At 43.8% G+C, this 72,089-nt stretch overlaps 1 protein-coding gene across 1 annotated transcript; it reads right to left on the bottom strand.

Annotated features, from left to right (window-relative positions):
- Positions 1 to 12,428: 12,428 nt before the first annotated feature.
- Positions 12,429 to 61,144, bottom strand: LOC126088466 (ejaculatory bulb-specific protein 3-like; the record flags this gene model as incomplete). Its single annotated transcript, XM_049906607.1, has 3 exons — positions 60,934 to 61,144; positions 18,512 to 18,679; positions 12,429 to 12,442 (listed from the first exon to the last, which is right to left on the bottom strand). Coding segments are annotated over exons 1-3 (393 nt in total), but the record flags the coding sequence as incomplete, so codon positions are not given.
- Positions 61,145 to 72,089: the final 10,945 nt, after the last annotated feature.

Here is a 72,089-nt window from a genome sequence, read left to right as displayed (position 1 = left end):
AAAAATAAAACGTTTATGAACACAAAAAAGTAGCCTTTAAATCGGCCGCGGTCCGTTAGTATACGACGGACCTGCGTGTCGCCACTGTCAGTGATTGCAGACCGAGCGCCGCCACACGGCAGGTCTAGAGACACTTCCTAGCACTCGTCCCATTTGTACAGCCGACTTTGCTAGAGATGGTTCACTGACAAATTACGCTCTCATTTGCCGAGACGATAGTTAGCATAGCCTTCAGCTACGTCATTTGCTACGACCTAGCAAGGCGCCATTATCATTTGCTATTTATCTTGTGATGCATGTACCGTCAGACCGATGTTCGCCAATTATGAATTAAAGTATTCCAGTAGTTACTTACGTTCTTTACTACTATAAATTCCCTTAACTGTTCCAGACCTCACGCCAGCCTGCGTGAGCTTAAACGCGTGCCTTTCGGCTTCCTGTCATAGTGGCTTGGCTGCCTTGCCAAGTCACAACATTAAGTAAACGCAGTCAACAATATAACATAAAAATCAGCTTAAGTTTTCAAGGAACTGCTCAACAGAATAAAAGGAGTGACCCATGAGGAAACCTTTCAGTTTCGATTTGAAAGCACGTGGATTGCTAAGGTTTTTGAATTTTGTGCAGCTTATTGAAAATGGGTGCAGTAGTATACTGCACACCTTTCTGCAAAAGAGTTAAGGAAGTCCGATCCAAAAGCAGGTTGGATTTCTACCGAGTAGTAACTGAGTGAAAGCTGTCTATTCTTGGGAAAAAAGCTGTTATTGTTAACTAGGAACGACAGTAAAGAATATACATATTGAGAGGCCAGTGTCAAAAATATTCTTTTAGAATGGGAAGATTTATCCCAAAATACAATACCATACATAAGCGAATGAAATTAAGCAAAGTAGACTAATTTTCGTATCCAACGATTTCTGAAATGGAATTCCCAAGCATCTAGCTCCAACTACCATTCCGCGTTCAGAGTCTTTTAACTCCCGTCATGCGGTCAGAATCACGCCGGAAACCTTTTCACGTGGTTCACCCGACTGCATGTTGACAGCACCGCCAAAGCCTTGTGTAACGATACTACCGCCATTTCTACCTGTCCCATCACATTTGGCACCTCAGTGCATATTGCACCAACTTACATAACCCAAGAAGCATGACGCTCGGTTTTGGTGCAATACGGGCCTGGAACTGGTCTGCTAATTACTTTTACAAAATTCACGGGTAAAGTGGGATTACCGATCTGTGGTTACCAGCATTCGTTGCACTTCTTTGGTGAATTGTGTGTAGGCTGTGTGAAGATTTATTCGGAGCTTTTCGCTATGCCGCAGGGTTCTTAATACAATGTGTCTCACGTATGAGCTTAACCTGCTTTTTGTTGGAAGAATTAACCCGTTTCAGTTTGACTAACTTGCGTTGCTGAAAGTTTCTGTCTGTTTATGTCACAGGACTTTCTGTCCATCGATTTAGAGCCCAATTTGTAATTTATGATGTAAGTAGGCTGTTTAGGTTTTCTTATTGGTAACGCCACGTAGCGCTCTGTATGAAAATCACTAGCTGTGCTGTGTGCAGTCTGTCGCTAGTTTGCATTGTTGTCTGCCATTGTAGTGTTGGGGAGCTGGATGTTAACAGCGCGTAGCGTTGGGCAGTTGGAGGTGAGCCGCCAGCAGTGGTGGATGTGGGGAGAGAAATGGCGGAGTTTTGAAATTTGTAAGACTGGATGTCATGAACTGCTATGTATATTATGACTTTTCGACACTATTAAGGTAAATACATTGTTTGTTCTCTATCAAAATCTTTCATTTGCTAACTATGCCTATCAGTAGTTAATGCCTTCAGTAGTTTGAATCTTTTATTTAGCTGGCAGTAGTGGCGCTCGCTGAATTGCAGTAGTTCGACTAACGAAGATTTTTGTGAGGTAAGTGATTTGTGAAAGGTATAGGTTAATGTTAGTCAGGGCCATTCTTTGTAGCGACTACTGAAAGTCAGATTGCGTTGCGCTAAAAATATTGTGTGACACTTTAGTGAATGTTTGAGTACGTTCAGTTTTGCTCAGCTGTTTGAAAAGCAAATAACGTAAGAGGTTTATCAGCACAGTAATTCATAAATTTTTGTAATGGGACGTTTCAATGTATTTACCTGTGCTCGCCATGTATAATTCATTCCTGTACTCAGTATTAATTTTACTGTTTGCTGTTTTATTTGAGGCCTTGAGTCGTTTAAGTTTTAATCCATACATTCTTTTGTAGAACTAACTTGAGTCATTTGAATCCACCTTAAAGAGTTCAATAAAAATTTCTCTGAAAGGTAGTCACTGAGGTGACAAAGATCATGGAATAGTGATATACAAATATACAGATGGGCAGTATCGCGTATTCAAGGTACAAAATGGCATAGCATTAATGGAGCTTCCATTTGTACTCAGATGACTCATGTGAAAAGGTTTCCGACGTTTTTATGGCTGCACGATGGGAATTCAGACTTTGAGCATGGAATGGTAATTGAAACTAGACGCACGGGACATTCCTTTTCGGAAATCGTTAGGAAATGCAATATTCCGAGATCCATAGCATCCAGAGTGTGCCAAGAATACCAGATTTCAGTCGTTACCTCTCACGACCTTCATTTAACGACCGAGAGCAGCGCCGTTAGCGCAGGGTTATCCAAGCAGCACTGCATGAAATGACGACAGAAATCAACGTGGGTCGTACCACGAACGTGTCCGACGGTACAGTGCGGCGAAATTTGGCGTTCATTGGCTATGATAGCAGACGACTACCGTTGAGGGCCTCTGTTAACATCACGACATCGCGTGCAGCGCCTCTCGTGTACTCGTGTCCATATTGGTTGGACCCTAGACGACTGCAAAACAGTGGCGTGGTCAGATGAGCCCCGATTTGAGTTGGTAAGAGATGGCGGAAGGGTTCGAGTGTGATGCAGACCCCTCGAGGCCATGCACCCAAGCTGCCAAGAAGGTACTGTGCAAGCTGGTGTTGGCTACATAATGGTGTAGGTTGTGTTTACATGGAACTGACTGCGTCCTCTGGTCTGTTCCGCTACATGGAGACCATTTGCAGCCATTCATCGAATTCATGTTTCAAGCAATGATGGAATTTTTGTGGACACCCACGCGTCATGTCATCGGGAGTCAATTCTTTGCGACTGGTGCCCGCATCTCGTGGTCGTGCGGTAGCGTTCTCGCTTCCCACGCCCGGGTTCCCGGGTTCGATTCCCGGCGGGGTCAGGGATTTTCTCTGTCTCGTGATGGCTGGGTGTTGTGTGCTGTCCTTAGGTTAGTTAGGTTTAAGTAGTTCTAAGTTCTAGGGGACTTATGACCACAGCAGTTGAGTCCCATAGTGCTCAGAGCCATTTCTTTGCGACTGGTCTGAAGAAAATTGTGTATAATTGGAGCGAATGATTTTGACACCCTGATCGCCCGATGGATATCTCATCGAACATTTATGGAAGATGATCGTGACGTCAGTTCATGCACAAACTCCTGCACCGGCAACACTTTCCAAATTATGGACGGTTAGAGGGGCAGCGTGGCTCAGCATTTCTGCAGGAAACTTCCAACGAGTTGTTCAGTCCATGCCACGTCGAGTTGCTGCATTACGTCGGGAGAAAGGAGTTCCGCCACCATATTAGGAGGTATCACGTGACTTTGGGCACCTCAGTGTATTTCACATAATCTTACAACTGTTCGTATGTAGTTTTTGTGGTGTCACCGCCAGACACCACACTTGCTAGGTGGTAGCTTTTAAATCGGCCGCGGTCCGCTAGTATACGACGGACCCGCCTGTCGCCACTGTCAGTAATTGCAGACCGAGCGCCGCCACACGGCAGGTCTAGAGAGACGTACTAGCACTCGCCCCAGTTGTACAGCCGACGTTGCTAGCCATGGTTCACTGACAACTACGCTCTCATTTGCCGAGACGATAGTTAGCATAGCCTTCAGCTACATTTGCTACGACCTAGCAAGGCGCCGTATTCAATTTATATTGAGATTCTATTGCTGTATCATCAAGAGCGATGTTCTACAAATGTTGATTAAAGTTAAGTATTCCAGAAGCTACGTACTTTTCTTTATAGCATTCATTACGTATCCTGTTTCAGACCTCACGCCAGCCTGCGTGAGATTATAGCGTGCATTTCGGTCTCCTCAAACAAAACAGTGTTGGCACTTCTGCCGACACTTCAGTTTTCACTTGCTGAGCTTATAGGTGTTAGTTGCGCTGACTAAACGTTTAGTGATGATTTATGTATTTTTCCTTTGATCATGTATTAGTGAGGCCTTTTCTGTCTGAGCAAGGCCTGATTCTATACAGCGCTTTTCTCTGTTCATTTGAGGCAGAAGCTCTACGTGATATTACGATGTTAAACCTCAACTTAAAGTTTCTCAATTTACATACATTTTAGGTGTTTTCTACTATCCATTCGTGATTGTTAAATTTCGAGTGTTTAAAATAAAAATATAAATAATTACAACTCGTTAAATAACGGTTTTTTTTCTGGGTGACGTGTGTTCTGGCACCTTCCCTCTCCCCAACTCCTAGCTTGCTTACACGTTTCAGTTTATAGCTGCAACTGTTGTTTGTGCTATAGTGTCTGAGGTAAGCGATGCATGATAACTAGAGATTACGGCATTATACAGCGTGATTCAAAAAGAATACCACAACTTTAGGAATTTAAAACTCTGCAACGACAAAAGGCAGAGCTAAGCACTATCTGTCGGCGAATTAAGGGAGCTATAAAGTTTCATTTAGTTGTACATTTGTTCGCTTGAGGAGCTGTTGACTAGGCGTCAGCGTCAGTTGATGCTAAGATGGCGACCGCTCAACAGAAAGCTTTTTGTGTTATTGAGTACGGCAGAAGTGAATCGACGAGAATCCGCGGGAAACAACTCAGTATGAACGTGACTCGCCTAAGGTGAACGTTTTCTGTGCCATTTCAGCCAATAAAGTTTTTGGTCCCTTTTCCTTCGAAGGTGCTACTGTAACTGGACTACAGCATCTGGAGATGTTAGAGAATTGGCTGTTCCCTCAGCTCGAACAAGAAGCACAACAATTCATATTTCAGCAGGATGGAGCGCCATCACATTGGCACTTATCTGTCCGTAACTTCCTGAACGTCAACTACCCGAGGCGATGGATCGGCCGCCAGGCAGCCCGTGACGGAGCACTTCATCACTGGCCTCCAAGAAGCCCTGATCTTACCCCCTGCGATTTTTTCTTATGGGGGTATGTTAAGGATATGGTGTTTCGGCCACCTCTCCCAGCCACCATTGATGATTTGAAACGATAAATAACAGCAGCTATCCAAACTGTTACGCCTGATATGCTACAGAGAGTGTGGAACGAGTTGTAGTATCGGGTTGATATTGCTCGAGTGTCTGGATGGGGCCATATTGAACATCTCTGAACTTGTTTTTGAGTGAAAAAAAACTTTTTTAAATACTCTTTGTAATGATGTATAACAGAAGGTTATATTATGTTTCTTTCATTAAATACACATTTTTAAAGTTGTGGTATTCTTTTTGAATCACCCTGTATTTCACCGTGAGTGCTAACAGACCTGAATACATTCACAGGTAAGGAACTGCCAGTGGGCATGAATGGGATTCGTCCTGTGTAGCAGAATAGCCACTGTAGTACGAAAGCACGTGCGTGGCCTGTGGGTGACGGTTCAGAGAGCAGAAAGTCGCAGAGACGGACTGTCACACAATAACCAAGGTTGTTATTGCCAGTATGTGGATAGATCTGGTGGTCGGCAGTGAGCCTTCGTATTCGAACGTGTTGCGATCGTCTCTTGCCGTCGGCAGATGTGAGAGAGTTGTCTGCAGCATTTTCAACCTGGAATTGTGAATCGAGATTGTCAGTAATGAATTGTCTCAATCCATTCATTCAGCTTTACCACTAACTTGCAGTGCTGCTGTAACTGAGAGATGTCTGACATAACAATAAAAACAAATTTAAATGTTAATATTTCACTATGGGCTACAACATTGGTGGTTTCTCAGATGAACCTCTTCATAAGCAGAGTATCCCAGGAGGAATGCTCAGTTTTCAGGCATACGGCAGGAGCGATCATTCGAAGCAAAATAAGAGTAGTGTAGTAAACATGGGAGCCACAATGCATACCTTAAGAGCTATGAGCAGTTCTTCTTCTTCTTCGATATTGTGAAACAAATCTCCTATACTACAAGCTCTTTGCTGCCCGTATCGTGATCGTGTGGGCCATGTAGAACTCGTCTCTCGTACTGAACGAGTCCTCATAGGTCTAAAGGTATGCATTTTATATCCCATGTTTACTAGACTATTTCGTTACTTTCGCATCCTTAAAACTGACCATTCCTCCTGGTGCACCCTGTTCACACTTGTTTTCAATGTAGCATTCGAACAGCAGCTCACCACAGTAGGTTGTGAGATTTCTAGTTAATTTTTGGTACTTGAGAGGAAGTGGCGTGAGCTTTACATTTTCACTGAATGTGTCATACTTCAAATTTGTACGCTAAACATTTCCGTTATGTCGTTGCAGTAAGCATTCTAAGACAAGCCTGCGAGAGAGTCTGGTGTTGGCTACGCTACTGAGCGCTCTTGAAATAGCTCGCAGTGCACAGAGAGAAAATTACACAGGATGATGAACTGATAAATATGATTTGGTAAATAGTAATTTGGAAACTGAAGATGTCCAGTTGCAGTTCTTGCTGCACTCCTTATTTGCGTGCAGTTGTGATGTGTCTGAACAACGGAAAGCTTTAGTGAAATTTCTCTTTGTCGGTTTGGATCAGTTGCTTTCATTCTTCAGACGAATATAAGTATAAAGTTAGCAATTCATACAGTTTACATTCATAGATTTTACCATCCTTTACCATGCTTAGTAATTAACTTCATCGCAGAGATATTTTTGTTACAATGGGAAATTTTTGTGCAGATCACTGTTATTGTGGAGGAACGTCTATCGGTTTCCGTTCAAAAAAATGGCTCTGAGCACTATGGGACTTAACTTCTGAGGTCATCAAGCCCCTAGAACTTAGAAATACTTAAACCTAACTAACCTAAGGACATCAGACACATCCATGCCCGAGGCAGGATTCGAACCTGCGACCGTAACGGTCGCGCGGTTCCAGAACCGCTCGGCCACACCGGCCGGCTCGGTTTCCGTAATACAGTTTTTTAGGACACATTACTTCCAATCATTTAGCAAATTAAAATTCTTCCGCCGTCTCCTCACGAAAGAATTTCCTTTTTCCAGTTATGTGTGTTGCAGCATTGCAGTTTGCGGAATGCAGTAGCTAAAAGTCAAGCATGATCCACTTAGAAAAGTTGCTTGCCTTCGCATTGCACTAAGCAAGGTATACTTTCCTTTTAGCTAACTTGCAGCTTTGTTGTATTTTTTATGGTCAACACTTCGAGCAGTGCCGAGTTTCCCTTTGTGACACCGAAAATGCAGATAAAATACCTTCTACACCAAACAAAAATTTCTGCCGTTTAATATCCGTTGATAACTTGTACTGTACTTCTGTTGCTGAATCTGTAAGCCGTGTTACATAAATTATATTTAATAAGTAATCGATGTAATCGTGTACTTATTTCTGACTGTAAATAACTGATTGTAATTGTAACGAAAATATTGTAAATTGCTGAGTAATAGCCAAAGGAACTTTGTTTAAATGTGTCGATAGAAACGACGAAATGGTAGTAGCTGTGCCGTTGGATAGCTTTGCGTGTGGAGAGTCTCTGTCGCGTTGCGACCAAAGAGGAGGCAGAGCAGCTCGAGTCATGAAAGAGTGCCGAAGTGTTTGTTGGGCTCTCCCGCAGACGTGGCGTGCAGTTATGCTCGCGCCAGTGAAGGCGCGCGTAGTTCGTTAACCCGCGACTATTGAGAGCACGGTAGGAGTGGACAGGCGGAGGAAGCTGTAGTTCTGTCTGTTGCCTGACCATAACTATCCGTGGCTCTGGAGACGACTCGGGGATCTCATCCAGCAACAGCACCAGAGGCAGCTCAGCATTGTCGTCAGCTGCATTCTTCGTCGTCCGCACAGTTACAACATTGTAAGACTGTTAACTGACAGATATAGTAAAGTACAGGATTTACCCACTTGCATTTCTTTCACAAAGTATGACTCTTGTATTGTACTGTATTGAACTATGGACCTAGAAACGACGGAGAGGCTTTGTCCCCGCCGTAGCCCTCAGTGGTACACAACCCCACGACAGGCTACAGCAGTCCACTCACCCCACCGCCGCCCCACACCGAACCCAGAGTTATTGTGCGCTTCGGCCCCCAGTAGACCCTCATGGTAACGTCTCACACCAAACGAGTGTAGCCCCAATGTTTGCGTGGTAGAGTAATGGTGTGTGTGTGTGTCTGAAAGAGAGAGAAAGAGAGAGAGAGAGAGAGAGAGAGAGAGAGAGTATACGTGGAGAAATGATTCTGCAGCAATCGCCGACATAGTGTAACTGAGGCGGAATAAGAGGAACCAGCCCACATTCGCCAAGGCATATGGAAAACCGTCTTAAAAACCATCCACAGACTGGCCGGCACACCGGATCTCGACACTAATCCGCCGGGTGGATTCGTGCCGGGGACGGGCACACCTTCCCGCCCAGAACGCTGTGCGTTAGACAGCATGGCTAACCGGGCGGGCAACTATGACTAACTTGAATAACAACCTGCAATAGTTAAAACTTGTAGGACACCTGTGTTGTCATTGTCCTCAGACATTATTATCAAGCAGCGTCCCTTTTTTTTCTCACTCAATCACCGAGTGTCTTAAGAATATTAAAATAGATTAAATATTTACTGCCAGCCTTTTTTGTTTGCTAACGACCATTTCAGTCTAAATTTTCTGCCTCAGTAATTGTTCATTGTTGTATTGCATAACAGAGGCGTAAATAATTTTCCGTTTTAAGTGTAAACTTCATTCACTTGACGCGACGTAAAATTTCACTATCAAAACTAATAACTAAAGATACAGCACAAATTAAAAGAGCACAATTTCATTCATTATGTAATCAGCTTAGCAAGTGACTTCTGCTGGCTTGGTTTGTATCTCATTGTTGTTATATTGAAAGTAAAATAAGTTGCTCACTTGCTTAAAATAAATTCACTAATCAAAAGAAAATTGCTTGCCTTTTTCTAAATTTCGCATTACATTACACAGAGGTTACTCAAAGTCATTTTTTACATAACAAAGTTTAAGCTAAGCCAGTCATTTATTTAACCAGTAACTGCGTTAAACTTTACTTTCAAAATTTAGTATTTCGGAATTAGTAACTGCAGGCTCAGTGCTTTATGATTCATTTATTTTCTCGTGAACAGTTACGCTGTGGAAAAGCGTGACAATCTTCTGTTGCCACGCCAAATTATTTGCTTAAATTTCTTTGGCATTAGCTTTCTCAAGATTCTAGAGATTCATTGCCCTAGCTGGCTGGCGACCGTTTGATTATACCCTTTTTAGCTAATCAGTGTCTTCTTTGTATTATCAGTAATTTTTGTGGCAAATATTACGTGGTACTTTTTTCCCCCTGTGTGGTTCGTGAGCAATTGCACTATATTCCACTCATTTCTAAATTATCACCAGTATTCATGTTGAGTTTAGAGTAGATTCTTGCCTCAGAAGAGTCTGTTGTGGCCTTTCTTCCAAACAACCTGTGTCATTTTCCTTCGGTAACGATAGCCTTACTCACTGTAGAATTTCATTAGGCAGATGTGATCACTGACAGCTACATCGCAATCCACTAGACCGTTCAGGAAGGAGGAAGTTACACTTTTCCACAGGCAAGGAAAGAGAAATTGTTACGGCCAATTTTACATTACAGTCAGGTTACAGTTAGATCAGTCAGTTAGCTTTGCTGTTCAAAATCCAATGTCGGGTCAGTTTACGCAAAGTACAGTTCAGATATCATTTCGCATGTAGACGGTTTTATTTTCACAAACAGTGTTACAATTACGTGTGCATTATTCTGAGTTTGGAATTTTGTTCAGTGGGATCGTGAACGTAAATTTATAGAGCATTTATATACACTGAAGCGCCAAAGAAACAGATATAGGCATGTGTATTCAAATACAAAGATAGGTAAACAGGAAGAATACGACGCTGCGGCCGGCAACGGCTATATGATATATCAACTGTCTGGCGCAGCTGTTAGATCGGTTACTGCTGCTACAATGGCAGGATATCAAGACTTAAGTGAGTTAGAACGTTGTGTTATAGCCGGCGCACGAGCGATGGGACACAGAATCTCCGAGGAAGCGATGAAGTAAGGGTTTTCCCGTACAACCATTTCACGAGTATACAGCGAATATCAGGAATCCGGTAAAACATGAAACCCTCGCAATTGTCTATTATTCCAGTCTCGTATAGCGCTCGGAAAGAACAAACACCTAAATCTTTCCGTACGAGCTCTGATTTCCATTATTTTATCATAGTGATTGTTTCTCCCTATGTAGATCGGCGTCAACAAAATATTTTCGCATTCGGAGGAGAAAGTTGGTGATTGGAATTTCGTGAGAAGATTCTCCGGCGACGAAAAACACCTTTGTTTTAATTATGTCGATCCCAAACCCTGTATCATTTCAGTGACACTCTCATCCCCTATTCAGCGATAATACAAAACGTGCTGACCTCCTTTGAACTTTTTCGGTGTACTCCGTCGATCTTCTCTGGTAAGGATCCCACACCGTGCAGCAGTATTCTGAAAGAGGATAGACCAAGCGTAGTGTAGGCAGTCTCCTTAGTAGATCTGTCACATTTCCTAAGTATCCTGCCAAAAAACAAAGTCTTTAGTCAGCCTTCCCCACAACATGTTCTGTGTATTCCTTCCAATTTAAGTTGTTCGTAATTGTAATTCCTAGGTATTTTGTTGAATTTACAGCCTTTACATTTGACTGATTTATCGTTTAACCGAAGTTTAACGGATTCATTTTAGCGCTCATGGCGATGACCTCACACTTTTCGTTATTTAGGTCAATTTGTAACACCGGAAATGCATATCCTCCTATTTCCATTTATTGTACTATAAATTTGTTTTCCTTATTTTTGTTACCTGAATATATAACATTTCTGTGTCTTCGTATATTGTAATTGTTTTACTATTTGTATATATATATTTATGCATTTATGTCGATGTATAATTGGTTTGTTTCGTAAATATTATTTGTATTTTTACGCTGGGTCTTGCCTAGGGAAAACTGCTATCGAACGATTACATCGATAGGTCGTGTGAAGAATCAAAGTGTGTAGGATCTTTGATAGTGTTAACTCTGTCGCGTGGAGCGCGGGCTGAGCAGAGAGGGAGTCTGGCTGGAGTAGCGAGTGGAGCAGGTGTGTTGTGTGACGCTCCCGCGAGTTGCCGCGCTTTCGGGGTTGGGCAGCATGTAATTGCGCTCGACTTGCTATGATAGTTTCTGACACGGTGTCGCGAACGGGAAGCATTAGCTGGCGCACATCAAGAGCCCGTTTCGCCTGGTGACCGTGTCGAGAAGAAGGCACGCCAACATCCAGCTTCTGCAAAAGCGACGGCCGACAATGAGTGACTGTCGCCACCTCCTCGATCGACGGCTTCAAACCTTCAAACAACCAACAAGGAAGACTGCAAGCACGTAAAGTTTTACAACTGTATGGCAGACCTCAGCTTTTAAAACTGTTCAAATCACAAAATTACAGCAACTTAGCATGAACCTTTGTTGCTCATTGTCCCAGTTGCATTGCCAAGCAGGGTCCCTAGCTTTTCCGAAATGAACCCGAGTGTCGTTGAAAATCAAATATAATTCTATTTCACTGCTTTAATTTCAAAGTTCAGTTAGCTGGCTACAATATTCAGATTACACAAGCACAAATTAAGAGTGCGAGTTTTGTTACCGTATTTTAGCTTACCTGTGACTGCAGCTCAGCTTGGTACGTACTAAATTTTACTATTGTTAATTGTTCAGAATCATTTAATTCAAGTTCAAAGTTAAATCCCTTATTTCTAAATTGCGTGGATTCAAGTAGCTTTTGAAATGATTGTTGAGGTAGTCCAAGACTAACCGTATTTTATTGAATTTCGATGTGCTTCAGAAAGAAAGCACACTATTAACTTTAGTCACTAAATTAACTTTCGATTTTCCGGTTTTATTAATTCTTTTGCTAAATTAAGTCAGAGTGTAGCGAAATTTATTACTTCTGACAAACTTTCAGTTTTCACACTACACGTGTCAACCTTCAGTTGCCACGCTTCTAGTGCTAATTATATGTGTAATAACCTTTCTTTTTCAGTTACTATAGTAATTGTCCTTAGGACTGGCGACCGTAATTTCCCCCAAATCTCAAATATCTAATTACCGCTAGTTAATTGTTAACGTAACGGCCGCACATTTACTTTCTTTATTAACTTTACCCCTTTTCAAAATTAATTTCCACCTGTTTCATTAGCATTTTTCCTTTCATTTAGATGTAACCCTTTCCTCCCTCTTTACCGACAGATTAACTTCGGTGACGATTGCTTTTCCCAAATTTCCATTAGGTACACGCGGTTTAATTTTTCACTGTCATTAAGGTCGATAAGTGAGGGGGAGGTTGCAAATTGCCAATTTTCACACCATGCTGAGCCGTGGCGACTGGCGCTAGTTACGCTCCACTTTCGTCGCTGATACCGACACTTGTCTGCTCTCATATCTCTGACGGTTCCACCTTTGGCTTCCCGGCTTGGCGTGTGGCCGAGATCTCTCTCGCTGGTCGGCGTACAACGAGCCAACATGTTCTGAGGGCAGGCCCTCGTCTCTATCCGCTGTGTCTGGTCCCCAACGTCCTCCGTTCCTACCGTTTTGCCGCGCGCCGGCTGTACGGTGCTGATTAGTGGGCGCGTTTGCGTACGAAACGGTGGCGGGTCCGTCATCTCAGGCTGGACGTCTTCTCGTCGCGTAACTGGAAGCATTAAGTTACGTATGGATCATATGCTGCTGTTAACCTGTGAAGATTTGTGAAACTTGTTGTATCTGCCGGAGATCAGCTAAGGAAGGTTCTGAATAAGAGAGTGTTATACTGAACTTACGAAGTCTAAGGCTTTCAAGTGTCGTTTACTGCTTGTTTTAAAGGTTCCGTGCAGTGTCACTTTCATGTAGTATGTTAATTAGTGTTCTCTCCGCCCAGTTTTGGTTTTGGACTTTCTTTTAAGATGAAGGGCAGAGCTTTGTATGTCAGTGTACTTTTAATTGTTCTTTTATTCGGTAAACGTCTCAGTTTGGTTGTCAGTTATGTTACAGGTAGTCGTGTAGCTAGTAAGCCTTGTATGGTCTCTTGAAAAGCTGAATCACGAGTTGAATTTGTCTGCCGCGTGAATTATTTGCTGTTGTAGAATTGGTCTGGTATGTGGGGCAGGTGGGGTTCGTCGCCTTGGCGGGCAGGCTGAGATCGTGTGTGTGTGTGTGTGTGTGTGTGCGGCGTGTTTTCCGCCCTGGCTTGCAGCCTGATCATCTTCGAAATTGCTTGGTGGTGCTTTATACTCGTTTGTTCCGAGTACCACCGTGTAATAAGCCTTTCTCCCAGCCTTTAGTTAAGTATCCGGCCTGTCTGCCGGATATTACCAATATAAAACCCTAAACAGCCTACTTACAACTTGAGCAGTTACACAGCTCACATACATATATATTTTTCTAAATTATTTTGCAATTTGTTTTGATCTTCTGATGACTTTACTAGTTGATAAACGACAGCGTCATCTGCAAACAACCCAAGACGACTGCTCAGATTCTCCCAAATCGTTTATATATAAGGTGCGTTCAAAAAGAAACGACCCGGAGGCATAATTACAGAAACCAGTACCTGTAGGAGTATTGACCCTGGCTGTTGAGACACTTGTTCCACTGTGACACAAGGTGGTGAATGGCTGTCTCATAAAATTCCCGAGACTGCGATGTTAACCACTTCGCACGTACAGCTGCACTTCGTCGTCCGAGGTTAACTGTTTGTTCCTCAGAGCCTCTTTAAGGAGACCAAAAATGGCCCCTTCTGATTTACTTCCTGCAGCACGGGACAACAGTGAAAGCCCAGCGTTATTCGCAAATCTTAACCACCCTTCGCCAGCGATCAAATCAAAGCGACCTGGCAATCTCAACCGTGGGGTCATTCTGCTCCACGACACTGCAAAACCTCATACGGCCAACACAGTCGCAGCACTCCTGCAGAAATTCAAATGCGAGGTTCTCGGTAACCCTCCACACAGCCCGGACCTCTCTCCCTGTAGTTACGCCATTTTTGATTCCCTTAAAAAGGTTCTGAAGGGCAAACGATTCACCTAGGACGACGACGTCTAGCTGTATCTTCGTGCTACTGAAGAGCTAGTTGTGTTTCACAAGAGCGATGTTTTCTACATCAGTGTTGACTCTGTGTCAATAGACCGCTTTCTTCGAGGTAATTCATAGTGTTTGAACACAAATATGTTCCAAAATCCTTCTGCGTATCGACATTAATGATATGGGCATGGTATTTAGTGCATTATTTCTACTACCTTTCATGAACATTTGTGTGACCTGTGCAGCTTTCCGGTCTTTGGGTACGGATCTTCCGTCGTGCGAATAATTGTGTATTGTTGTTAGGTATGGAACTATTGCATCAGCATTCTATGAAAGGAACCTAATTCGCATATAGTCTGGACCAGAAGACTTGTTTTTATTAAGTGATTTAAGTTGCTTCACTACTTCGAGGATATCTACTTCTACGTTACTCATGTTGGCAGCTGCTCTTTATTCCAGTTCTGGAATATTTACTTCGTCATCTTTTTTGAAGGCATTTCGGAAGGCTGTGTTCAATAACTCTGCTTCGGCAGCACTGTCTTCGATAGTATCTCCATTGCTATCGCGCACAGAAGGCATTGATTGTGTCTTGCCGCTAGCATAATTCACATACGACCAGGATCTCTTTAGATTTTCTGCCAGGTTTCGAGACAAACTTTCGTTGTGGAAACTATTATAAGCACTTCACATTGAAGTCCGCGCTAAACTTCCAGCTTCTGTTAAAGGTCGCCAGTCTTGGAGATTTTGCGTCTGTTTAAATTTGGCAACTTTTTTCGTTGTTTTTGCAAGAGTGTTCTGACCAGTTTTGTGTACCAAAGAGGATCAGCTCCATCGATTGTTAATTTATTTGGTATAAATCTGCCGATACTATTTCTCTGAATTCAAGCCACAACTGGTCCACACTTATATTGTTAATTTGGAAGGAGTGGAGATTGTCTCTCAGGAAGGCGTCAAGTAAATTTTTATCTGCTTTTTTGAATGTGTATATATTTCTTTTATTCTTGAAGGATTTGGGGGTTACAATATTCAATCTCGTGACGACAACCTTGTGTTCACTAATCCTGGTAACCTTTTTGATGCCCTTTATTAACTCAGTATTACGAGGGCTATCCACAAAGTACATTACGTTTTGGAATTAAAAATAAATAAAGTATTGCAAATTTTTTTGTTATATACAGATGAAAGCCACACTTAAACACTACTTTTCTACATAGTTGCCATTTAGATTAAGGCACTTGTCGTAGCGATGGACGAGCTTGGAAATTCATTCGTCGTAAAATTCGGCCGCCTGCGCCTTCAACCACGTGGTTACCTCTTCTTGAAGCTGTGCGTCGTCATCAAAACGCTGCATAGCCAACCACTTCTTCATTGCTGGGAATAAGTGGAAGTCGCTCGGTGCCAGGTCTGGACTGTACGGCGGATGAGGAAACAACTCCCACTTAAAAGATTCGAGAACTTCGCGAGTGGCATTTGCCATGTGGGCCTGGGCGTTGTCGTGAATCAGTAAGATCTTTGAGCCCAACTTTCCCCTGCGCTTGTTTTGTATTGCTCTTCTGAGGTTGTGCAGAGTTTGGCGCGGCCATCTTGGTGTCAAGGCAGTCAATGCAGTGGGGGCATACAAATTCCCCCCAAAAACCCAAGAAATACATGCAGACAATGTCGGCAAGGAAGGTGATGGCGACTGTCTTTTGGGACAGAAAAGGTGTGATTTTTGTGGATTTCCTGAAAGAGGCTCCACAATAAACTCTCAAAGGTATTGCCAAACTCTGCACAACCCCAGAAGAGCAATACAAAACAAGCGCAGGGGAAAGTTGGGCTCAAAGATCTTGCTGATTCACGACAACGCCCGGGCCCACACGGCAAATGCCACTCGTGAAGTTCTCGAATCTTTTAAGTGGGAGTTGTTTCCTCATCCGCCGTACAGCCCCGACCTGGCACCGAGCGACTTCCACCTATTCCCAGCAATGAAGAAGTGGTTGGCTATGCAGCGTTTTGATGACGACGCACAGCTTCAAGAAGAGGTAACCACGTGGTTGAAGGCGCAGGCGGCCGAATTTTACGACGAATGAATTTCCAAGCTCGTCCATCGCTACGACAAGTGCCTTAATTTAAATGGCAACTATGTAGAAGAGCAGTATTTAAGTGTCGCTTTCATCTGTATATAATTAAAAAATTTCCAATACTTTATTTATTTTTAATTCCAAAACGTAATATACTTTGTGGATAGCCCTCGTACGAGGTGCATTCAAGTTCTAAGGCCCCCGATTTTTTTTCTAATTAACTGCTCACCCAAAATCGATGAAATTGGCGTTACCTCTCGACGTAATCGCCCTGCAGACGTACAAATTTTTCACAACGCTGACGCCATGATTCCATGGCAGCGGCGAAGGCTTCTTTAGGAGTCTGTTTTGACCACTGGAAAATCGCTGAGGCAATAGCAGCACGGCTGGTGAATGTGCGGCCACGGAATGTGTCTTTCATTGTTGGAAAAAGCCAAAAGTCACTAGGAGCCAGGTCAGGTGAGTAGGGAACATGAGGAATCACTTCAAAGTTGTTATCACGAAGAAACTATTGCGTAACCTTAGCTCTATGTGCGGGTGCATTGTCTTGGTGAAACAGCACACGCACAGCCCTTCCCGGACGTTTCTGTTGCAGTGTAGGAAGGAATTTGTTCTTCAAAACATTTTCGTAGGATGCACGTGCTACCGTGGTGCCCTTTGGAACGCAATGGGTAAGGATTACGCCCTCGCTGTCCCAGAACATGGACACCATCATTTTTTCAGCACCGGCGGTTACCCGAAATTTTTTTGGTGGCGGTGAATCTGTGTGCTTCCATTGAGCTGACTGGCGCTTTGTTTCTGGATTGAAAAATGGCATCCACGTCTCATCCATTGTCACAACCCACGAAACGAAAATCCCATTGATGCTGTCGTTGTGCGTCAACATTGCTTGGCAACATGCCACACGGGCAGCCATGTGGTCGTCCGTCAGCATTCGTGGCACCCACCTGGATGACACTTTTCGCATTTTCAGGTCGTCATGCAGGATTGTGTGCACAGAACCCACAGAAATGCCAACTCTGGAGGCGATCTGTTCAACAGTCATTCGGCGATCCCCCAAAACAATTCTCTGCGCTTTCTCGATCATGTCGTCAGACCGGCTTGTGCGAGCCCGAGGTTGTTTCAGTTTGTTGTCACATGATGTTCTGCCTTCATTAAACTGTTGCACCCACGAACGCACGTTCGACACATCCGTAACTCCATCACCACATGTCTCCTTCATCTGTCGATGAATTTCAATTTGTTTCACACCACGCAAATTCAGAAAACGAATGATTGCATGCTGTTCAAGTAAGGAAAACGTCGCCATTTTAAGTATTTAAAACAGTTCTCATTGTCGCCGCTGGCGGCAAAATTCCATCTGCCGTACGATGCTGCCATCTCTGGGACGTATTGACAATGAACGCGGCCTCATTTTAAAACAATGCGCATGTTTCTATCTCTTTCCAGTCCGGAGAAAAAAAAATCGGAGGCCTTAGAACTTGAATGCACCTCGTATTTGTTGGTAAGAGGTCAAGTGTGTTTTCACAACCGTTTACTATTCGCGAGAGGCTCACGAACTAACTGCTCGAAATAATTTTCAGAGATTGCGTTTTCACAATTTCGGATGATGCTTTATGCGTACCTCCGGAATTAGACATGTATTTTCGCCAACATATTGAGGGAATATTGAAGTCATCACCAACTACAATGGTATGAGTCGTGTATGTGTTTGAAGTCAAACTCCTCAATGAATTTTTCATCAATTGTATCATCTGAATTGATAGGTCGGTGAAGGGATCCAATTATTATTTTATTCCTGTAGCCAACAATGGCCTCTGCCCACTCTAACTTACAGGAAAAAACAACACAGTCATGGAACTACTGGAGTATTAGTCTGGTAGCGTTTCGCCGAGGAGTTCACGGTACAAAACTTCTCATCCCATCAGTGCAGTTAAAAATCATTGTAATATTCCGTGGTAGATGTACTGTCGCTGGTATGCTCACACACATTCATTACAACATTTAAAAAGTACAATGAAAGAAATAAAAGGTGCTTTTATTTATTTATAGAGCGAACTGGCGTACAACACAGTATCTTTCTTTGTGAGTTGCATGTATGAGAGAAGTTCTTGTCAGACACGTCGTTGGTGCTCACGTCACAGCAGTACGTCGTCACACCGATGCCTCTTACTGCTTATTGAAACGCGCCTCGTACTTGCGCTTGTAGATACCAGTGGGGTCGTATTTCGCCTCCAGCTCCTTCCACTGATCCGGCCGGTTCTCGATCAGGAAGTTGACGACTTTTTCTGCGCCGTCCTTCTGTTTCTCGCTGCACTTGGAACAGTCCGTCTGCAGGGCATCCGGCAGGTTGTCTGCACAAGGAAAACAGGAATGACAATTAGTCCTCCCGAAAGGGTGGCCGTTAAAACGTCCTCCGTTTCTCCTAAGTGTTTTAAGGTGCTTGACAAGATACAGCAAATTAGCTTTGAAAGCGGGATTAAATGAAAGTTAGAAATTACACTTCATGCATAAAGTAATACGTTAACATAACAGGGCATGTTAGTGCAAATAACCAAATAACAAACAATTGTACCTCCCGCCGGAGTTCGAGTTCTCCCTCGGGCATGGGTGTTTGTGTTGTCCTTAGCGTAAGTAAAAGTTAGATTAAGTAGTGTTTAAGATTAGGGACCGATGACCTCAGCAGTTTGGTCCATTAGGAATTCACACACAGTTGAACATTTTTTGAAACTATTGTAAATGGGTTGAAGACTGTTCATAAGTAGTTACTTACCAATAATACGACACTCTAGCTGACACAATTTGTACTCTAATGTTTATTCCACACAGAGAACTTTGCAAAACAGAGTGATGTAGTTATATCGTATCTTGTGGTGAAGTCTGACACTTAACTTACGGTTTATACTTTGTTTTTAGTATCATTCACGCCAACAGTTTTTTTATTTAATCACGGACGCTGCAACAAACTTCTGAGCTGACTCAGGAGGAACGGACTCCACCTGCTGTTTATATGGAGACAAAGAACGTCTTAATCCCAACGACGGAAACAAGCGCCTGACGCTCCACTCCAGAAATTGAGGAGCATGACACATAGCGAACTGTTCAGCGTGAAAACGCTCCTGGTCACAGCGTGATAGGTGTCATGTATAATTTTAGTATCTGAATCGATTTTGAGCGAGCAGCGATGTTGTAAAGCTGTATCGCAGAAGTTAGGTTCTTATCTTTGGTGTGCGCGATGGCGCAGTAGCAGATAGTGGTTAGCTGTGTTAAAGTGAGGAAGCAGTTGTAATGTTATGTTTCAAACGTAAACTCTCAAATTATCAATGTGTTTAATTAAGATAATTATGTAATTATAACAGATCTGAGAAGGACGGAGTGTTATGGAATCTTTTATTTACGTGAAGAGGAATCATAAGGTAATTTTTTTTGAAGTCACTCTTTTATTATTGCAGCGCCATTTTTCGCCTACCTTTCTCTTACAGTTTTTAACTGATCATGGTTTTTTCAAAAGTAGAAAAGGATCCAAGTGTGTTCCGAAAATACTTCGATTTGCAACTAACAGAGAACTCATTGCTTCTCATGTGAGTCTCGGTGCAGATATAGTAATTTGCGGCTTTAGTATAGCGGCACGCAAGACAGAGCAGTACTGCAACGCGTTTTCCAGATTTGCGCAGAATAGAGGTAAGAACTAAATATTTTGATGTTACTTACTATTCAATCAGGGCCAACTTATGTCATTCAGAGACAGTTAGATTTTCCCATGTTGTGTATCAGTTTTAGTTCTGGGATCTGGGATCAGTTTTGCAATACTAATTCTTGTACGTTTTACGTAAAAGTTCCATTATTCAGGAGGTTTATACTGTTCAAGATTCTTGCAGTCAGATTGTTAACTTTACAGTATAAAAACCTTCTCTTTACATCATCGGCAGTTAGGCCCTCGCAGTCCACTGCGACAACAAGCGCTACATCACCGCAACATGGCTAGGCCAGCGATTCAGGGTTTCAAACTATGCACGTTTAACGCCATGAGCCTCTTCCCTCAGGGTCTAGAATTTAGACAATTCCTGGCGGAAGAAGAAATAGACATATGCATGGTGCAGGAGACCAACCTGAAACCGGGAATCAGAGTTTCTGCACCAAACTACCTCTGCTACAGACGAGACCGACCAACTGCAGGGGGCGGGGTAGCCATCTACATAAAAAGGGGGATTCCGCACCACCAGATTCACACACCAGAAATGACGCAGTTGGAAACAGTAGCACTAGAGGTACAGACATCCACAGGACCGGTAACTGTGGTGTCAGCATATCGACAACCCAAAAACCGCAGGTTAGTTGAAGACGACATCGTCAAATTAGGACAAATTGGAGGCAAGCTGATACTTGGAGGAGACCTAAACTCCAAGCACTCCGACTGGAATTCCAGGAGGACGAACCAAGCCGGCCGACAATTAAAAAGCATCGCGCGCATCCACCACATGCACGTATGGGCCCCCGAGGAGCCCACACACTTTCCCAGAAACGGAAACAACTCGGATGTAATTGACGTAGCAATCACCAAAGGTCTCGCAGGGTTTGTGACGGCGCATTCACTGAATAGAATGTCGTCCGATCACAACCCTGTCACATTCGAGATTGACATCGGCGGCTGGCTACCGCGCAACCAGCATTCAACCTCGTACAAACGCATCGACTGGGAAAGATTCAAAACACAAGTCATGGAAGAACTTACCAACACCCCGCTCCCGACAGAGGACACAGAACAAACGCTGAGTACCTTCACAGACGCGGTCCTGCAAGCAGCACAGGGCGCAACACCAGAATTACCTCCGCCCCCTCCCCACACACAGCGACTGCCACCCCAGCTGCTTGCCCAGATTAGGCACAAAAACAGGACCGCGAAGGAATGGAAACTTACGCGAAATCCGGACACCAGGAAGCTGCTTAATAGGCTACAGAGAGAACTCAAGGTGGCGCTCACTGAGCACAGAAACCAGCAATGGTCAAACCGCCTTACAGCTCTCAAAGTGCAGGATAACAGCCTCTGGCAAGCCACCAAGCAGTTCACTAAAAGACGCGCAAGAATGCCGCCTCTGCACGGCGAGAGAGGACTAGTGTTCAGCGCCCAAGATAAAGCCAACGCACTCGCCGACGTCTTTGAGAAACAGTTCACACCAGCAGAGGCGCAGGATCACGAACATGAAAGAATGGTCCGCAGACAACTAACCGCATTTCTGGCAGCGGATGACGACGTCGATGACGATCCACCTGCCTTCTCCACGGAGGAGGTAGCGAAAGCCATCAAAACGCTGCCCAACAAGAAAGCCCCAGGACACGATCTCCTCACCAATGAACTGCTTAAGCACCTGCCCCAGCTAGCGATAGAAAAATTGACAGAAACGTTCAACGAAATCACGCGATCACAAAAATTCCCTCAACAGTGGAAACACGCGGAAGTGGTCGCGATCGCTAAGCCTGGAAAAGATCCCATCTTTCCCCAGCACCATCGCCCCATAAGCCTACTCCCAACACTGAGTAAGCTGTACGAGCGCCTCATCCTAGTGCACATAGACAGGCACATAAGAAGAGAGAACATGCTCCCCAAATTCCAGTTCGGATTTCGCAACCAACACTCAGCACCCCAACAACTCATGCGAGTGGTCGAAGCCGCAACAGAAGCCTTTAACCGGAAAGGCTACTGTGGACTAGTGCTGCTAGACGTAGCCAAGGCTTTCGACAGTGTGTGGCACACTGGACTACTGTACAAATTGTACACGTTAGGATTCCCTGGCCATGTCGTTAAGCTCCTGAAGAGCTACCTAGCCAACCGCACATTTTGCGTCAAAGTGGACACTGCGAGGTCCTCTAAGCGCACCATCAAAGCTGGAGTTCCACAGGGATCGGTGTTAGGCCCAATACTGTACAACCTGTACACGGCCGACACACCGTCTGCCCCACAGACCCAGACAGCCCAATACGCCGACGACACGGCATTCTTCGCCGTTAGTACAAATAGGGGGATAGTGACGACAAGACTCCAAAACCTACTACACCAGACGGAAGCCTGGGCCAGGAAATGGCGGATTACAATAAATGGGGAGAAAACACAAGCGATAATGCTCACCCAAAGGAGAGGCAAACGCAACCCTGCCCACCGCCCACGACATAACAGACAACTACGACTACACAGACGCGACATCCCATGGAGGGACACGGCCAAATACCTGGGTGTCAACCTTGACAAAAGACTGACATGGCGCGCACATATCGACGACATCAGAAGGAAGGCCAGCGCCAGACTCAACGACATCTACCCCATACTAAATACCAAAAGCAGCTTGGCGGCAACTACAGGAGTGAGGCTGTACTGTACGCTTGTCCGCCCTATCATTGAATATGCCTGCCCAGTCTGGGGCTATGCAGCCAAAACACACCTGCAAAGGCTGCAGAGAGTCCAAAATCGGGCACTCAGACGGGCAATTCACGTCAGGACGCGCTTCCCCACTGCCGACACCCACGAGGCAACGGAAGTAAAGATGCTCAAAGATAGGTTCAGAGAACTCGCGGTAGCATTCTACCAAACCGCGAGCCGCTCTGAAAACCAACTAATAAACAACTTAGGCAACTACAACACTGACAACGTAAAATACAGGAGGCCAAAATGCATCCTAAATTAAAAACACAAAATAGCGGTTCACAAAAACTAGCATAAAAAGCAAGGACTAAAACAAAAAGTAAGGTGCATGTTACATGCAAAATTTAACGTACAGGCTTGGAGGAAATGTCAAAGGACAAAGAACCTCCACCACAAGACTACTCAACGTCCGAGTACGTCAAATATGCGAAAGGGGGCAAGTCGATTAACTGTTATTAGAGTGCAGCTTTGGCTTCGTATTATGGCAGTACAAGTTTCATTACCATAGTTCAGACATAAAATTTTCAGATTATTGTCTAATTGCCTTGCGGTGGTGAAATTCAATCTCTCACAGTGCACAGCTCTTCCGTAGAAGATGGGCAAGATTTCCTCTATGAATTTGTTATTTGTTTGTACGACAGAATATGTTTTCATAATTTTTATGTTTTGTTATGTTTGCACCAGATGTCACTACAGTTTTTTTTTTAAATACGTCATGGCCAACTCGCCTGCCTTGCAGGTTTGTGAAAATATAATATTCAGAGTAAATAAGAGCGTTTTCGTATATTGAGAATATAAAAGTCAAAGCCAATAAAATGAAAACAAAAAATAACGAAAGTTTCTTCACACGCTTGACACACTTTTCCTAAGCCACTTCTGATAAGCTGTTAATTTGACATGTAGCTCTATTTTCAACACCCTTAGCTCACCCTCTACATACACCGCATAAAGTAGGGACAACAAATAACTATTTTATCTCAGCAACGTAGACGTTTATTATAACAACCGAGTATGCTGTGACAGCCCCATGTCGGCATGTAAGGGTGCTGATGTTTAAACCACAAAACACGATTCCTGCAACCTTGTCTTTCAACTTTAACGCATTTGTCGGATACTTTTACGAAAAGTTTCAGATCTTTTCGTTTTTGCAACATGTAACTGGAGTCAGCTCAGACATGTATTACTCATCACGTCCTTCAAGCAATGCTTAGTGTCGGCGGAAGACGTCTGTTTGTTTCCCGTCAAAAACGAAATTCTTTTCAAAGCGGATTTTTACGTATCCATTCGACAGAGCGGCCTCAAATTAGCCTAGTGTGATATTCAATTTTATATGGCCAGTATAGCCGGATGTTACAGATTAGATGTAGACTTGCAGAATGAGATTTTCACTCTGCAGCAGAATGTGCGCTGATATGAAACTTCCTGGCAGATTAAAACTGTGTGTCTGACCGTGTGGTTGACCGCCAGACACCACACTTGCTAGGTGGTAGCCTTTAAATCGGCCGCGGTCCATTAGTATACGTCGGACCCGCGTGTCGCGACTATCAGTGATTGCAGACCGAGCGCCGCCACGCGGCAGGTCTAGTCTAGAGAGACTCCCTAGCACTCGCCCCAGTTGTACAGCCGACTTTGCTAGCGATGGTTCACTGTCTACATACGCTCTCATTTGCAGGACGACAAGTGTAGCATAGCCTTCAGCTACGTCATTTGCTACGACCTAGCAAGGCGCCATATTCAGTTACTATAATTACTTCAAGAATGTATTCTGAACAGATAATATTGTGAATCATGTACCGTCAAGAGCGACGTTCATTATTAATGGATTAAAGTTAAGTATCAAACTAATCACGTTCGCTTTCTGGATTCTCATTCCTTGTCATGTTCCAGACCTCACGTCAGTATAGTTCTTCCCTCCTCACGCCAGCCCGCGTGAGGTAAAACGCGTGCATTTCGGCCTCAACTCGTAACACGGTGTTCGCTCTTCTGCTAACACAAAAGACCGAGACTCGAACTTGGGACTTTTGCCTTGCGCGGGCAAGTGCTCTACCGACTGAGCTACCCAAGCACGACTCACGCCCCGTCCTCACAGCTTTACTTCTGCCAGTACCTCGTCTCCTACCTTCCAAACTTTACAGAAGCTCTCCTGCGAACCTACTGGCAGAAGTAAAGCTGGGAGGACGGGGCGTGAGTCGTGCTTGGGTAGCTCATTTGGTAGAGCACTTGCCCGCGAAAGGCAAAGGTCCCGAGTTCGAGTCTCGGTCCGGCACACAGTTTTAATCTGCCAGGAAGTTTCGGATGTAGACTTGTTCATAAGTTCATGTATGACCATTTGTGTGCTAAGTCAATAGGATGTTCATGCGCTGTAACCATAAATGCTTAACATTTACGTCTCAAAAAAAAAAAAAAAGAAAAGAGAGAGAGAGAAATTAGACCTAGTCATAATAATGGCGATGTTGTCTTTTATATTATCCTTCCCACTCCTAAGTGCTTTTTAGGTGATTAAACTTCGTGCTTAAGCACAAAAATTTCCTATACAGGCCATACGTTGTAAGCACGTGATGTCTTCCTCATATCATCACCAACGAATACTTCATAAATGTTAAGACAGTCGATCTAAGTACGTTCTGCACAGGATAACATATACGCCCTTTTCCTCGGCTATACCTTTTATTTCACTTTACTAGTAAATTCAAGGTCAGGAGTTAGGTTCGCGTCTTGTCCCAACAAGTACCCATCACACAGTTTATGCGCAGGCGCAAGGTACTGTGTTCGCCTAGGCGGGCCTCATGACGCTACGGTCAGTTACAGTACAGCACTGGTGGCTGACGCATCGCGGTCGCGAAGTGGGGCCGAGGCAGTTTCAGATAAGTTTTTTACACTCTGACGATAATTTATGGACTTGTAGTTTTAGCTTGACGAAGTCCACTATGGACAAACGATAGTTACTTTTATTCCGAAGAAGGTTGGCGTATCCCGACTGAAACCTAGGTAAATCTAGGTAATCTTTGCAACTGAAGCTGTTGGATTTTAAAATTAAAATGAACAGTATGATATTCGTTTTATCGATGTGTAGCCACAGGGAGAGTAGAACACGAAGCATAACCGGTACTGCAGTACGACAGCATCTTGCTGGCCAGCGCTGCCTGCAACCGCCATGCAGAATCGCTGCTCAGTCACTGCTGCAGCACTGGTTATTCTTCGTGTTTTACTGTTCTTGTAGGCTACTGTACCAACAAAACAGCATTTACAGGAATTGTTTCTCTTCTCCTTTCATCTCAAGAAATCTGCTGCGAAAGTCATCGATCGCATGTGGAAGGGTATGGACAACACGCTCTATGTCAAGCCGAATGAAGGAAACCTTGAAGGTACTCCAATGGTTCGTCTCACCCCGCCCACCGTATTCACCAGACGTCACCCCTTTCGATTACCATTTGTTATAATCCAGACAGCATGGCGTTTCTGAACAAAACTTCACATCTTTTAACACTCTCTAAAAGTGGCCCATGAGTGTATCATCTCAAAAGAAGCTGCATCTTTTAATCTCTTAATCCAGTAGTTACCCGAAAAATGGGAAACGGTTGCAGCTGCCGAAGGACACCACTTTCAGTAAATTATCTTATACCATTCTATTAAACTAACGCGCGTTTTCTTTCCAAGAAGCAGAGAGAAGGAGTTCAGGAACCCAACGCAAGAGCATGAAAGACTTGATGAAACTGTGGCGTACAAAAGTTGTTGGAAACAACTGACTGGATGCACTTTACTATTCTGTATCGGCCAAAACTTCCAACAATTTAGTATAATCGGAACATTGTTACAACGTAACAAATATACGACGATAGAAACAGAGTGATAACCATAAAGCAGCTGTTAAGTAACAGGGGGGTAAGAAATGTGGATGTGACAGTGAAAAAGAACTATCCTAGGGTTACATGTAACCGCAGGGAATCAAGTCATGACAGCAGATCAAAATTCCACATGTACCAAAACATTTCGACAAAAACGGATTCTAGCTTCCAGAATTTCACTTGGAAGATATGGGTTCACGAAGTAATTTAAGCAAAAATACTAAATTAGTAATGCGACTAGTGGAGAAGTAAACATATTTGGCCCACAGAGAGAAAGAAATGGAAATATCAGGTCTCAGATGACATAAAAGCAGAGGACACTCATAATTACAAAAGAGATTTCGTGATCACATTACTTTTTCTTTTTAAACCTACCACTCCGTCCACATGCTTACATCAGAAATTTATTAGCTGGAATGTATTGCACACATTGAGACTATTCAGTGTTCGCAGTAATTAAAAGCACACGAAGAACGCAGGTTAAAATGAGGTTATCAGCGGAATGCGCCAGAAGCGTCTGACAGTTGGCTTTCACCTGTACCCATTTTGTTAAAGGCGAGGTAAAAAATGAAATCGTTTATTGCGCGACGAACAAATCCGAAAACTAAAGTAAGAGTATTATTTGTAGGTGTAGCTTAAAACTTTTTCCTTAATACTGGAAGAGGAAGTAAAATCTTAAAATTTGATTGCAGAAAAGTCTGGTTACAGATGCTTAGTACACACATCAAAAAAAAGTTTTGCCCATTACTCCTGAAGATAGATGTTGACCGTGGATATTATATCACAGACACACCCCTTTGCTTGTCCAGAGATGTCACTAAACCCGCCCAAAGATGTAAACAACCATACATGAGCAGCGCCTATTAGACGGAGGGGGTCCGACAGCCGATCAGTTCCAGTCGTTCCACCAGGAACGAGGTACACGGCTCGTGTTATTCAAAGCGATGTTGTTCAGACATGGAGGAGATACAGGAATTGTCGATGACATGCCTGGCTCAGGCCACCCAAGGGCTACTACTGCAATGGATGAGCGGTACCTTCGGATTATGGCTCGGAGGAACCTTGACAGCAACGACACCATGTTGAATAATGCTTTTCGTGCAGCCACAGGACGTCGTGTTACCACTCAAACTGTGAACAATAGGCTGCACTTCAGTCCAGAACCGGGCTGCTGCTACGGTTGCAGATTCTAATCCTGCCTCGGGCATGGATGTGTTTGATGTCCTTAGGTTAGTTAGGTTTAAGTAGTTCTATGTCTAGGAGACTGATGACCACAGATGTTAAGTCCCATTGTGCTCAGAGCCATTTGAACCAATAGGCTGCATGATGCGGACCTTCACTCCCGACGTCCATGGCAAGGTCCAGTTTTGCAAACACACCATGCACCGCGGTACAGACCGGCCCAACAACATGCCGAATAGACTGCACAGGATTCGCATCACGTTCTCTTCACCTATTTGTGTTGCATATGCCTTCAACGAGACAATTGTCGGAGACGTGTTTGGAGGCAACCCAGTCAGGCCGAACGCCTTAGACACACTGTCCAGCGAGTGCAGCAAGGTGGAGGTTCCCTGCTGTCCGTCCAGGGGTGGCATTATGTGGGGCCGACGTACGCCGCTGGTGATCATGGAAGACACCTTAACGGCTGTACGATTCGTGAATGCCATCCTCCGACAGATAGTGCAACCACATCGGCAGCATATTGCTGGGGCATTCATCTTCATGGACGACAATTCGCTTCCCCATTGGTGCACATCTTGTGAATGACTTCCTTCAGGATGATGACATCGCTCGACTAGAGTGGCCAGCATGTTCTCCAGACATGAACCCCATCGAACTTTACTGGGAAAGATTGAAAAGGGCTGTTTATGGACGACGAGACCCACAAACCACACTGAGGGACCTACGCAGAGTCGTCGTTGAGGAGTGAGATAATCTGGACCAACAGTGCCTTGATGAACCTGTGGATAATATGCCAAGACGAATACAGGCATGTATCAGTGCAAGAGAACGTGCTATTGGGTATTAGAGGTTCAGGTGTGTAGAGCTATCTGCACCACAAGCTCTGAAGGTCTCGCTGTATGGTGGTACAACATGCAATATGTTGTTTTCATGAGTAATAAAAAGGGCGGAAATGATGTTGATGGTGATCTCTATTCCAGTTTTCTGTACCGGCCTTGGAACTATCGGAACCGAGTCGATGCAAAACTTTTTTTGATGTGTGTATATCCGGGGAAAAAGTACATGTATTACTGCTCAGTATTCTATTCAGTTTCTACGATAGAGCCCCACCAGATGCATTTTTACAGGTCTCACAGCAAATACCAGGATTTTTCAGATGTAATCCTAGTGATGAAAACTTTTGTCTTCGAATAAATGGTTGCTACAAAGTGCATATGAACGATGGATGTGTTCACTCTAGCATGTTCACGAGACTGCATGTAAAAAGACGATTACATATTCGACCACTGTGGTGGCCACCACACACGAAATGGTAGAAAAGCTTCATTGTTTGTTGAAGAGAGATTGAAGAAGGCACGTGCTTGACATAAATGATGTTAATGAACAAAAAGAAGCCACCAAAAGATGCACGTGACGGGAAACATTTTTACCCAGAATCTAACAATATTCAAGAACAGTACATAGAGCTTTTTGTGCAGGATCTCCATCTACATCTATACTCCGCTAGCCACGTTGATGTGTGAGGCGGAGAGTGCATTGTACACAACTGTCATTCCCCACCTTTGCCAGTCCAGTCGCGAACAGTTCGCGGAAAAAAAGGATTGCCTCCCTGTGGGCTCGAATCTCTCCAATTTTATCTTCACGGTCTTTCCGCAAAGTATACGTTGGAGTAAGCAATATACTGGTCGACTCTTCTGGGAACGTACGCTCTAGGAACTTAAACTGTTGACCATAACGTGATGAAGACAGCATTTCTTGCAGCGTCTGCAGCTGGAGTTGGTCTATCATCTCTGTGACGCTTTCGTGCTTACTGCAGTAACTTGCAAGGAAACGCGCAGCTATTCCTTGGATCTTTTCTGTTTTCTCTATCCGTCCTATCTGGTACGGATCTCATACTGAAGAGCAATATTCAGTATTGGTCGAAGGAGTGTTTTGTAAGTTACTTCCTTTGTTGATGAACGACATATCCTGAGGATTCTCAGTCTGGATCTGTCTTACTCGGCGGGGTCAGGGATTTTCTCTGCCTCGTGATGGCTGGGTGTTTTGTGCTGTCCTTAGGTTAGTTAGGTTTAAGTAGTTCTAAGTTCTAGGGGACTGATGACCATAGATGTTAAGTCCCATAGTGCTCAGAGCCATTTTTTGTCTTACTCGCGGTTAATTTTACGTGGTCGTACAATTTCAGATCGCTTCGTATCGATACTCCTACATATTTTGAAAAGTAACCACTTCCAGTGATTGTTGTGCAGTTGTGTAATCATACAGTAAAGTGTCTTTCTGTGTACGTATTCGGAGTACGTTACATTTGTTTGTGTTGAGCGTCAATTGGCACTCCCTATACCAGGTGTCAATCGTCTGCACGTCGTCCTGCATTTCACTACAATTTTCTAGCGTCGCTACCTGTCTGTATACAACATCATCAGCGAAAAGCTTCATGGAACTTCCGACGTTATCTACTTGGTCATTTATAGATACTTCGAAAAGTAATGGTCACATCACACTTCCGTTCATAGGATTTGTCGACTTGGAAATAGCGTTCGACAGTGTAGAATGGTGCAAGACGTTCGAAATTTTTATAAAAATAGGGGTAAGCTATAGGAAGAGACGGGTAAAAAGTAATGGTCACATCACACTTCCGTTCATAGGATTTGTCGACTTGGAAATAGCGTTCGACAGTGTAGAATGGTGCAAGACGTTCGAAATTTTTATAAAAATAGGGGTAAGCTATAGGAAGAGACGGGTAAAAAGTAATGGTCACATCACACTTCCGTTCATAGGATTTGTCGACTTGGAAATAGCGTTCGACAGTGTAGAATGGTGCAAGACGTTCGAAATTTTTAGAAAAATAGGGGTAAGCTATAGGAAGAGACGGGTAATACACAATATGTACAAGAGCCAAGAGGGAATAATAAAAGTGGACGATCATGAAAGAAGCTCTCGGATTGAAAAGCGTGTAAGACAGGGACGTGGTCTTTCGCCCCTAGTCTTCAATCTCTACATCGCAGAAGCAATCATGCAAATGAAAGAAAGGTTCAGGAGTGGAATTAAAGTTCAAGGTGAAAGGATAATATCAATGATACGATTCAGTTATAACACTGCTATCCTGAGTGAAAGCGAAGTACTACACGATCTGTTGAATGGAATGAACAGTGTAATAGGTACAGAATATAGACTGAGAGTAAATCGAAGAAAAACGAAAGTAATGAGAAGTTGCAGAAATGAGAACAGCGAGAAGCTTAACATCAGGACTGATGGTCACGAAGTAGATGGAGTTAAGGAATTCTACTACCTTAGCAGCAAAATAACCAATGACGGACGGAGCAAGGGGGAAATCAAAAGCAGACTAGCACTGGAAAAAACGGCATTCCTGGCCAAGAGAAGTCTACTAGTATCAAATATCAGCCTTAATCTGAGGAAGAAATTTCTGAGAATGTACGTTTGGTGCACAGCATTGTACGGTAGTGAAACGTGGTCTGTGGGAAATGTAGAACAGAAGAGAATCGAAGCATTTGAGATGTGGTGCACAGACGAATGCCAAGAATTAAATGGACTGATGAGGTAGGGAATGAGGAGGTTCTGCGGAGAATCGGAGAGGAAAGGAATATGCGGAAAAGACTGATAAGGAGAGGGGACAGGATGATGGACATCAGTTAAGACGTCAGGGAATGGCTTTCAAGGTACTAGAGGAAACTGCAGAGGGCAAAAACCGTAGAGGAAGCCAGAGACTGGAATACATCCAGCAAATAATTGAGGACGTAGGTTTCAAGTGCTACTCTGAGATGAAGAGGTTGGCACAGGAGGGGAATTCGTGGCGGGCCGCATCAAACGAGTCAGAAGACTGAAGGCTCAAAACTAAAAAAAAGACTCCCTTGGAGCAGATCCGAGGTTACTTTCACATCTGAAGACTTCTCCCCATTCAGAATGAGTTCGAGTGTTCTGTTTGTTAGAAACCCTTCAGTCCAGTCCCACTGTTGGGCTGATACTCCGCAATCTCATATTTTGTTCATTAGGAGGGCGTGCGGAACAGTATCGAATGTCTTTCTGTGTCTACAGCTTTCTGTGTCTCGTGGACGGGCATAGCAATCACTAAAATCGTGAACGAAAGCTTTGTGAGAATTCATTTAAAAAAGGTGGACGTATTGTCCCATGGGAAGATAGCGAGAATTACTTTCTAGGGTTCACAAATTATAATCCTGTCAGATGACAAGGACGGAGGAGAAACCACGACTACCTTCTAACGTGCTGCGTTACGAGGTCGCCTTAACCCGAGTTTGATTTTAATACGACTTCGACTGACACACAGGAAAGTGGTCTTTGTCTTGAACATCGCTTCAGTAAACACTGTGGCGCCTAAAATGGTGATCAGTTGGGATTCAATGTGGTTTCTCGTCCAGCTGTTTCTCTTGACATAGAGCTTAAGTGATTTCTTCCAGTGACCTACCTTGAAAGTTGCCCTCATTAAACGATGAAGTGATACTTACAGACAGTTTAATTTTAGAAGGCTGACAAAGCCAAATTCCACGACAGTACGAAAAAATTGCAATACTGCTGCATACAGCCATGGCAGGAGAGTATATTGTGAAATAGAAAAAAATTCTACATCGCTTTATTGCCATAATTTTCAGTCTGCACTAGTACACCGTCTAAACGGAAATTTTATGTCTGCGTCTAAATAATGCACGGTACATTTCTTGACTGTAGGTACTTTCCACCACTATTTGTAACTTTCTGACCTATATATACGTCTGTAGTCCAAAGGTCATCGTACAGTGTGCGGCGGAGGGAACACAGTTCACCCTTATTCCAGGACATGCCATGGATACACCACAATTGTTGCACATTGCATTTCTTTATTTACCCACACGAATTCAAGAAAACAGCGTCGTGTGTCTTATAGAGATTCCCATTCATCTTCACCGAGCATTTCCGTTACATTTTCCTATGGCATATTACAATCCTAGTAATAGTCTCCGAATTCCTTCGATGTTTTCTGTTGTGCTTACTGGACAAGGACTCGAAAAAACTGGACTAATAGCTCAGAGCAGGCCACGCCTTGGTATCGTACTGGATTTTGTTTAAAGATGCATCCGACATATCAGAGTATTATTATATAATCTACGTCTTCCATCCACCTTTCCTAAAAGGTGTGCTATAAAGGACACAGCTTTTGAGTGCTTAATGATACACAGATTTCTTGATGAAATTAATAATTTACACATTATAGCAATTTAAGTTACGAAACCTCTTCAGTATTAACACGATCCAGTTTAGACCATAAAAACTCTCTTAACAAATTCCTTCGGCCTTCGCAGTCCACTGTTAATGCCCTAATTATGGAGAGACTGCTATGGTCGCAGGTTCGAATCCTGCCTCTGGCATGGGTGTGTGTGATGTCCTTAGGTTAGTTAGGTTTAAGTAGTTCTGAGTTCTAGGGGACTGATGACCTCTGTTTCAGTTCTTGTGTCAGTAGGATTTTATAGGCGCAATGGTGAGAATCTGCTTTCAGAATTCGTTCCATGCTGGTTCTGGGAGTATCAGTTGTTGCGGACGTTGGCGAAAGGATTCCACCGGAGTTGCAGCACATTATCTCTCATTAAGGCGCTGTTTTCCGCATTACGTCTAACACGAGGAACTCCCGAGGGTTTAATTTCCACCACCGGACCGGTTTCCTCAAATGTAGCAATCATTCTCGTCACAGTCGACTTATTCGGTGAATTATGTTGACCAAACAGTCTACGAAGTTTGTGAATGGTCTCTGCACAACATTCACCACATCTGGAATAAGATTTCATTGTGATAAAAACGCTCTGTCGTGCAGCGCTATACTACTAACCACAAAGAAAACAGGTGAAAATCGTGGATTCAATTCTGCCTGTTTGCTAGAACGGAAGTGGCAGGTACTTGAAAAATTTTCTTATTTATGGGACACCGCAACTGATTTCGCGTGTTTTGCTCATTCCATTTTGTTTAGAAATATTTCATCTAGATATATGAACAGTGCCACAAGCTCGAAAGGTACACCACTAACCCTGACATCGGATTCTTTCTTTCTACTATGGACATTATTTTACTTTTTTTAAAAAAAATTTAAAGATATCTGACATTTAGTATCACTTGTACCTATCCTTACGGAACAACAATACTTTCAGTTAGACAGTAGCAACATCTCCATAAAACCTCTGTCTGCTAATCCAGTACGTTCATGGATATTGAGAACACGAATTATTGTAGTACAACATTTATGTTGGGCATACTCTACTATGTGGGTATATGTTTTTCGCTGTCTACTACGGCTTTTTGGGCTCTGGCCGCAGAAGAAGTACCTAATTTTTAAATGTACAGCACTTATTCTTTGAGACAGCATATTTTACTTCTGTTCATGGATGCTAAATATTGACCTTACATTTTCAGATATTGTACTTACATAAAAAGCCTACACGCCAGTAAACCAACTTGCATTTAAGAGTAATTCTGTCGTCGTATTATGCATAGTTTTGTATAAAGACGTAAGCTACGGATAACAATTAAATGGCTGTAATTCTGAAAGATACCAATGATGAAGAGAAACAGAAACTAGAATATCTAATTATTAAACGAAACACGGGAGAAGGAAAGTAGAAAAAATTAAAGAAACGTCATCTGTAGACGTTATTCAGTAACAATATAGCACTGTAATCCCTAAGAGTGATTACGTCGTCCTATTAACGTCTGTTACGTCTCGCAGAACAATCTGTTGGTATTCTCACACTTCATTTTCTCTTTCTTCACTCATTTTGTGCGATTCTTTGAATTCGAATGCGAACTTCAGTGCGAGATCATTCCGACAGGTTCCACGACGAAACTCTGTCTCGAAATCTCGCAGAAAACTCGAATACAGTCTGTTGTATAGAAAGTACACCATTGGCAAGACGCAGTCAATACCTTCACCTGCGCGATAACACCGGTTATATTGCTGATGACAGACCCACTGAAGCAGAGTTTTCCGAAGTTCCTTCACAAAAGACGACAAACTACATATTCCAGAACTCGAATCAAGAACATCTGCCAACATGAGTAACTTAGAAGTAGACATCCCCGGTGTAGCGAAGCAGCTTAAACACTTAAGAGAGGCAGAGTTTCCGAGTCAAGATTGTCTGCAAGCTAGGTTCCTTTCATAATATAGTCCATACTTAGCAATTATATACAACCGCTCGCTTGTAGACAGATCCGTACCAGCCGGCCGCTGTGACTAAGTGGTTCTAGGCGCTTCAGTCCGGAACCGCGCTGCTGCTACGGTCGCAGGTTCGAATCCTGCCCCGGGCAGGGATGTGTTTGATGTCCTTAGGTTAGTTAGTTTTAAGTAGTTCTAAGTTCTAGGGGATTGATGACCTCAGAAGTTAAGTCCCATAGTGCTCAGAGCCATTTGAACCATTTTTGAAGAAAATGGTTTATTGACCAATAGTGAAGACGGATTCAGAAATTATCGTTCTTGTGAAAAACAACCAGCTCTTTATACTCATGAAGAAAGGAATGCTATGGGCAGGCGATGTCAGATTGATTCCATATTTTTAGATTTCCAGAAGGCTTTAGACATCGTTCGTCACAAGCGACTTCTAATTAAATTGTGTGCCTATGGAATATCGTCTCAATTGCGTCACTGCATTCGTGAATTCCCGTCAGAAAGGTCACAGTTCGTAATAACTGACGGAAGGTCATCACGTAAAACTGAAATAATGTCGAGAATTTCTCAAGAAGTGTTATAGGCCCTCTGTTGTTCCTGATATACATAAACGATTTAGGAGAAAATCTGAGCGGGTCTCTTACATTGTTTGCAGATGATGCTGTCGTTTATCTTCATGTAAAGTCATCAGTCATCAAAACGAGTTGCAAAATCGTTTAGAGGAGACATCTGAATGGTGAAACTGACTCTAAATTATGAAAAAAGTATGAATTCATCCACATGAACACTAAAAATAATGCGCTAAATTTCTGTTACACGATAAATCACACAAATCTGAAGGCTGTATACTCAACTAAATACTTAGGGAGTACAATGATAAATAACTTAATTTGGAACGATCACATTGATAGTGTTGCGGGGAAAGCAAATCAAAGATTTCTATTCATTGGCAGAACACTTGGAAAATGTAATAGATCTGTTTAAGAGACTGTTTCTTCTGGAATACAGCTGTGCGGTGTGGGATTCGCATCAGTTATATTCGACGGAGCACAACGAAAATGTTCACAGAAGGCAGCTCGTTTTGTATTATCGTGAAATAAGGGAGAAAGTGCCACGGATACGATGTACGAATTGGGGTGGCAGTCATTAAAACAAACTCGTTTTTCGCTGTTGCAGGATCTTCGCACGAAATTTCAATCACTAACTCTCTCCTCAGAGTGTGAAACTATTTTTTTGGTGCCTACCTACATAGGGAGGAATAATCATCATAATAAAAAATAGAAGTCAGTGATCGTACGGAAAGATTTAAGCGTCAGATTTTTCCAATTCGAGAGTGGAACGGTAGAGAAGTAGCTTAAAGATGGTTCGATGAACCCTCTGCCAGGCACTTTATTGTGAATTGCTGAGTAATTGTATATGTCAAAATCAGATAATACTAAATAATCTAACGTACGAAGAAATGCCGAGCGGGGTTAGCCGAGCGGTCCAAGGCGCTGCAGTCATGGACTGTGCGGCTGGTCCCGGCGGAGGTTCGAGTCCTCCCTCGGGCATGGGTGTGTGTTTGTCCTTATGATAATTTAGGTTAAGTAGTGTGTAAGCTCAGGGACTGATGACCTTAGCAGGTAAGTCCCATAAGATTTCACACACATTTGAACATTTGTACGAAGAACTGCCCCTTCTCCCCCTTCCCCCATCTCTCTCTCTCTCTCTCTCTTTCTCTCTCGCTCTATCTGTATATCCCTAACACCACCCGAGCACAAAAGTCATCGACTTACTATCAGTTTCTCTCCGTTCCTTCGAAATGTTAATGAGAATGTCCTCGAACATAGTTGCATTAACATCCACGGGTAAAGCAAGTTTCTGTTTCTCACAACAACGCTCGCCCATGTATTTTGTCTCCTGGTTGTGCTAGTTCAACTGCGTTCTTTTTTTTCCGAGCTTCTGCTGAGTTTTGAGAGAATAGAATGGAACTAGGGGTAACCTGTAACAAAGAGTAGGTGCGCGAAACCTATTCCTTTAACTGAATTTTTGGAGTATTATCAAGGCAGGTCAGTGACCTGGTTTCGAGTCCCATTCCACAGTGTAGTGTTCGCATATGACGAATGTCCAACAGCACAGGTCGATCGATGTTCATTCTCTCACCTGACTGTTTGTTCGGTATGAATTAGATACGACCTTAAAACGAATATTGTTGTCAAGCATTTTCCTGTCCTGTGTTCCGCTGATCTTGACGGTTAGCGTATTTAACACAACGGAACAGTTCATTTCTCCCTTATTCATGCAGTGCACGAAACTTACTTTACTTTTTTCCGCATTCATATTGCTGGTCTATAGCAAGTAACTGCTTCACGTGGCACACGCTAAATTGAGGCTATTGTCGACTACGAAATAACTCGTGTATGCGACAGTTGCGGTATTGCGAACTGTCTCCGATGCGTTAACGTTTGGCCTGCTGCGCTTTCGTTTCGCATGGCTGCACCATTTTCAAACGCGTATCCACATCACATCACACTACTGAGTTAATGGTTATCGCACAGCGTTCGTTATGTGAAATCGACTTTACACTATTGAGTTGTCAAGTTTATTTTCAAAATTCACGCGACAAACGCCAATTTTCATGTACTTTGTGTTGTGGTCTGATTACCATATATTATTGCTTAACAAGCATGACACCTATTGAAACACAGGTTATCTGCATCTGCGGAAGTTGTTTATTTGCTCTGTTCATGAATTGACGAACCATTTAAGCGAACACCGGTCAAATAATTAATAGCGATTTAAATGCGGTAAGTACCGCGCGAGTCTGATGACTGAGTGCTGTATATAGTGTTCCCGCTCTCTGGAGAAGCGTGGTTCAAATGCCTCCTGTGATTTACCTAATACACTCCGGTTCTTTCAAGTCATCACGGCCAATATCTTTCCTCCCCTTTCTCCATCCTACTTGGTGCTCCACATCTAAGTTGATGACAATATCAACTATCCTTTGCTGTGATAATAATAATGTATCATCTCATATCGTAAGAAAACGTTATCGACATTTCGAAGGACTCGATAATGAAAAAAAAAGTCTACTATAGTATCAAAGACAAAAAGTGAAGTGCTCTCCTGAATTCATAGATGTTAGAATTTCTCATACCGATAACTGGGAAGCGCGCTAAAAACGCAGAATCTATCTCGTGCAAACATTCTTCTTAACCCTGTCATCTCTTTGCATAGTTTTACTTATAATGTTCACGACGTTTTTAGAGTATATTTGACAATTTAAGGTCGCAGTTGAAGCCAGAAACGAAACACCTATCTCTTACATAAAGGTTCCCATTACTGTCAACAATGATGGTTTGAAACCATAGTTACCGTGCTTCGCCGCTCGCACGAAGTTAGTTGGCTTTTCACCTTTGCCCTCTTTCTGACGCAGTACCAAGTCGTCAGAGATATTGCATCGACGCTACATTGCCGAAGTTTCGAGGTAAAGATGTTGTTGACTCACAGAGCCAACCATTCCATTTGAATCGCATAAACGAAATACGTACTGAGTCACAAAACTAGATTCCCAGAGGAGGTAGTTACGAGTATGCATGAAATTGGTAACTTACGAATGCGACAAATATTTGCGGTTTATGCAGTTTGTCTTGTAAATAAGAATTATCGTTTTTGTCTGTTGCAACTGAATTTTTATTAATATTTTTAACCAAACATATTTTATCTAAGTGCATTTTGCCTCATCAGTGCTCTACAAAAAAATCTCGTTTGCTTAGCTACAAATATTTTGTTTTGATTTCGTGTCCCCAGTAGAATGGATACGTCGAAGCAATTCAGAAGCATGCTGCTCGATTTGTTACCGGTACGTTCGATCAACACAAACTCAAATGGAAATCCCTGGAGACAAGACGACGTTCTTTTCGTGGAGCGCTATTTAGAACCGACATTTGCGGCTGACTACAGAACAATTCTGTTGTTGCTAATGCAAATTTCGGATAAGAACTACGAAGACAAGATAAGAGAAATTACGATTTGTACATTAGCATGAACCATGGACCTTGCCGTTGGTGGGAAGGCTTGCGTGCCTCAACGATACAGATAGCCGTACCGTAGGTGCAACCTCAACGGAGGGGTATCTGTTGAGAGGCCAGACAAACGTGTGGTCCCTGAAGAGGGGCAGCAGCCTTTTCAGTAGTTGCAGGGGCAACAGTCTGGATGATTGATCTGGCCTTGTAACACAAACCAAAATGGCCTTGCTGTTCCGGTACTGCGAACGGCTGAAAGCAAGAGGAAACTACAGCCGTAATTTTTCCCGAGGGCATGGAGCTTTACTGTATGATTAAATGATGATGGCGTCCTCTTGGGTAAAATATTCCGGAGGTAAAATAGTCCCCCATTCGGATCTCCGGGCGGGGACTACTCAAGAGGACGTCGTTATCAGGAGAAAGAAAACTGGCGTTCTACGGATCGGAGCGTGGAATGTCAGATCCCTTAATCGGGCAGGTCGGTTAGAAAATTTTAAAAGGGAAATGGATAGGTTAAATTTAGATATAGTGGGAATTAGTGAAGTTCGGTGGCAGGAGGAACAAGACTTTTGGTTATGTGAATACAGGGTTATAAATACAAAATCAAGTAGGGGTAATGCAGGAGTAGGCTTAATAATGAATAGGAAAATAGGAATGCGGGTAAGCTACTACAAACAGCATAGTGAACGCATTATTGTGGCCAAGATAGATACGAAGCCGATGCCTACGACAGTAGTACAAGTTTATATGCCGACTAGCTCTGCAGATGACGAAGAAATTGAAGAAATGTATGATGAAATAAAATAAATTATTCAGATAGTCAAGGGAGACCAAAATTTAATAGTCATGGGTGACTGGAATTTGAGTGTAGGAAAAGGGAGAGAAGGAAACATAGTAGGTGAATATTGAATGGGGCTAAGAAATGAAAGAGGAAGCCGCCTGGTAGAATTTTGTGCAGAGCATAACTTAATCATAGCTAACACTTGGTTCAAGAATCATAAAAGAAGGTTGTATACATGGAAGAAGCCTGGAGATACTAAATGGTATCAGATAGATTATATAATGGTAAGACAGAGATTTAGGAACCAGGTTTTAAACTGTAAGACATTTCCAGGGACAGATGTGGACTCTGGCCACAATCTAATGGTTATGAACTGTAGATTAAAACTGAAGTAACTGCAAAAAGGTGGGAATCTAAGGGGATGGGACCTGGATAAATTGAAAGAACCAGAGGTTGTACAGAGTTTCAGGGAGAGCATAAGGGAACAACTGACAGGAATGGGGGAAAGAAATACAGTAGAAGAAGAATGTGTAGCTTTGAGGAATGAAATAGTGAAGGCAGCAAAGGATCAATTAGGTAAAAAGACGAAGGCTAGTAGAAACCCTTGGATAACAGAAGAAATATTGAATTTAATTGATGAAAGGAGAAAATATAAAAATGCAGTAAATGAAGCAGGCAAAAAGGAATACAAACGTCTCAAAAATGAGATCGACAGGAAGTGCAAAATGGCTAAGCATGGATGGCTAGAGGACAAATGTAAGGATGTAGAGGATTATCTCATTAGGGGTAAGATAGATACTGCCTACAGGAAAATTAAAGAGACCTTTGTAGAAAAGAGAACCATTTGTAAGAATATCAAGAGCTCAGATGGAAACCCAGTTCTAAGCAAAGAAGGGAAAGCAGAAAGGTGTAAGGAGTATATATAGTGTCTACACAGGGGCGATGTACTTGAGGACAATATTATGGAAATGGAAGAGAGTGTAGGTGAAGATGAAATGGGAGATATGATACTGCGTGAAGAGTTTGACATAGCACTGAAAGACCTAAGTCGAAACAAGGCCCCGGGAGTAGACAACAATCCATTAGAACCACTGACAGCCTTGGGAGAGCCAATCCTGACAAAACTCTACCATCTGGTGAGCAAGATGTATGAGACAGGTGAAATACCCTCAGACTTCAAGAAGAATATAATCATTCCAATCGCAAAGAAAGCAGGTGTTGACAGATGTGAAAATTACCGCACTATCAATTTAATAATTCACAGTTGCAAAATACTAACTCGAATTATTTACAGACGAATAGAAAAAATGGTAGAAGCCGACCTCGGGGAAGATCAGTTTGGATTCCGTAGAAATGTTGGAACACGTGAGGCAATACTGACCTTACGACTTAACTTAGAAGAAAGACTAAGGAAAGGCAAACCTACGTTTCTAGCATTTGTAGATTTAGAGAAAGCTTGTGACAATGTTGACTGGAATAATCTATTTCAAATTCTAAAGGTGGCAGGGGTAAAATACAGGGAGCGAAATGCTATTTACAATTTGTACATAAACCAGATGGCAGTTATAAGAGTCGAGGGGCATGAAAGGGAAGCAGTGGTTGGGAAGGGAGTGAGACAGGGGTGTAGCCTCTCCCCGATGTTATTCAATCTGTATACTGAGCAAGCAGTAAAGGAAACAAAAGAAAAATTCGGAGTAGGTATTAAAATCGATGGAGAAGAAATAAAAACTTTGAGGTTCGCCGATGACATTGTAATTCTATCAGAGACAGCAAAGGACTTGGAAGAGCAGTTGAACGGAATGGACAGTGTCTTGAAAGGAGGGTATAAGATGAATATCAACAAAAGCAAAACGAGGATAATGGAATGTAGTCGAATTAAGTCGGGTGATGCTGAGGGAATTAGATTAGGAAATAAGACACTTAAAGTAGTAAAGGAGTTTTGCTGTTTGGGGAGCAAAATAACTGATGATGGTCGAAGTAGAGAGGATATAAAATGTAGACTGGCAATGGCAAGGAAAGCGTTTCTGAAGAAGAAAAATATGTTAACATCGAGTATAGATTTAAATGTCAGGAAGTCGTTTCTTAAAGTATTTGTATGGAGTGTAGCCATGTATGGAAGTGAAACGTGGACGATAAATATTTTAGACAAGGCGAGAACAGAAGCTTTCGAAATGTGGTGCTACAGAAGAATGCTGAAGATTAGATGGGTAGGTCATATAACTAATGAGGAGGTATTGAATGGAATTGGGGAGAAGAGTGCCACAACTTGACTAGAAGAAGGGATCGGTTGGTAGGACGTGCTCTGAGACATCAAGGGATCACCAATTTAGTATTGGAGGGCAGCGTGGAGGGTAAAAATCGTAGAGGGAGACCAAGAGATGAATACACTAAGCAGATTCAGAGGGATGTAGGCTGCAATAGGTACTGGGAAATGAAGAAATTTGCACAGGATAGAGTAGCATGGAGAGCTGCATCAAACCAGTCTCAGGACTGAAGACCACAACAACAACAACTGGAAGAGGGCAACAGTTACTGTATTACTTTTAACTATAAAGTTTATTGCAGAGAATTCTCGCATTAACTGTTTAATGGTTCTACAGGTTTAGAATGACTGGTCTACATCAATAGCCCTATATTCTTATAGCGTTACAGGGCTATAGCGTTAACGTTAATTACTAGCCCTATATTTCACAGCATTATAGGGCTATATCGTTATAGACAATAAATACCCCATATTTTATAGGGTTGCAGGGCTTTAGGGCTATTGATAGTGTCCAGACACTCGTAAACAGTATAACTACCAAACAATTTAAGTCAGAATTCACTGAAATAAAATTTATAGCATCAAAGTCACTTAATTTTTCAATTTTATGGGCTAACGTTACATGTAAAGGCACATCATTCCTATGGAAACTTCCTAAACAACTGACGTCGAAAAAAACCTCGATCGAATGGGAAATTTCAGTTAGTTAGATTTTTATTTTATAAAGAAAAAAGTTTATGGGTGGGGTCGTTTGCTTAGAGCAATGTGAAACAATCGCCATACTGTGACTAGGATCCAGAAGCCACCTCGCTAGATGAAAGTCCCTTAAGCCGTTTGCTTTGTATATAGAACATACCAAAGAGAAACGTAAGCAAGAGGAGAATAGCAAAAAAGACTTATTGCGTTAGAAGTGGTGTCAAAAGCTATTTGTATAGGAGCAATATATTTGTAGCTAAAGTTTGGGGGAACTAGTACCCTGAGAAACATCCTACTTGTACGATATGCGATAAGACATCCAGGAGTAGTCGGTTTGGCGGTAAAGGAGACACGATTCTTGAATATCTCTGTTTGGGATGAACATACTACAGTTATTATGAAAGATCGTAAATAGCGTTAATACAGATCAGTAACGAATCGAAAGAAGTTGTAACTGAGCTAATTATTACGAGTTTCATCTTGCATTCAAAGCGTAGCTAGCCGGGGAGACGAGAGGAGAGCAGATTTTGGTTCTCACGCTGGTACAGCTCACGCTGCCTGCTGGATCGAGCGAGGAATCGTATTTTGTTTTCATTAAATTTTATTTAATTTAGGAATTACGAGATTTCTAGTTTAAATTACTTGTGGTAATCTGACTGGCTGACATTAGAAATACCGCAAGTATACAAGTGCTTGAAATGATCTGATTGAGCCGGCCTCTGTGGCCGAGCGGTTCTAGACGCTTCATTCTGGAACCGCGCAACCGCTACGAACGCAGGTTCGAATCCTGCCTCGGGCAGGGATGTGTGTAATGTCCTTAGGTTAGTTAGGTTTAAATACACTCCTGGAAATGGAAAAAAGAACACATTGACACCGGTGTGTCAGACCCACCATACTTGCTCCGGACACTGCGAGAGGGCTGTACAAGCAATGATCACACGCACGGCACAGCGGACACACCAGGAACCGCGGTGTTGGCCGTCGAATGGCGCTAGCTGCGCAGCATTTGTGCACCGCCGCCGTCAGTGTCAGCCAGTTTGCCGTGGCATACGGAGCTCCATCGCAGTCTTTAACACTGGTAGCATGCCGCGACAACGTGGACGTGAACCGTATGTGCAGTTGACGGACTTTGAGCGAGGGCGTATAGTGGGCATGCGGGAGGCCGGGTGGACGTACCGCCGAATTGTTCAACACGTGGGGCGTGAGGTCTCCACAGTACATCGATGTTGCCGCCAGTGGTCGGCGGAAGGTGCACGTGCCCGTCGACCTGGGACCGGACCGCAGCGACGCACGGATGCACGCCAAGACCGTAGGATCATACGCAGTGCCGTAGGGGGCCGCACCGCCACTTCCCAGCAAATTAGGGACACTGTTGCTCCTGGGGTATCGGCGAGGACCATTCGCAACCGTCTCCATGAAGCTGGGCTACGGTCCCACACAGCGTTAGGCCGTCTTCCGCTCACGCCCCAACATCGTGCAGCCCGCCTCCAGTGGTGTCGCGACAGGCGTGAATGGAGGGACGAATGGAGACGTGTCGTCTTCAGCGATGAGAGTCGCTTCTGCCTTGGTGCCAATGATGGTCGTATGCGTGTTTGGCGCCGTGCAGGTGAGAGCCACAATCAGGACTGCATACGACCGAGGCACACAGGGCCAACACCCGGCATCATGGTGTGGGGAGCGATCTCCTACACTGGCCGTACACCACTGGTGATCGTCGAGGGGACACTGAATAGTGCACGGTACATCCAAACCGTCATCGAACCCATCGTTCTACCATTCCTAGACCGGCAAGGGAACTTGCTGTTCCAACAGGACAATGCACGTCCGCATGTATCCCGTGCCACCCAACGTGCTCTAGAAGGTGTAAGTCAACTACCCTGGCCAGCAAGATCTCCGGATCTGTCCCCCATTGAGCATGTTTGGGACTAGATGAAGCGTCGTCTCACGCGGTCTGCACGTCCAGCACGAACGCTGGTCCAACTGAGGCGCCAGGTGGAAATGGCATGGCAAGCCGTTCCACAGGACTACATCCAGCATCTCTACGATCGTCTCCATGGGAGAATAGCAGCCTGCATTGCTGCGAAAGGTGGATATACACTGTACTAGTGCCGACATTGTGCATGCTCTGTTGCCTGTGTCTATGTGCCTGTGGTTCTGTCAGTGTGATCATGTGATGTATCTGACCCCAGGAATGTGTCAATAAAGTTTCCCCTTCCTGGGACAATGAATTCACGGTGTTCTTATTTCAATTTCCAGGAGTGTAGTTCTAAGTTCTAGGGGTCTGTTGACCTCACATGTTAAGTCCCATAGTGCTCAGAGCCATTTGAACCATTTGATCTGATTGGCCACGTCACATACTAGCCAATAGGTATTCAACATTTCCCTCGCGTTTGAGTAGGGCTTTGTGCCTCAGATCTAGGAGTCGATAGAGTCGCACGGGAACCGTCTTCTGGTAAATATCTGTGTTAAACCACGGTGATCAAATTTGTACCAAAATGAAGAAATTCAAGCGTTTAATCGGTTCTCGTGTCGTTGACGAAAAGCAACTACAGCACTGAGTATGTTGTGAAAGTCTGAGGTTTGGGAGTGGTTTCTTATAGGAGATATTGGCGTGTGAACATTTGATGTTGCGCCTAGACACCGCGTGGCGTATTTCGTGCAGATTAGGAGTCATTATGGCGAGCACTTCTTTACAAGAAGCCTGCCGGGAATGTGTTAACTCACAAATAGTCGTGGGTCAGTGACTGTTTAGGACTTCCGAAATATCGGGTGGAACTAAATATCTTCTGGCTGCTTTCGGGTGTGAACTTGTAACACAGTAAGTAACAACCCATAATTCATGTAGGGATATTAAATACAGTCTTGATAGCCATTTTCCGTGTTTTAAAGACAGTAAACCAACTTAAAGGAAACTTTAGACATTTTGTCAAACGAGTCGTGCAAGAATGCCGTAAGTTTGATAGTTTAACTAACACTGAGCTACTGCCCACGGACTGTGGTTATGTGGCTTTTGCGTAGTAGCTATGTAGTCGAATTTTCGTCAATGCTGCTTTTGTCGGCTAAACCGCTATCTACCATCGCAGAGTCAAGCGGCAAACAACGTGGAACATATCCAGGTAGGTGGACTAATCGTTTAAAGGGTAGTCAGAGATCAACCTGCCCCACCGCAATGTGAAGGGCAGGATCAAACCAGGAGGAGGCTGGTGACATTGAAAGAAGAAGATAAGAAGAAACAGACTTACATCAAGAATTCAGGCGTCATTCCGAGTAGTAACTACTGATTTCCATCGAGAAACCAAGTAAAGAAATAGTCGGTCTATTGCTAAGTGACTGAAGTACACCGCATGTCTTAACAGTGCATAGCCACACAAATGATATCTCACTTCATACTGAAACTGGCGTTATTGCATGCATTGCATGTATGAGTGAGTTGTGAGAGCGTTTCCATGACAAGATAATACACTAGGAGAAACGAGATAAAATAGGTTAAAGGTTAACCTCTCATCGATGTCAAGGTGAATGACAAGAAAAATAGCTCTTTTTTAAGAATAAAGGATATGAATCAACTAAAGCAGGGGTCTCCAAACTACGGCCCGCGGGCCGAAACCGGCCCGCGTTAGCTGGCCGGACATCCCCGGTATCCGGCCCGCCAAATATTTGAGGTGGTACCTATACTGCCAACAATTGAGTTTCGAGGCCTACTAGTTTGGCGAAAACATTTTAAGTACAAAAATTCTTTGCATTTTATTCTACTCACGAGTCTGGTGCAAGTCTTTCAAATGGACACCACTTCGGCGACTAGCCTTAGTAATCAATCATTATGGAAGACGCTTCTTAAGCGAGGTTTCACTTTCTTTTGATTACGTTCTAAAATACACATATGAAGTAAATCGTATAAAATATTTTTATTTAAAGGCAATTTAAAGGAAATAGAATACCTGGTGTACATAATGATATTGGATATTTTAGTTGTAACAGATGTATAAAAATAACTGTAATTAATTTATGTCTTGAAAACTCAGTGTTAGAGTATTCATGTAAAGAAATTTAACATCTTAGTGATAATTAGTAACGTTTATGTAGCTGTAACTTTCCTTTCATAATTACCTCCAGTTGTGGATCAAGTTTACAGGCAGAGATAATCATCAGCGACTTCAAATGCTCATCACGTAATTTTGATCTGTAAATACTTTTTGCATGTTTCATTTTGGAGAAAGCTTTCTCACACAAACAAGTAGTGCTAAAAGCGGAAAAAAAGCCACGGGAAAATTTATGTAAATTTGGAAACTGTGTGGATGGAAGACACTTATAAAATTCCAGTAATGTTGACTTTGAATGTTTTTCTTTAAAAAAGTCTCTAGATTGCATGTGAATAATTTCAAACGCTTCTATATTGACGTGAAAGGAATTTTGAAATATTTTGATATCGTTTGAATTTGCATCGACATTTGAAAAACGTGATTCAAAATTAATTAATTTTAATTTTTAAAGCGCCCAAAGCTTCAATTGCGAAAGTTACAGGAAACGGAATCTCAGTTTGCTGACTGAATGTTTGGCATGTATTAAAATGCGTGAAGCATACTGAGATTGAAACAAAGCAATCTTTTGTCGAAAGGACTTAACATGCGTGTATAAATCGGGCAGAAGCTGGTTTTCACCTTACAATTTTAAATTAAGGTCATTCAGATGTTTAGTTAAGCCTGCATAAGATGCTAGCTTCCATAACTACCCACCGTTCCGTAACTCAGCCAGAGGGCGATTCCTTTCGTTCAAAAAAATTTCAATTACTGTTCGGAGTTCAAAAAAACGGGTCAGAAATTTACCGCAGCTAAGCCAGCCACTGCAGTATAATATGGCAAGTCGCTTTCATCAATATCTTCAAGAAAGTCGCGGAACTGGCGATGACTGAGTGCATGGGATCTGATATAATTAACAACTGAAAAAACTGGCTTTAAAACTTCGGACATATCTAAGACTGTTGGTGAATAACACAATGCACTACTAATGGTTTTGAGCCACCGTCATTTTCTATGAACTTAGAAAGGGGAGCAACAACACCTTTATTTTTCCCACACATGTTTTTGCCACCATCAGTTGTAATACATTTTAATTTCTTCCACTGAAGATTGTTTTTCTGAACTGCCCTTTCAACTCCTTTAAAAATATCTTCGCCAGTGGTCGTCCCGTGAATACTGTGAACATCAAGGAGTAGTACTTGAGCAGTATCTGATACATCTGTTGACTCATCCACGGCCAAAGAGAACCAGTCTAAGTCTTGATTTTTGTCACGCAGTTGTGCTGATATATTTTGTGCAATGTCATGTTCTTCGAGCCACAGTGTTTACCGACAAACTTATGTTTTTAAATAAATTAACTTTTTCTGGACACATTTTTTCTGCTGTTGCAATAATTCACCGTCGGTAAATGCCTTACACTGTTTCGCTACTAAATGAGACACACGAAAACTAGCACGAGTTGCTGCATGTTGTTCAGCATTTACTTTCTTAAACAGCGACTGCTGGGTTTTTAGCTGGCGTTTCAGAGACTCATACATTTCTAATGGTCCACATCCTGTAAACTTGGAATAACTCTGAGAGTGCTTAGTCTCATCCTGACGTTTTGTATTGTATTCTTTAAGACTGACATAGCTTCATTGCAAATAATACACCTTGGTTTGTTTCTTGATTCCACCACGAAATATTGAAATCACCACTGATCTTTAAAATTTCTACATTCACTGTCAATCTTTCGTTTCTTTTCCATATTTGTACAGAACTTCACAAAAGTTTGTAACCTGAAAAAAAAGTGCTATTTAATACTAATAAAACGAGGGAGTAGTCTGCCTAAACAAAATGCAATGAATTTATTTTTAAGGTACTTTAATTACTAAATAAAATACTCACAATTACACTGTAGTTCCACTAAAAAATAAAGTGAAAAAATACTCAAGTCGTGCAATATGTATTTCGATTTTCAGATTGTCCTTGTCTCTTCGAATTCAAACTTTGAATTGTCCCACACTTCGTCGTCTCACCTACTAGTACAGCGCATAAAACACTAAAAAACTCGCGAGACACTCGCAACATAGACACAATCACGCAACAGAACTATCAAATATATGCTCTGGCTCTGCTACAAGACTACATAACTAAACTTATTGTTGCGCCGCTTGAAATAACAATGCGTTCACATACTCTACCTCTGTTACGTCTTGCAGTACTAGTGTTGCTAACAATGATTTTGAGCTTTCGTTAACTTTGCAGGACGCTTTCGTGGAGAATGTGCAGTGACATACTTTTTTGTCGGTGAAATTCGCCAGAATAAAATACGCCAGAATTTCGGTGAGGTACGTCCACCAATCAAAATTATGTAATTAAATAAAAATCGTAGTTCGTTTCAGTGCTAGCTATTCCCACAACCTTAGATTTTTGCGATTTCATCTTTGCTTTAGCCTTACATTACGATGATCAAGGAGTGCTAGGGTGCTTTAATCCCACTAGGTAGATCTTGGTCTTTGTGACTTCGTGGAGGAGTCATTGTGGCCCGCGGACTAAAAAGTTTGGAGACCCCTGAACTAAAGCATTCCATAAAGAGCAGTTCCGGCATTGCTCAGAAGTCTTCCAGGATATACGCGCAAAATCTAGGTCAATCTGGATATCAATTCAAAGCCCACTGCCTCCCCTCCCTCCCCATTGTCCACTTTCGACTACAATAGCTGAAGCATTGTTACACTTTACTTGTTGACAAATTAGTTCAGATTTGATTTTCCGTTTTTATTTATGATACAAGATAATCGTTGTTCACACCTTTGTTCTTCTGAAATGTCTTATCGTACATTCTCGTTATATGTGTAATGGCTGAGAGTACCAATACAAAATTGTTTTATCTGTTGGGTAGCTACATATAGCTCAGAAAATTGGACGTTAAAAAGGGAAGGGCAGAAATTTTTGGAAAAGTTTGAAATCTGGCTGCGGAGAATGAGTGGCAGAAATTGAATGGGTTGAGAGAGAAAGAAACAGAGTTCGAAAGAGTAAATGAAACAAGAAGTTTTCTGAAGTCCTTTAGAGGGAGGTAAGCGAACTGATTCTAACACATACCCACGAAAAACTGTTTGGGGAAAACTATCGCTGAATCAAAGATGTGGTCTAAAGACTGAGAAAAGGAGATAGAAATAGATATAGCATGCTATCAGATTTGATAGCAGGAATATCATACCAGGAACTAAGGTAATAACAAAAGTAGGACATCTTACATGACAAACTGCAGATGAAACCTATCTTTTAACAAATGTATACAAGGTAAACATTTATAAAACCGACAACGGTTTTTCCTGACTGTAAATCGAGGCAAAAAGTCCTCTTGACATGTGTCCGGAAATGGATGGTGTGCGTGCAACGATAATAAATCGCCTCGGAACACAGAACAGAGCTGCATCGCATCCATGTCACAACAGATGTTCAAAGTGGCCTCCGTGGAATACAAAGTACGCTTTCACGCGTTCTGGTAAAGGTTGCTTCGTCGGTAAGGAGAACTGATGACAGAAATCCCGTAACTGTGATGGTCTGGCGTGAAAACCACTGACAAAATCCTTCCCGAGGAAGGAAATCCGCTGGTGTTAATCCTTTCGCTATACAATCTGGTCCTCGAAATCTGGTGTATGCCTAGTCCGCCGCCTCAGTGCACGTTCGTCTGTCTGAAAGGACCCATGATCACACAGACGCTCAACAAGGGATGGAAATGTTGTGTGATGCGGTTCGTGTCTGTGAGCGCACTTGTTTTGGTGCAGACGTGCTGCCTCTCAACCATTCCCATCTGTTTGGCAGTACACAGACACCATCTCGGCTTGTTCCCGACATGAACAACGTATCGCCCTGCTGCTTACAGCACGCTGCGTCAATTACGCAGATGCAACGCATGGCACGTGGTCAGAGGGACTTACATTCGTCAGCGCCATCTATCGTGGCAACGATGCATTTCCGGACACTTGTTCGTAGAACCTTTGTTCCTCCATTTCCAGTCGGAATTCTGTCCCTGAAGTCTGTCGGTTTTATGTTCACCGTGTATATGGTGCGACAATATGAAAGTTATGTCATCAGTCAGAAGTATACAGTACCATGCCACACGTAGAATATGAATATATTATTGGCATTTAAATAAGTATGGTATGAAGAACGAGGGCACAGAATAAAACATCACAGAGTACTCTTCGGAAATGTAAAATTTCTAGTCATGGTTGCATAACGTTCACAAGGCGAAAACAAGTTTTACGATTTTAATATTTGGTTGACTGTGTAAGCGACGTAAAACATATGGCGAAAGGACACAAACCTTGGCAGAAGGACGAAAAGTTGTAGCTATCAGTTCTCCTTCTCTTCCCCCCCCCCCTCCCCCTCTCCTCACTCTCCCCCTCTTCTCTCTCTCCTCTCTCTCTCCATCTCTCCCTCTCTCTCTGTCTCTGTCCGTCTCTCTCGCCTTTCAGATGTTTCCACCTAGACCTGTTGAAATACTGATGCACCCATGTATCGATACTTATCCCAATAATATCGTTTTATATAAATGGAGGTATATATTTCACCGAAATATCTATATTGAAAGGATAATATCGAGTTCCGATATTTTTATTTTATATTACATTTTTCTGCAATTTTCGATAAATATTTGAAGTTGTTATTTTGAAACTGTAATAGAACGTAAGTATACTAACGTAATACTTTCACTGTGTCAAGGATTCTAATTATTTTTTGAGCTTTAATCACTTTCAGTCTTTCTGTCTGTCTGTGTGAATTAAGTATACTAACTAAGTACTAACTCTGTCCGAAAAGGCCTTGGAAGGCCCAACGGTACCAACCGGCCGCCGTGTCGTCCTGAGCCCACCGGCGTCACTAGATTCTGGTATGGAGGGGCATGTGGTTAGCACACCGCTCTCCCTCCCGGCCAAATCGAAAGCGAATTCAATATTCTGAGATCCACAGTGTCAAGAATGTGCTGAGAATACCAGATTTCAAGCATTACCTCTCACAACCGACAATGTAGTAGCCGACTTGAGTCACTTAACGACCGAGAGCAGCAGTGTTTCCGCAAAATTTTCAGTGCTTGCAGACAAGCAGCACTGCGTGAAATACCCGCAGAAATCAGTGTGGGACGTACGACGAATGTACCCGTTCCGACAGTGCGGCGATATTTTGCGTTAACAGGAAGTGGCAGCAGACGACCGACGCGAGTGCCTTTGCTAACAGGACGCCATCGCGTGCAGCGCCTCTCCTGGGTTCGTCACATATCTGTGGGACTCTAGACGACTGGAAAACCGTGACCTAGTCAGATGAGTCGCGATTTCATTTGGTAAGAGCTGATGGTAGCGTTCGAGAATTGCGCATAGCCCACGAAGCCATGGACCTAGGTCGACAACAAGTCACGAACAAGCTGGGGGTGGCGCCATAATGGTATGGGCTGTGTTTACATGGAATGGACTAGGTCCTTTGGCCCAACTGAATCGATTATTGACTGTAAATGGACATTTTCGGCTACATGTAGACCGTTTGCAGCCATTCATGGACTTCATGTTCCGCAACCAGGGTGGAATTTTTGTGGATGGCAGTGCGCCGTGTCATTGAGCCACAATTCTTTCCGGACAACTCGAGCAAATGATTTGGGCACCCTTCGAACATTTATGGGACATAATCGAGAAGTCAGTTCCTGCACAAAATATTGCAGAACTTTCTCGATTATGGGCTGCTATAGAGGCAGCATGATTCAATATTTCTGCAGTGGACTTCCAGTGACTTGAGTCCATGCCCAATCGAGGTGCTGCTTTAGTCCGGGCAGGAGGATTTCCGACACGATATTAGCTTGGTTGGTTGGTTTGGAGAGAAAGGGACTAAACAACAGGCTCATCAGTCACAATATTAGGAGGTATCCTATGACGTTTCTCGTCTCAGTGTATTACTCCAATTACATGTACATACGAGCACTTTCCTTCAGGGAATTATTGCCCCAGAAACAAATTAAAAGTAGGTCAAATCCTTGATTCCGACCTAAGTTCTTAGCAGATTTTTCTTGGTTTTATGGTAAATGCTGAAACTGGTTGTCCTAGTCCAAGTATTTCCAATTGAGAGCAACTCCGTTCCATTCCCAGTCTGTTGATATTAAGTTGAAAACAAATAAAAATATAAACTAGCTCTATCGTGGTTCAGATTTCTAACACTCCGCCTGATCACTCAGTTAGGAAATAAAACGATAAAATGAAATTTGCCATAAATAATGTGCCTCTCTCAAACCAAGAGTTCAGTTAGTCGAATCAGAACTAGAAATAAGAATATCTAGATACAGGTTTAAATTTGGTCGAGAGATGTGTCCATTATTTAGGAACACACAACTTGCCAGCACACACAAAAAGTACTACTACTAATAAATTAAAGGCACATGTTCTAACAGAACAAGTACACTGTTCTCCGAGAAAACGTGGTAAGTTTCTCCGTTGAGCCTTGGGTGGGAAGAACATGAGGCTCTAACAAACAGTCGCCAATAATCCCGTTGGGAGAAAAATCTTTGTTCAAAACGTGACTGTACAATTTCGGAAGGATTCTCGACAGCGCATACGTGTTGACTGTGAAAATTCACAGTCTGATCTCGTCGGAACGAACGCTCTTCCGTCAGCAGCGCATTTGCACTAATATCAATGTTGAAACGTTATTGAATGAACAATTCGCAGAAATGTACCGGTGCAGCAAAATCGGCTGCCGATATTGCCTACATAAGCTGTACACGGTACGGATACAGCAGGTTCTCATGTAGCGCTCTGCAGCCAACCATGTGGTCGACATTACTTATTACAGCTGTCTTACGCTGGCACTAGGGTTGTCATAAAGTGTACGAAGACGTTTCTCCTCCAGTTTTTGTCCCAGACCTTCTAGCCCTCATTCAGTCGCGAGTAGTAGGCTTCACCGTCCCACGCTCCCAAAGACGCTATACTGAACATTTCATGTAAGAAAACGTTTCATGCAATGCTGGTATTTTGTGTTTCTGTGTGTTACCCATGATTAACGTGATTATGAAGAGAACTAGAAAACGAGCTCTAACATGGAAACAAAGCATTTCCGGGTCCATATCCATAGAACATATTTTCTTCCCCAATGTGTGAGGCATGTTTCCTGCGAGTTTTGCCAGTACCTTTTTGTTACACCCTCTATGCTCCACAAGTCAACACATAGTGTGCCTCACTGCCACTTTCTTCCTTTAATGTCTCTGCTGCGGAAGCTGCGCGGAAAGCTCGGTTGTTTGTAAGCCTCTGTTAAACTGGAATACCTGTAATTTTACATTCTTTGGACTTTTCGCGCCATATGTGTGAACTTCGAGTTCAGGTATCTGGGGACTTTTACAGTTTACGTTTCATATTCATTCATACTAATTGCGACTGTCCAGTATTTCGTGCTGAAATTAGTGATGACCTGTAATCACATATTCGCAGTTCTCTCGCCAAATGGTGGTTTGGTTTCCCAGGTTTACTGGAATGTTTTTGGTGCTTTTATCGTACATTTTCAAACTGTCTCAGTTTTCGCTATTTATTATGATAGGCCTACAACGCGTAGAGAAGTAATAACGCTAGAATAATGCAGCAAAATGCAGGAAGAGGTGCAGAGGATAGACACTTGTTGCAGGGACTGGCTTTTGGCTCTCAACATAGACAAACGTACAGCATTTCGAGTAAGCACGCCGAAAATCCCGTTACTGTACGAGTAAACGATTGGTGAATAGTCACTGGAAAGAGACGCGTTCATTAAATGTATGAGAGTAAGCGGACGGGGGAATTTTAAATGGAACGACGACGCAGAACTAATCGCGGGAAAGGTGGATGTCAGATACTTACACCCTCTTTCAACCGATACTTAGTACACAGTTTTAATCTGCCAGGAAGTTTGATATCAGCGCACACTCCGCTGCAGAGTGAAAATCTCATTCTGGAAACATCCCCCAGGCTGTGGCTAAGCCATGTCTCCGCAATATCCTTTCTTTCAGGAGTGCTAGTTCTGCAAGGTTCGCAGGAGAGCTTCTGTAAAGTTTGGAAGGTAGGAGACGAGGTACTGGCAGAAGTAAAGCTGTGAGAACGGGGGGCGAGTCGTGCTTGGGTAGCTCAGTTGGTAGAGCACTTGCCCGCGAAAGGCAAAGGTCCCAAGTTCGAGTCTCGGTCCGGCATGCAGTTTTAATCTGCCAGGAAGTTTCGATACTTAGTATTACTTATCAGTCTGGGGCCCTTACATAGTAGGACTGATAGTGTCACAAGAAAAGATCCAAAGGAGAACAGCAAGTTTCGTCGCAGGTACGTTTACTATCGAGGAAAACCCGGCAAGTGCCATAACCAGATTTCCCAGAAACTTCGCTAAGTGAAAGAGGGGTCAAATTAAGCGAACATGTGTCCCGGCTTATAAGTAGGTTTTCGACCGTTGCTGAAAAAACGACAGTCAAAGTTTTCGCGGTACTTAATGTGCATCTTAGCTGGCGCAGTGGCTAGCTTCGCAAATTTCACATTTTTGAGCCCTGCGTTCGAAACTCGATTATTATTTTTATTTTTGCTTTTCACTTTTGCCTCGTGCCCGTGGAACATTACTACCCGAAGGTTTTCCAATGTGTATTGAAATATCGTTGCCCTTGTTCGTCTACTAATTGCATGGCTGGTGAATGATTTCAAATAAATAAATAAATGAGATTACTAATTAATTTCAAGCGCCAGTTTCTGTTAAAACTGTCCGTTATGCGTGTTTTGCCATGAAACTATTGCCAACGTATGAAATCTTCAGCAACGACGTTTCTTTACCGAGTGATATTGATACGAAGAAATACCACTGGCCTCGCGCGATGCTCTAAGTGTTCGGAATTTCTATGTTTCTAATGTTTCTACGATCGGTATCATCCAAGGGAATGCACTAACTGTACCTGAAGAATAAAAATGAGAATAAAATATAAGAATTCGTATAAGAATTGGTTCTAGAATGAAATACGAGAACAGGAGAATTTAAAAAAGATCGTGATCCCTGAATATACCATAGAAACAAATATTATATAATAAATATGACAGTTGCTGTGAAACGCAATTATAATTTTACAGTTGATATAGTGCCCTTGTATCCCATACCTTGGTAAGAAACATTCATGTGTGGTAACTTTCTACGGACATGCATAGATAAATGAAAATAAAATAGAATAAATAAGAACAGTAATCGGGCTTCGAAGACGATGCGCAAAACTGAGAGGCTGTGTCGTTAGTCATTGTGCCACCGTGCCACCGTTTCGGCTGAGATTATCGCGTCCTAAAAACGCATCAAAATTACGTCGAAAACTTTGACCGTCATTTTCTCAGACACGTTGGAGTATGAACGGATAAGCCGAGACAGGTGTTCCCTTATTTTGACATCTCTTCCACCGAGCGAAGTTTCTGGGAAATCGGATTAAGGCACTTACCGTGTTCTCCTCGTAAGCTCCCTGCCGTCGATGGATAAGCAGCAGCCAGAAGCAAGTCGTACTCTTCACTCACTTATTTGTTTCATAGTTTAATTCTTAATTTCTTTGCATGTTTTTGAGTACTTGCATAGTTTAATTCACAAATCTCGGGCGTATTATAGTGTTTGAGAGTTGCAGCGTCGCGTTTTAGTACCCGTATAGTGTAAACTCGCGTAGTCGTCAGTCATCTATTTTTTTGAACGTCTTGTGAGATAGAAGAGAGGAAAAAAATTGTTAGGGATGGACAGGGACTGCACCTGTTGTGTACGGATTCAGGTGGAACTGGCCACCGTTCGGAAACAGCTGGAAGCTGTGTTGGCCGTGGTCGACAGGCTCCACGCTGTTGCCCTGGACCGCGGTGACATTGGGACAACCGAGGCGAGCACTTTGGCGCCTCTGGAACCTGTAGCACCGCCTGGGATCTCTGCTGCCACTGAGCCCTCGGATTCGGACGTCCCTGCCGGTCGACACTTGCCTAACGGTGATTGGTGAACCGTGGCGGGGTCGCGAAACCCTGGCCGGAAGGCGAAAGTTGGTGCTGGCCGCAAGGCTGTACAGGTTTGAGGTACTGCCCACTGCTGAAAGTACTTCTGAGACAGTAAGGGCGGCCTCGCCTGTTGCGACAGTGGCTGGTCTTCCTGAGAGGTCCGGACAAGCGCAGAGGGTGGGATTGCTTGTCACTGGGAACTCCAATGTTACGCGGGTGATGGAGCCCCTTAGGAATATGGCACCTAAGGACGGGAATAAAGCCAATGTGCACTCCGTGTCCATACCGGGGGGAGTCATCCAAGATGTGAAAAGGTTCCTTCCGGATGCCATGAAGGGTACAGGGTGCAGCCAACTGCAGGTGGTGGCTCATGTCGGCACTAATGAAGTTTGTCGCTATGGATCGGAAGAGATTCTCTCTGGTTTCCGGCGGCTGTCTGAGTTGGTGAAGACTGCCAGTCTTGCTAGCGAGATGAAGGCAGAGCTCACCATCTGCAGCATCGTCGATAGGACTGATTGCGGACCTTTAGTACTGAGCCGAATGGAGGGTCTGAATCAGAGGCTCGGACGGTTCTGCGAACGTATAGGCTGCAGATTCCTCGACTTGCACCACAGGGGGGTGGGGTTTCGGGTTCCGCTAAATAGGTCAGGTGTCCACTAGACACAGGAGGTGGCTACACGGGTAGCAGAGGCTGTATGTCGTGGACTGAAAGGTTTTTTAGAATAGACAGTCTCGGTAAAGATCAAAAAGGGCTCGAGTCTCAAAGGGTACAGGGCAAAGAAACGACGAGAATCGACCAAGCAAGGGTCGGTATTGTAGTTGTAAATTGTCGTAGCTGTGTTGGAAAAGTAACAGAGCTTCAAGCGCTGATAGAAAGCACTGAAGCTGAAATCGTTATAGGAACAGAAAGCTGGCTAAAGCTGGAGATAAATTCTGCCGAAATTGTTACTGAGGTGCAAACCGTGTTCAGAAAGGATAGATTAAATAAAGTAGGTGGTGGTGTGTTTGTGTCTGTTGCTAGTAGTTTATCTTGTAGTGAAGTTGAAACAGATAGTTCCTGCGAATTACTATGGGTAGAGGTTATACTCAACAGCCGTACCAAAATAATAATTGGCTCCTTCTACCGACTCCCCGACTCAGGTGATATAATAGCTGAACGGTTCAAAGAAAACTTGAATCTCTTTACAAATAAGTACCCCACTCATACAGTTATAATTGGTGGAGACTTCAATTTTCCCTCGATTTGTTGGCGAAAATACATGTTCATAGCCGGTGGTAGACAGAAAACATCTGAAATTGTACTAAATGCTTTCTCGGAGAATTACTTTGAACAATTAATTCATGAGCCAACACGAATTGTAAATGGTTGCGAAAACACACTTGACCTCTTAGCCACAAAAAATCCTTATCCAATACAGGTCGTCATGACGGATACAGAGATTAGTGAACACAAGGTCATTGTAGCGAGGCTCAAAACCGTATCAACCACAACCACTAAAAATAAACGCAAAATATTTCTGTTTAAATCAGCAGATAAAAATTCGCTTGATGACTTCCTAAGAGAGAGTCTCCACTCCTTCCAAGCTAACTATGTAAGTGTAGACCAGATACAGTGCCGGCCGAAGTGGCCGTGCGGTTAAAGGCGCTGCAGTCTGGAACCGCAAGACCGCTACGGTCGCAGGTTCGAATCCTGCCTCGGGCATGGATGTTTGTGATGTCCTTAGGTTAGTTAGGTTTAACTAGTTCTAAGTTCTAGGGGACTAATGACCTCAGCAGTTGAGTCCCATAGTGCTCAGAGCCATTTGGACCATTTGCACCAGATACAGCTCAAATTCGAAGATACAGTATCAAAGGCAATTTATAGATTCATACCGCGTAAGTTAATAAGAGACGGGACTGATCCACCATGGTGTACAGAACACCTCAGAAGACTCTTGCAGAAGCAACGAAAAAAGCATGCCAAATTCAGAAGAACGCAAAATCCCCGAGACCGGCTAAGTTTCACAAAGTTCGAAATTTAGTGCGGACGTCAATGCGAGATGCTTTTAATAGTTTCCACAATGAAACATTGTCTAAAAATATGGTAGAAAACCCAAAGAGATTCTGGTCGTATGTAAAGTACACCACTGGAAAAAAATAGTCAATACCGTCACTGCGCGATAGCGATGGAAATGTTACAGAGGATGGTGCCACTAAAGCGGAGTTACTAAATACAGTTTTCCGCAATTTCTTCGCGAAAGAAGAAGAAGTAAATATTCAAGAATTCTAAACCAGAACAGCTGTTAGCGTGAGTGACATAAAAGTAGATTTCTTGGGTGTTGCGAAACAACTCAAATCACTTAAGAAAGGCAAGTCTTCCGATCCAGATGGTACACCAATCAGGTTCCTTTCAGAGTATGCAGATACAATAGCGCCTTTCTTAGCAATCAAATACAACCGCTCACTTTACGAAAGGTCTGTTCCTAAAGACTGGAAAGTAGCACAGGTCACACCAATATTCAAGAAAGGAAATATGAGTAACCCATTGAATTAGAGACCCATATCACTGACTTCAATTTGCAGTAGGTTTTTGGAGCATATACTCTACTAGAACATTACGAATCACGTTGAGGAAAATGACTTATTGATATACAACCAACACGGATTCAGAAAATATCGTTCTTGTGCCACACAGCTAGCCCTTTATTCCCATGAGGTAATGAATGCTGTCGACAAGGGATCTTAGATCGATTCCATATTCCTAGATTTCCAGAAGGCTTTTGATACCGTTTCTCACAAGCGACTATTGATTAGATTGCGTGCATATGGAGTATCGTCTCAGTTGTGTGACTGGATTCGTGATTTCCTCTCAGAGAGGTCACGGTTCGTAGTGATGGTAAATCATCGAGTAAAACAGAAGTGATATCTGGCGTTCCGCAACGTAGTGTCATAGGCCCTCTACTGTTCCTGATTTACATAAATGATCTAGGTGATAATCTGAGCAGCCCCCTTAGATTGTTTGCAGATGACGTTGTAATTTAGCGTCTAGTAAAATCATCAGACGATCAATTCCAATTACAAAATTATCTAGAGAGAATTTCTGTGGGTGCCAAAAGTGGCAATTGGCACTAAACAAAGAAAAGTGTGAGATCATCCATATGGGTACTAAAAGAAATCCGATAAATTTTGTGTATACGATAAATCGCACAAATCTAAGGGGCTGTCAATGCGACTAAATACCTAGGAATTACAATTATGAGCAACTTAAATTGGAAAGACCACATAGATAATATTGTGGGGAGGGCGAAACAAAAACTGCGCTTTGTTGGCAGAACAGTTAGAAGATGTGACAAACCCACTAAAGAGACAGCCTACATTACACTTGTCCGTCCTGTGCTGGAATATTGCTGCGCAGTGTGGTATCCTTACCAGTTAGGATTGACGGAGGACATCGAAAAAGTGCAAAGAAGGGCAGCTTGTTTCGTGTTTTCGTGCAATAGGGGTGAGAGTGTCACTGATATGATATTCTAGTTGGGGTGGCAGTCACTGAAACAAAGGCGGTTTTCTTTGCGGCGAGATCTATGTAGGAAATTTCAATCACCAACTTTCTCTTCCGAATGCGAAAATATTTTGTTGATACCCACCTACGTAGGGAGAAATGATCATCATAATAAAATAAGAGAAATCAGAGCTCGAACGGGAAGATTTAGGTGTTCCTTTTTCCCACTCCCCATTCCAGAGTGGAATAGTAGAGAAGTAGTATGAAAATGGTTCGATGAACCCTCTGCCAGGCACTTAAGTGTGAATTGCAGAGTAGCCGTGTAGAAGTAGATGTAGATGAAAGCGTCTCGGCCATCATCATCCAACACCGGTGGTAGACAGTACAAGAGGGACATTGTGCAACGCGCTGTCATTTACTGCTAAGCTTCCGAGAGCGTACATTACTTGAAGGGTCAACCAATATATTACTTCCGCCCACCTACATCCCCCGAAAGGGCCATGACGTTAAAATCAGACAGATTCGAATTCACGCAGAGGCTTACCAAGTGCGGTTGTTCCCGCGCACCCTCCGCGTGTGGAACACAAAAGGTCGGAAGTGGTAGTCCTACATAAAGCACCCTCGTCCACACACCATCCAGAGGCTTGCGGAATGTATATGAAGATGTGTATGTAGGTGGAAATGTAGATGTAGAGGAGGAGGAGGAGGAGTTGGAGGAGGACTAGGAGGAGTTAGGTGTAGGAGTTGGAGGAGGAGAAGGTGACAAGGAGAGATCATAAGGCAAGAAAGAGTAAGAGAGCGGCGACTCACCCTTGAGCTCCCTGCCATCGGCCGTGCAGGGCCCGCGCTCCATCAGGCAGTTGATGTAGCTGTTGAGCAGGCGCGTGCTGTGCAGGATGTCGTCCAAGTTGATGTTGTCGTAGCGCGTCGTGTACTTGCCGTCGCCGGCAGCCGCTGAGGCTACGCCGACCGCCACCAGCGCCAACAACAGCACTGCCCATCCCGCCGACACGCGTGCCATGGCCGGTCGACAACGGTCTGCTCGACGAAGCTGGCTGACTGTCTGTCTGTCAGTGCTGCAGCGGTGCCTTCCAGCGACTGTGCAGCGTGCGCCACGGCGCCAGTCCTTTATTAGCGCAAGCCGGTCAGGTGCTAATGCTCGGCTTCGTTTGCACTCGCGACTTGGCAAAGAGACTCTGCCTCGTGAGGCGTCGGTTGCTCAACGCAAACATCGTGCAGAGTTTACCTGCTGACAGGGTTTTACCGAGAATTGACGTGTTCTGCTGGTGTCGGCACAGTTCATTAAACCTATTTTATTGATATTCCGTGTGCCTCCATCGATCTTCGTCTTGTTCCGCTATACCTTGAAACACCCCCGTTTTAAATTGCTTTATTGGGTTTTGTGTAATTTACCGAAGCCGCCAAACAGTTAATTATTATGATTATATGACCGTGTGCTTAATGGATGAAGGCTATCGGTTTTCCTGCTGTGGTTTCGGGGTATTTCAACCGAGTGCGGCGCTTCTGAGACTGAATAGTGGAATGAAATGTTTGTCTATTATTTAGGACCATAAAGGTTGCGATGTACAAAGTGATATATATTTCCTACTAACACACCAATTCTGAGGCAGTTGCTACCTCCGCCTTACACGTCTAACTACAGTAATATCTTTTTATTGGTTGCTGATTTTCAGTACTTCGTCACACGCAATGCTGATGGTTAACATTCACAACAATCCTCACTGCAATCCATGGTTGTTGCTGGCCGACGCGGTTGCCGCGAAACACGTAATTCGGCACTTGTCACTTTCTGTTTCATATAACTCGCGAATCGGTATTAGTGAGGGTCACGTTGTGGATTGGCAAGAGAGCCAAACCGGTTTTGAGAGGAAGCCGAAAGGCACGCGTTTTAGCTCACTCAGGCTGGCGTGAGGTCTGGAACAGGACAAGGAAATTAGACTAGCAAAAAAGGACGTAGCTATGCAATACTTAACTTTAATCCATAAATGGTGAACATCGCTCTTGACGGTACATGTTCTACAGCATCAATAGTAACTGGTAATGGCGCCTTGCTAGGTCGTAGCAAATGACGTAGCTGAAGGCTATGCTAACTATCGTCTCGGCAAATGAGAGCGTAATTTTGTCAGTGAACCATCGCTAGCAAAGTCGGTTGTACCACTGGGGCGAGTGCTAGGAAGTCACTCTAGACCTGCCGTGTGGCGGTGCTCGGTCTGCAATCACTGATAGTGGCGACACGCGGGTCCGACGTATACTAACGGACCGCGGCCGATTTAAAGGCTACCACCTAGCTAGTGTGGTGTCTGGCGGTGACACCACATTCCTCCCCCGCAAATCGGCGCACGGTTGTGGCATAAGGCTTCCGCCCGCCGTGGGGAGGACCCCATGTTGACGTATGCGACCAGGTGGGGAGCCTAACAACAGGCGAGGTTGTACCACCCGCACCCTGCCATTCGGGCCGCGGGGAGCTAGGAAACGCCTGAAAACCTGCTCCAGGGTACACGCCAACATGCGGTGTATGCGTCCGCAGAGAGACAGGAGGGGCCGAAGGGTCGACCTCCATCGGGCCGGGGCACCCGACGGGCGAAGACGACATATGGTCCGGAGCGGGCAAGAGTACCATGTCGGAGGACAACTTATCACGGGAAGCGATCGGCAGCGCGTGACCCAGAGAGGAGCCCGGCGGTTGCAGCGACGCGTCCACTGCGGGCGTCGCCGGCGGGAGTACAGGCGGCGGCGGCGGCGCGTCGCCATGGGGCAAAATGGAAGGCAGCGTCGGTAACACCTGGGGCTGAGGCGAGCCAGTAGATGGGTCTCCAGGGCGCTGACCGGACGGCACCGTCGCTGAAAGCAGACGGGGAGCGGCAGATCCCGTGCGACGACAGAGGCGCAGCTGATTGAGATGCCGACGCACCTCACCAGAGGCCCCCAAAACCAGATACATAGCCCGGCCGAGGCAGCGAAGCATGCGCCCTTCGAGCCAACGCCGTGAACCTCGATAGTTGCGGTAGTACACAAGATCGCCTGGGGCAAGTGTCCGCCGCTGCACAGGAACCTGATGCGGTGGATGTAGCAAAGACATCAAGGTGCGATGAGGGCAACCGTGAAGCAACTCAGCCGGCGATCGACCATCTCGAGGCTGAGAGGGATACGAGGACAAAAAGAGCATTAACGCGTCCTCCCGAGGATGCGACTCGTTCAACTTCAACATCTGTGACTTGAAAGTCCTGACCAAACGTTCAGCGGCACCGTTTGACTGTGGCGAAAACGGCGCGGACGTCAGATGTGGAATACCATTGGCCTTGCAGAAACAATAGTCTGTGGAAGACCTTCAATGCAAAAGATAGCGGATAACGCTTGGATGGTGGCAGATGACGTCGTGGAAGACATCCAGACAACAAAAGGAAAATTACTGAATGAATCTACCACAACAAACCATCGAGAATTCCAGAATGGACCAGCAAAATCGATGTGTAAGCGTTGCCAAGGGGAAGAGGCTTTTGGCCATGAAAAGAATTTCCGCGGTGGTGCTGATTGTTGTTCGGCACACACCATGCAAGAAGAGCACATATTCGTAATCGCGGCATCGATTCCGAACCAAGTACAGTGCTGACGAGCAAGTTGTTTCGTTCTCACTATACCCCAATGTCCTTGGTGGAGAAGCTGTAAGACAGGGGACTGTAACGAACTTTGGACCACGACCCTGGACTTATAATTATCTGAACGCAACAGCAAAACACCACGTCGTACAAAAAGTCTCACCTTGTGAGCAAAAAATCGGCGAACCAACGGATCCCCGATCCGTGACTTTCACAAGGGCCTTTGAGTAGTAACGAAACGCAGAACGGTAGCAAGGACGGGGTCGGCAGCTGTGGCTGTAGCTACACGACGAAAATCAATCGGAAACGATTCGACCACGTCATCGGTTTCCTAATCAATGAACATGCAAGCAAGTTCGGAGGAATCGAATGCTCTTTCCTCAGAAACAGGCAAACGGGACAACGCATCGGCGTTTCCGTGCTTAGCCGTGGACCGATACAAGATATCGTAGCTGTACTGCGAGAGGAAACTAGACCAGCGAATGAATTTCTGCGCTGTACGTGGAGGTACAGGCTTGGTCGGATGAAAAGGCGATGTCAAAGGTTTGTGGTCTGTGATGATGGTATAGTGACGACCATACAAGAAATCATGAAACTTTGTAACACCAAATACGAGAGCCAATGCTTCTTTCTCGATCTGTGAATAATTTCTTTGCGCAGACGAGAGCAATTTGGACGCAAAGGCAATAGGGCGATCGTGCGAACCATCTTTGTGCGCAAGCACAGCACCGATCCTGAAATCCGATGCATCAACAAAAGGGGCTTCCGGGGATCGAATGGCGTAAGGCAAGTATTGGAAATCAACGCCGATTTCAACTCGCGAAAGGCGCGTTCGCATTCCGTCGTCCAGACGAACGGAACACCTTTACGGCGTAAGCAATGAAGCGGAACTGAAATGGAAGAGGCGTGTGGGATATATTTATTATAGTAATTTATTTTTCCCAGCGCACTCTGTAGCTGCTTCAAATTCTGCGGGGAAGGCAAGTCTTGTATGGCACGGAGGTGCTCTGGACTGGGATGTAGGCCTTGGGCATTGAGTACATGTCCCAGATATGGCAAATCACGAGCAAAAAACACACATTTGTCCTTCCCCAAGCGAAGACCATTTTGTCGCAAGACCTGAAATAATGTTCTGAGATTGGCTAAATGTTCTTCTTCCGTCTTTCCGGAGATCACAATATCGTCCAGATAGTTTGCTGCAGTAGGGACCGACGCAAAAACAGTTTGTAGATATTGCTGAAACAATGCAGCGGCGGATGCACACCCGAATGGCAGTCGTTTGAATCGATACAAACCAAGATGCGTGTTAACCACCAAAACGCGCTGGGATTCTTCGTCCACCGGTATTTGCAAGTACGCATCGGCTAGGTCCAACTTCGAAAAATATTTACCTGGGCACAGTTGGTCAAAAAGATCTTCCGGGCGGGGTAAAGGAAAAGTTGCAGTCACTAGGTGTGGATTCACTGTTGCCTTGAAGTCCACACAAAGTCTCAATTTTCCAGAAAGTTTTGGTAAAATTACTAAGGGTGATGCCCAGAGAGAAGCCTGCACACGTTCAATTACACCTTGTGATTCCAAGTAGTGTAATGTTTTTGTGACCTCATCACACAATGCGTGAGGAATATTGCGCGCTCTGAAAAATTTCGGTTGCGCGTTTACTTTCAGTTCCAGATGTTCTTTATAGTTCTTAGCACAACCGAGGCCCGGTGCAAAAATGTCTGCAAATTCTTCACAGAGAGGAGAAACACTGTCTGAAGGCACAGTCTGGTTCACTGATAGGACCTGATTTACTATAGACAAGTTAAACAACTGAAATAAATCGAAACCAAACAAGTTCACTGCAACAGAAGAACGAAGGACATAAAATGACACAAGTTTTGTTTGTCCCTTGTATGTTGCAAGAAGGCTGCACTGTCCTAACACAGGGATAGGCTGACCTAAATAGGTATTTAACATTTGCGGCATGCAACGGAGGTGTGCCCAGCAGTTTGTAAGTGTCTTGATTTATCAATGAAACTGCAGCTCTGGTATCGAGCTAGAATGGTATCACTTTGCCGTTAATGTCCAAGACCACAAAAAGTTTATTGTCCTGCTGACGACAAGAGCGACTGTCTCGTGCAACGTGAACTGACACTGGTACAAAATCACTTGCGACTTGACGGGATTTCCTGCGATGTCAACGCACACTATTTGTGGGACGAACACAGTCACTGTTAGAGAGAGTGGCACTGGGCAGAGTGGCATGAACTATATGAATTTCCATGGCCGAAGTTGCGCGAGCCTGAGTATCCTCGGTTCGATTTCGATTCCGGCGCAAAGCAAAGGGCCTGGAATGGTTTTGAGCTTCCAATCTGAGCTTTTTCTGATAACACTTTGAACATGTCCTTTTTTATTACAGAAAAAGCAAATAGCCTGGCGTGACGGCCAATTCTCACGCGAATGTCTAGTAGCACACCGCGGGCATGATTTTAGCACTGCATTTGCTTGTCAGCGCTGTACACGTGGCTGAGAGCCTGGCGGCTTTGGCGCGGCCGGGCGCGAGGACTGTTTACTGTTCCGTGCAGCTCGCCCGGCGGGCCAGTTAACCTGACACATGGGTGGCGAAGTTTCAAATGATTCCTGAGCAAAGTCAAATGTGTCCTACCGATCCAATATGTCCATCACTTGTTGAAGGGAGATATTGACTAGTTTCAAAATCTGTTCCCTTATACAAACATCAGAAACGTTCTGTGCAATTGCATCATGCACCCACTGGACTCGCATTCTGGAGGACGCCGGTTCAATCCCGTCTTCGGCCATTGTGATTTAGGTTTTCTGTGATTTCCCTAAATCGTTTCAGGCAAATGCCAGGATGGTTCCTTTGAAAGGGCACGGCCGATTTCCTCCCCAATCCTTCCCTAACCCGAGCAGCGCTCCGTCTCTAATGACCTCGTTGTCGACGGGACGTTAAACACTAACCACCACCACCACCATAGTATCTGAATAAGGGAGTCCACATTGACACTCAAAAGCACAATCCCTAGTAAGGCCTTGCAAGGTTGCAACCCACTCTCTATTAGTCTGACCTGCCGTACGTTTTGTACGAAAGAAGGTATACCGTTTGGCAACTACATTGACTTATTCTTTGAAATATGTATCTAATGCAGACAAAATTTCGTCGTGGGACAGAGTTGCTACGTCGCGTTGGGGAAATAATTTGACTATCACACGGTATGTGGTCGCTCCGACGGAAGATAATAAAAAAGGCTGCCGCTCGTTACCTTGAATTCTGTAGGCGGCGAGATGGAATCCAAATTGGCGTGACCACTCCGTCCAGCTTTCCAGTGCAGCATCAAAAGGACGAAAAGTTGGTGCAACTGCGTGTGGTGGCTGCGTGAGCGGTAGAGCGGCGGCTGCCGCATCGTTTTGCAGTGCACGTTGACCCTGGACGAGCTGTCCAAGGGCATCCAGTAAGGCCTGCGTCTGCTGATTCTGTAAGCGATAAAATTCGGACAGTACATCTGGAGATGGTGGCGAAGCCGTTACACATGTAAATCAGGGCAGTATAGTTATGAACGTGGTGTGGCCTCGTCGCCAAATGTTGTGGATTGGCAAGAGAGCCAACCCGGTTTTGAGAGGAAGCCAAAAGGCACACGTCTTAGCTCACGCAGGCTAGCGTGAGGTCTGGAACAGGACAAGGAAATTAGACTAGCAAAAAAGGACGTAGCTGTGGAATACTTTAATCCAGAAATGGTGAACATCGCTCTTGACGGTACATGTTTTACAGCATCAATAGTAACTGGTAATGGCACCTTGCTAGGTCGTAGCAAATGACGTAGCTGAAGGCTATGCTAACTATCGTCTCGGCAAATGAGAGCGTAATTTTGTCAGTGAACCATCGCTAGCAAAGTCGGTTGTACCACTGAGGCGAGTGCAAGGAAGTCACTCTAGACCTGCCGTGTGGCGATGTTCGGTCTGCAATCACTGATAGTGGCGACACGCGGGTCCGACGTGTGCTAACGGACCGCGGCCGATTTAAAGGCTACCACCTAGCAAGTGTGGTGTCTGGCGGTGACACCACAGGTCAACCCCACGACGACCAGGGGGACGTGCTCACTCGTCATACTCCGGTGAATTTTACTGTTTACAACTCACTCGACCACCATTCTTGCCTGTCTCTCCCGCACTACTGCTCGCTCGACCCTCACTAGTACTACTCCGCACTCGACACTCATCTCACTGCCTCAGGCAGCGCTTGACAATCGACCTGGGCGTCGGATACTAGCATCTATGTTCGTGGGATCACGGATCCCTTACAACCTGCAACTATACTCGAAAAAAAAATCTGTTCGTCTATTAGAAAAAGAATTGATGTCTCCGAGAGAACTGAGGCGACCTCTTGGCGAAACAATTACCGCTCTGACACCAGCTAACGCATTTCTCGAGCGTTTCGCCGTCAAAAATACCGAGGAACTACTGACTGTACATAATGGCTATCATCGTCAGATGAGCCTTTAATCACCCACCAATCAATTGGGACAATTACAATTTTGTAAGTGAGGGGAGTGACAAGACAACCTAAGTGCCTTACTTCAGATCTGTCTAGACCAGACAGTTTGGAAACCCATTCCGGATGAAACTGTACTAGATCTAATAGAAACAGATAGTTGAATTTTATCCATAGTGGATACTGTCGAACTCCGTGACTGTTCCTTTATGGGGTGTAGAAAATTATCTGCTACCAGTCACAATAAAAGGTTATTTATTTTCACATGATCGGTTTCGGGCTTGCGCCCATCTTCAGGTGTTTATACATTCATGTACATGTTTGTCCTTTTGGAGATCACTGTATAAATACAAAAAAATTATTTGCTGGTGACTATACAGATACAAGTGGGACAATTATAAGTGGTAAGGCAGCATTTGACGAAAATATATCTGTACTTACATAAAGATGAAGGACCGTTATTACAGTTATGCTGTGGTGATAGTTTTGCCACTTAGTTACACACTTATAGTCGTTTTCACGTCCATATTTCAGTTTTACCAAGTATGGCTTCATATGCAAGGATGTTGAATAAATATAAATTACTGTGGCTAAGATCTTAGACAATAACCTACAAGTTTCTGTATGAGCAACACCTTTACATCTGCTACATCTAAGTTCTTTGACCACAGCCCACGTATTTGTATGTAAACATAGTGTATTTCACGAGTGCACATCATAATAGTGTAATATGAAGCCATACTTGGTAAAACAGAAATATGGACGTGAAAATGACCATAAGTGTGTAAGTAAGTGGCAAAACTATCACCACAGCATAACTGTAATAATAGTGCTTCGTCTTTATGCAAGTACAGATATATTTTCGTCAAATGCTGCCTTACCACTTACAACTGTCCCACTTGTATCTGGTATAGTCACCAGCAAATAATTTTTTTTTTGTATGTATACAGTGATCTCCAAAGGGACAAACATGTACATGAATGTATGAACACCTGAAGATGGGTGCAAGCCCGAAACCGGTCGTGTGAAATTAAATAACCTTTTATTGTGACTTTTAGCAGATAATTTTCTACACCCCAGAAAACAGATAGACCTAACCTGCTTGAGGGTGACCATATCAAAATTTATATCAATGACCATGACGCAGCTGTAGCAACAAAAATCACCAAAGAACTGAGAGAAACTAAAACAATTACAAAAATTTGTGTGTTTAGTAAGCTAGATAAAGAAGTGGTAGTGTCCAATATTAATCGGGAACTTGAAACATTTAGCTCTGGACAGGAGCATGTTGAAGAGCTACGGCCGAGTTGAAAAGAATTATTGACCACGCTCTGGATAAATTACGCTGATGAACCAGAACGTTATGACCAACTACCTAATAGCCGGTATATCCACCTTTGGCACGGATAACAGCGGCGACGCGTCGTGGCGTGGAAGCAGTGAGGCCTTAGTAGGTCACTGGAGGGATTTGGCACCACATCTGCAGACACAGGTCACCTACTTCCAGTAAATTCCGGGGAGGAGTTCGATGAGGTCTGACGCCACGTTCAATCACATCACTGCTGTGTTCGATCGCGTTCAGATCTGGCGAGTTAGGGCGCCAGCATATCAATTGGAACTCGCCACTGTGTTCTTCGAACCACTCAGTTACGCTCCTGGCCTTCTGTCATGGTGTATTATACAGGGTGATTCAAAAAGAATACCACAACTTTAGGAATTTAAAACTCTGCAACGACAAAAGGCAGAGCTAAGCACTATCTGTCGGCGAATTAAGGGAGCTATAAAGTTTCACTTAGTTGTACATTTGTTCGCTTGAGGCGCTGTTGACTAGGCGTCAGCGTCAGTTGATGCTAAGGTGGCGACCGCTCAACAGAAAGCTTTTTGTGTTATTGAGTACGGCAGAAGTGAATCGACGACAGTTGTTCAGCGTGCATTTCGAACGAAGTATGATGTTAAACCTCCTGATAGGTGGTGTATTAAACGTTGGTATAAACAGTTTACAGAGAATGGGTGTTTGTGCAAAGAGAAAAGTTCTGGACGGCCGAGAACGAGTGATGAAAATGTAGCACGCATCCAGCAAGCATTTGTTCGCAGCCCAGGAAAATCGACTCGCAGAGCTAGCACAGAGCTGCAAATTCCACAATCAACTGTATGGAGAGTCCTACGAAAAAGGTTAGTTATGAAACCTTATCGTCTGAAATTGGTTCAAGCACTGTCTGCAGCTGATAAGATTAAAAGAATCGATTTCTGTGATTTTATCCTTGCTCAAATGGAAACAGATGAATCTTTCGTTTCAAAGATTGTGTTTAGTGATGAAGCAACTTTCCACACTAACGGGAAAGTCAACCGTCACAATGTCTGTATATGGGGCACTGAGAATCTGCGGGAAACAACTCAGTATGAACGTGACTCGCCTAAGGTGAACGTTTTCTGTGCCATTTCAGCCAATAAAGTTTTTGGTCCCTTTTTCTTCGAAGGTGCTACTGTAACTGGACTACAGTATCTGGAAATGTTAGAGAATTGGCTGTTCCCTCAGCTCGAACAAGAAGCACAACAATTCATATTTCAGCAGGATGGAGCGCCACCACATTGGCACTTATCTGTCCGTAACTACCTGAACGTCAACTACCCGAGGCGATGGATCGGCCGCCAGGCAGCCCGTGACAGAGCACTTCATCACTGGCCTCCAAGAAGCCCTGATCTTACCCCCTGCGATTTTTTCTTATGGGGGTATGTTAAGGATATGGTGTTTCGGCCACCTCTCCCAGCCACCATTGATGATTTGAAACGAGAAATAACAGCAGCTATCCAAACTGTTACGCCTGATATGCTACAGAGAGTGTGGAACGAGTTGGAGTATCGGGTTGATATTGCTCGAGTGTCTGGAAGGGGCCACATTGAACATCTCTGAACTTGTTTTTGAGTGAAAAAAAAACTTTTTAAATACTCTTTGTAATGATGTATAACAGAAGGTTATATTATGTTTCTTTCATTAAATACACATTTTTAAAGTTGTGGTATTCTTTTTTAATCACCCTGTATTGCTGAAAAATGTCACTGCCGTCGGGAAACATGATCTTCATGAAGGGGTGCACGTGGTCTGCAACTGGCATACAGTGCTACTTGGCCGTCATGATGCCGCCAGCTTGTCTCCTTCCCGCAGTAAAGGATTTGCGCCCTCCAATCGGCATGGTGAAAAAGGTAGCCGGACTCATCAGACCATGCAACGTTTCTCCACTGCGCCAACGTCTAGGGCCGGTGGTCGCCTGCCCATTTCAGTCGTAGTTGCAGATGTCGTGTACAACGATGTGGCATTACTGTCACATGTCGCTAAGCTGTATTGTTTTATTTTCTACTAGTATTTGCTGGTTATTCTATTGAGACTACTGGACTTGTGAGCTTGGCAGGAAGGCTTTGCTGCACTGCCGGTGTGGTCTCGGGGTCCTGCTGTCTGCAGAACATTACAATATATGATTTTGTCTCATTAACTCCGAATTCCGGAGGTGTCCAGATAAAGATAATTTGTTGCGTCTTCTCCGTGCAGTCTCTCATACAATTTGGTACCTCCCCATAGTATTAGCGTCATTTTGTGTGAATTCAGTCTAGAGTCTTAGAAAACTTTGCTCTCTGCTAGCTACTTGTGTATCGTGTCCAATAATTCAAATGAAAATCTGTTACACTCAGAATTGATTCAAATCACAAGGTCCTTTAAACTGTCTTACAACTTCTCCATTGTAAGACGACCCATTAATAACAAATATAGTCTGGTGCACATCTGAGCTCGTGTCCGCCCCCGGTAGCTGAGTTGATAGCCGGCACGGTAGCTCAGCATGTTTGATCAGAGGGTTTAGCTACCCTCTGTA

The sequence above is a fragment of the Schistocerca cancellata genome, chromosome 6 (assembly GCF_023864275.1).
Source record: "Schistocerca cancellata isolate TAMUIC-IGC-003103 chromosome 6, iqSchCanc2.1, whole genome shotgun sequence".
Classification (NCBI taxonomy): domain Eukaryota; kingdom Metazoa; phylum Arthropoda; class Insecta; order Orthoptera; family Acrididae; genus Schistocerca; species Schistocerca cancellata.
This window is presented reverse-complemented; position numbering and strand designations above follow the sequence as displayed.